This window comes from Ammospiza nelsoni, chromosome 5 (assembly GCF_027579445.1).
Source record: "Ammospiza nelsoni isolate bAmmNel1 chromosome 5, bAmmNel1.pri, whole genome shotgun sequence".
Classification (NCBI taxonomy): Eukaryota; Metazoa; Chordata; class Aves; order Passeriformes; family Passerellidae; genus Ammospiza; species Ammospiza nelsoni.
Genome location: NC_080637.1, coordinates 8,585,659 through 8,657,552, shown reverse-complemented (window position 1 = coordinate 8,657,552; position 71,894 = coordinate 8,585,659). Strand labels below are relative to the sequence as shown.

Here is a 71,894-nt window from a genome sequence, read left to right as displayed (position 1 = left end):
ACTAATCGAGGATGGAATAAACTAAAATGAAATGCTTCCCATGCAGGATTTTAGTTGGTTTTTCTGGTGTTTGTTTTGAGTTTTGGGCTGGTTTTCTTTTAAGAAGCTTTTTCAGAACATGTCAAAGTTTCCTATTCGCTAAAAATGTTTGTCTGCAATTATGCAAATATTAACATTTACTTAAAGCCTCTGAGATAGATAACAGTTGCTATTTGTACAGAGATGAATCTGATAATCTTTCACTGAAAGATTTTCACTTTCATTTTTGGAAAACATTGATTATCAGCTCACAGCAAAGGCCCTTTGTATATCTACAAATCATAATAGCATAGCCAAGGTCTCTAATTGAGATGCTCTTTAAAGCCTTACACAACCTCTTGTTTTTCTTTAAAAACCTGGGGCTTTTGGAGTTCACCTCTTTTCCATGCTCAAGCCTGTCTCCAAACTTGTTTCATCTCCACTGTAAAATTGTCTACAGCTCAGCCAAGCTGTTGTGAAAGGTTAGGCCAGGAACCATTTCTGCCTCTACTTGCTTTCCCAAACTTCTTTCATAAAAGGAGCAAGTCCTCCCTGTCAGAACAAATTCCTGGATGCAGCAACCCAAAAATTTTTCAGTTTCTACTTTGCAGCTTTCTGTTTTCAGCTTTCTCTTTTACTAATCTCCATTTATCTCTTCTGTTTTCCCATCTCCCTCTCCCCTTCAGCCCATTCCTCCTCTCTGACTTACAGAACTTTTCCATGAGGTCTCCATCAGGGAACTGGTTTTCTTGCTCTCAAGAATCAAGCAGCACCAAGTTGGCATTCTCCTGTCATGTCACCTCCCAGTTTCACTCAAAAAAACTTTCAAGAACATAAAAATGAAAGGAAAATTAATTATGTTTCCAACCAGAAGCCAGAATTAATTCAAGAACTGTACTGGAGAAATAGGTGGTTCTTATTCCATTTCCAGGCTAGCCGGGAGCCTGGGTCTCATTTCAGAGCTGGTAATTTCTAATGCTTTTGGAAAAACAGACAGCCTGCTGTTCCCAGTAATTTTTATAATATTTTCCAGCACTGGAAATTGTTGACTAGCGTGGCCTTTGAACAAAAACATTCACTATGCTAAATTTGGGCTACAGTCCTGTAGAAAGTGTATTTTAAAAGAGCAATTACCAGATCAGAACCAGTTTAACCACCAGCTAGATCAGAATAAATCTTCTTTACAAGACTTTCAGAAAATGTTCTCTTCTGGAAGGAAAGATACAAGCAATTTGTCCAGCTGGTACCTTTTATCTACACCATAGACTGAATGCTTTAGAGGGAAATAGTTCTGAGAAGTATTTTTGCCTTGGTCTTGGCATCAGGCATTAATCACAGGAATTGCATGGGTTTAGAAATAAAGAGTTTGCCAGACTAGGGAAGACCAAATGAACAAATGCAAAACCCTAGGAAGGTTTTTACTGAAAAGAAGAATTTTGGATATACATCTGAATAGAGCTCAGCACTCATACAAATTTCCCAAACTTTTTAAACACTTCATCTCTCCTTAACAACAAAATAAATGTACATAATCTAGATTACCTTCGACATGCAAAATGTGGAATTCAGAGTAAGGATGCAATTACATTGCAGGAGAAGGATGCAAATACATCTTCAGTGTAATTTGGAATGACCTGAAGTGTTGCTTCAGAAGATCATTGGTAGAGTGTCAGATCTGTCAGTTCTGTCTCTATACTTGAGACTCTCAAGCATCCTAAATGGCATTAGGTGCCTAAATCTGAGATACTGAGCTGGATTTATTTTGTCTCTTTAAAAGTGAATTGTACGGCCTCAAATCCTATTGATGCTGTTGACTACATTGTTAATAAATAAGAAAGGATATTAAATACAGCACATGAAAATGTCTTGTAAACCTGTTAATCTTGATCTAAATGCCATGCCAAGTCTGTTTTTCATAAAATGCCACAGCATCTACACTGAATGAAGGGAGGAGGCCTGCTGGACCTTGAACCCATATTACCAAAGGCTGAAAAATAAATGTGGAGGTAAAACTGTTATGCAGAGGCAGCCAAGGGCTTTTAAGGAAATTAAATAACATTGGTCTATCTGGTGATCACTAATAGTGGTAAAAGGTCTTATCTTGATGTTAGCTTGCTTATTTGTAAGCAGCCCAGGGAACAATTTTAAGGAATGCTTTGAAAGTTAAAGGGATAGCCCTGTGGATGTGACAGGAGAAGCAGCAGGGAAAGGAATATGAATATAATCTTTCTCAAACTGAGCAAGTGACCATATTTTGACATGCTGGAAAGGAAAGTATTTCTGTTCTTGTAAGGCTGAGGTTGGAGTCAGTTCCATTAAACAGAGCTACAAAAAGAAGCCTTTAAAACATCATACAGTTTTTGAAAATGCATACATTCCAATCAGGCCTCTTCCATGGGATTTCTGGTATAAAGCTAGTAATTATATTGGAATTTCAGAAACAACTTGTAGAGCTCCCAAAACACAGGGAGGAGTCCCTCCCAGGGCTGGAATATTAAGTTGGCTGGAAGAGTTGTTGGCTTTACAAAACACCCAGGACCATATTGTGATCATATTGAGGCTTTCTTACATTTTTTAAAGATTTACATTAGAGCTCTGCACGGATACAGGCCACTTATCAGATAACTCACAGAAAAATAACTTGTTTAGTGTGACAGGCTTTCTCTGAGGCTGCCAGACATACTCCATGAGCACACATAGCCTGACTGTTAAAAATGCAGTTTCTTAAAACCTCATTAGTGGCTGACAACTATGGAAAATGTCATTGCATCATGAAAAATACAGCCATACCATCAATTATTTGTACACAGACCTATGTTTAAAACACAAAGTATCGAGTTTCATTTACTGTCTTAATTTAAGACATTCATTTCATACATCAAGCTCTATGGAAAGAATACAAAGTGAAACTACTGACAAGTCAGTTTAATAAAATAAACCCTATCTAGAGTATATTTTATTCCAAGTCAGCTGTTAACAAGCCTACCCTGCAGCTTCAGGTGTGAATTTTAATAGCATAATGAAACTTCATGGGAAAAGATTTTTGACACTGAAGTTGTTTATGTGCTTTAAGGATATTAATGTTTCAGGTATGGATTCAACGCCTCCACAGCTCTCAATTATGAAATATTTGCTGCAGGTTACTGTAACTGGAACAGATTGCATCTTTTAATGCTGCTTCTATAGGCAGCCAAGCAGGCTCATGTTTAACTGTAGATTTAAAGGAAAAAACAGCATGCTGGTAATTGCCTATAGGAAGTTAGCATGTTTCCTTAAAACGTCCCATCTTTCATGAGATCCCAACACCAACACAAGAATTTTCTTTAAACAGATAATTTTTTGCTTTCCATTTAGACACAAGAGCAGTGTTTCAACACCAAGGAGACTCTGCTGGGAGCAGATAAGTCTGTTGGCTGTTGAGCAGTCAAAACTCCTTCTCATTTCTCTTTCTAAATGGACCCTTGTGTGTACACAAAACCTGGTTAATTTACATTGGAAAGAAATTCATAAATGTGTTTTCCTTTCAGTGACTATGATTTGAAAGACCCAGAAACGGAAATATTTAATGTTTTTCTTTAAAACTTGTTGGAAAATTTAATTAACAGCATTAATTCAGGAGTGATTTATTGAACTCAGATTATTTTGAAGCATTTCCAGTTCAATGACCATTCTCTTAACTCCAAGAAAGGGTTAAGTGGATTTTTCCCTAAGCTCTCCTTCCATGTAAAATAAACCAGTTAAGCCACAGCTTCCATGGTCTCCCTGGGAAGAGTGATTCATCTGGTAGACTGCAATTCCTGATTCAATGAAGTCCCAGAGCTTCAGCTGGGCTAAACCTTTAGGATCACAGTGAGGAGTCCGGTGACCCTGAACCTCAGTTTTCCAGAAGAGTCTGAATTTAATCAGTTTTTCATCATCTTTTATGGTTTTCTTGTCTTTAGGGACAGTCTTTCTTGAAGAGAGGTGCACCAGAATTAGTTTTAATGAAACCTCAAGACCTGTTTCCCTGTACAACAGATTTTGTAAATAAGGAGAAAAAAAAACCCAAAACCAAACAAAAAAATCCAGAAATGAACACTGTAAATTTCTGATCCACGTGATACTTTGGAAGTCTGTGATTTTGACCTGGTTAAATCCATTCCTGCAGTAAAATAGAACTTCTCAGAAACTGGCCTGTCTGCCTTTAATGAATGCAGATTTCCTTTGCTGTCATCTTCAAAAATCATGTTGATTTGGAATAGGAAAGCTGTCCTAGACAGTTTACAGATTTGTTTCTGGGTGAAATCAAGGTTATTTTTTTCCACTGCATGCTCCTGAGTGACTGAGTGCAGATCCAATGGCTCAGTGACTTGAGTACACAACCTAATTAGGATTTAGCAATGTTATTGCACATTCATATTTGAGCTCATATGTTTACATATTTGAGCTCATCCTGTTTCACACGTGAGGCAACACGAATCAGTTTAAAAACCTCACAAATAATTTATAACCTCACAACTGGTGGTGCGCTAAAAATATCCATTATTTCCAGAAAACAGTGACAGACAGTAATGAATTAAACAATGATAATTCAGTTTGTATTCCATATACTGATACTATGATTTTGAATAGTGGATAAACAACATACATGTACTTCTATTTCTTTTCTTTCTTTCTTTCTTTCTTTCTTTCTTTCTTTCTTTCTTTCTTTCTTTCTTTCTTTCTTTCTTTCTTTCTTTCTCTTTCTTTCTTTCTTTCTTTCTTTCTTTCTTTCTTTCTTTCTTTCTTTCTTTCTTTCTTTCTTTCTTTCTTTCTTTCTTTCTTTCTTTCTTTCTTTCTTTCTTTCTTTCTTTCTTTCTTTCTTTCTTTCTTTCTTTCTTTCTTTCTTTCTTTCTTTCTTTCTCTCTTTCTCTCTCTCTTTCTCTCTTTCTCTCTTTCTCTCTTTCTCTCTTTCTCTCTTTCTCTCTTTCTCTCTTTCTCTCTCTCTCTTTTTTCTTTCTTTTCTTTCTCTCTGTCTTTCTCTCTTTCTTTCTTTCTCATGTGGTTGAATAAATACAATTTTCCTCTTACCCTGTGTTACACACCTGAAAATGTGCAGTTTTCCAGAGGCAATGGTTTAATTGCTGCTGGATCTAATCTCTATACATCCAGAGACTTTGCTCAAAACAAGGCATGATATGTATTGCCTCCTTAATGCAGGTAAATTACACCTCAGAATGATGATTGTTCTATTTTTGTTGAGGTTTATTCCCCCACCCCAGATTTTCCAAGGCTTTTGGGCATATAAATTAAAGCTTGCTGTCAGACACACCTTCTAAACTAAACACTACCTTATTTTCTTATCGTATTTGGAAATCAGTCATTTTTTCCACACCTTTCTTTCCTACTCTGCAGAAATGAACTTGTCATCAGTTAAAAATACATACTGTTTTCATGAAGTGAGATAAGATACACTCATGAAACTCCCTCCAAGCTATTGGGGTTATCTTTATATCAAATGCAGCAAGACTTCTGGTTTGAATCCAAGAACTGTCAATTATCAGCAACTCCAAAAGGCACAGAAAGAACCACTTGGCCCTCTTTTGCATGGGATTTTTATCTTCTCTCATCCTATTGTGTTTTTTTGCTGCAACAATTAGTTTCTCTACCCTCTCTGATCAAAACTCTTTGTCTTCAGCTTAACTGCTCTAAATATCAAGTTCCATCCTTTTTGAGCCCTTCTATCACTTTCTTTCTTTCTTTCATGACTTTTCATGCCAGGCAGAATACTTGTTATCATGTAAGATTTATTTCACTGCTGAGTCCTGCCTGTACTAGTGACAAAATGTGAACTTGGTGCTCATTACCTGTCATGCCAGGCTGCATTGCCTTCTCATGAACTTTGCAATCAACACACATAAACCTGTGCCCCTGTGTGTGCCACTGGAATCCTAAACTCAGAGAAAATAAAATCATCAAAACTCCAAACTGGTTTGTTTTTTTTTTTTAATTCTCATTGTGGAACAAATACATCTCTTCAATAGCTGGACAGATTTGGAGTAGAGGCTTCAGGAATGTTTTTCCAATCACTTCAGTGCTATTTTCAAGTTCCTAATCATATCTGACAATGAAAGTATAAACACTTGTGCTCGGATTTCTGCAGCAGACATCAAGAGCTGAGTTTGCAAATGTCAATAGGCAGAATTAAGGACTTCCAGGGTGTGATACACTTGACCTATTTTTGACATTTATTTTAAGATGTGATGAAATATATCTCTGCTAACTAGCTCTGCTGTGTACAAAGAGAGTCTCAGGTGACTAGCCACAAGGTTTTGATGTTGAGATTTTGTCAGTTATAGCATACATTTACATTCTGCATGAATAATTTGAATCCTTAACACATATAAAGGCAACACAAAGTAAACCATGACTTTAGGCTGTATCCAGAAGAGATCAAAGCATTAGAAGTTACCAAGAACACACTGGTATTAATAATACTGATGAATGTAACTGGTGGTATCAATCCAGTGTAAGATCCAGATTTTGAACAAAAAGTCTCAGAATAATCAGCCAAATATTACAAATTTGGTAGTTTCACAACCAGAACAGTATTTCCTGGGTGTCCTCAGAAGATCCATTGTTTTAAATCCCCAAATAACATCTAATAAACACAGTCTTATTTCATCAAAGAACAAAACCATTTCTTTTCTACAAGTCCATTTTCTTGACATGTGGAAAATTATTTCAGAACTTTATTGTCTACTCTAGTGGGAAAAAATGAATGGTTTGGATAAAAAATCCCATATTTTATTCTCAAACAATCATTTATTTGTTTGCTCATAAGTGAAATTATAAGGTCTGAGATGTATATTTATATGAACATAAGACTTTAACAAATGTCTTCTTGTAGATATGATTCACTCAAAACATTTATTTAAAGTAATACATCATGTTAGACACTGGCCAAATTTAAAAGCATATTAAGCACAGTTCATTGTCATCTTTCTAGACCTGACAACAGCAATATAAAACTGGAGGACTCTAACAGTTTAACTATTATTTTTATTTCCTTCTTGTTGATCAAACATCCTTACTAATTACATATCCCACCAAAGCTTGCATTTTAATTCATCAACCCTCAGCCATAGGAGCTCTAAAACATTTTGTTTAACTTAAAAAAAAAATATAGAAGGGCTTGTACACCTCGGTTTAACATAAATCTAGAAGTGTTGCATGAGATGAAATGAATATTGGGCAGATAACACTTGAGGAACCTGAAAGCTTTCTGCTAACCAAAACCAAGTGTCTCAATTAGTTAGACTTCCAGGATAATCATGATCTTTCCAGGCAGATTTATATTTATTGTGGTATTAGATAGCCCATTTCCACTAGCAAGGTCTTTAATGTTTCCACTGGGACATGCTCTGAAAATTTAAGGGCCTTTCTTGCCTGTGCTTGTGAGTGTGATTAAAGCATGGTCAGTGTTGGGAGAGCTCAATTGGTTTGAATGGGTTTTTTACCCAACCTATTCAAAGCAATGACACACACAGAAATTTATTCTTTACAGTGATAAACCCCAAAGATTTATTCTCACAAGCAAAATGAGGGTTAAACTGGGTTAAGTGCATCTGTATTAGACATTTCCTCCTTTTGTCCATGAAGATTTCAAGTTGGCAGTATTTTAATGACCTTAATTTAGTCATACAAGAACTTTCAGTCACATTGAAAATACCAAAATCTCACTATTGTGTGTAATGACTGACAGTACAATTGTTCAGTGTTAGACACAGAAGGTGGAGTTGAGCTCAGTAATTTTTATGGCTGGTTAAAATTGTCATCTAAAAAGAGTACTTTTATAAAAAAGCATATGAATGTGTCTCAGTATTACAGCACTCACAATGAAGCATTCCAATATCTTCCAGTGGTTTCTTCTTGAAAGATCAGCATATAAATTTTATGTTATTTAAAGATATTAAATTTTGTGATAAAGGTATGAATTTGCCTAGCAGAGCATTTTTTCTTTGCCTTATCACATTAAATTGATGAAATATTAGTTTATTTTTCACAATTTTAAGAGTTTAAATAGATAAAAAATACCAATATTTTTGTTTTGTTATCATTAATATCAAATTATCTAAGGTCTTTAGTTGTACTGCACTTGCTAGTACTTAAATTTCAGGGAATGTGTCTGTTCAGCATAGGAATTTTAATTGAATATCCTTTTCATAAGATGGTCATTCTACCTTAAAATAAATCAGCTGGAACCAAGAAATCATTTAAGAAGCCAGGTGATATTATCTTAATTTCAGAATATGGAAATAAGCATTCAAATATTACCTTCTATTTCAATTAATTCTAATCTTTGCCTGGGAAGAGACAACAGAAAACCAGCTTCACTCTGAACAATCTTGCTTGGTCGACACCAATTATTGCAGCCAATCAGGTAATTAATTCCAGAGAATTTTCTCTTCTACAAAATTCCTGCTTATCACCCTTCTCTGTATGTGAAGGCTTTCTGGCCAGGCACTGCAGCAGGCAAGCCAATGTCTACAAGAGCATTACTTTTGTCAGGAAGGATGTCAGGGAAGTTCTTGGAAGCACTTGCACATCTCATAAATACAGAATCATATTTATTTCCTTAAACTTTTTGCTATATTTATCCTGCAGCATTTTTCAGTTGCTTCTACTTCTTGACAATACTTGATCACTCAGTACAAATGCTTAAAATTTTGTAATTATTTGGTGATGGACTTGTTTAATTTCTCTCTGTACTGGGTCTGTCTAGGATGGCCTTAACACACCACAGTGTTAACTATGTGGAGAAAGTAACACCTGGATAAGTGGAGGATTCATTAAGAAAATAACTTTTCTGAGTCCAAAACAGTCACAGGCAGGGCTCCCTGTAACTGCCTGATTTAACTTACTGAGAATTGTTTTTCAAGACAGAATAAAGATGAAATTATCTTTGGTAAGTTTCCCTCCTTTTTCTTTAAGCTCTTGTTTTAAACTTTTTTGTAAAGATGTCTACTTAATTCAAGAAGATCCTTTCCACTTTGATTGCATGTACTGCCTCTTAGTTAAGATGCCAGCTAAGCCAAAACCTCCATATTCCAAAGAAGTTCCATATGTGTTTAGAACACCTGACAGCTTCAGCAGGGGGTGTAGCCATTCATGAGTAAATAAGTGATTTCCTGGCAAACAGAGATGCCATTCAGAGCATGAGGTTGCTTTTCAGAACATTGAATCTGTGCCAATGAAAAAGCATGACAACACTGCGATGGTTTCTCCCAATGTTAAAACAAGAGAAGTAGAGGTAATGCAGGGAAGTGAGAAAATAAAAAGGGATTGTTCCTTTCCTCCCCCACCCTCCCAAGCTGTCAATGTAATATCATGAAGATAAGGGAGGAGAATTTAAAATACAAAAGGAGAGGGGAGAAATAAAGAAGACACCAGCAAAGCAAAAAGGTTGAAATGATTCACTAAATCAACTCCAAACTCCTCAAGGAAGTTGAAAGCTTCAGGAAACCAATTAATTTAAATTTAAATTTAAAAAATACATATAAATATATATAAATAAGCAAAACCTGTCTTAGGATCAGAGTTCTCAAACTAGAGACAAAGAGAATGGAAAAGAAGATCAGGCATATTGCCAGGCAGATTCTCACAAGAAGCAGTGGCAGTTAAGAGTCACAAAGTTTCTATCTGTCCTAGAAGTAATTTTGATTAGGGGCACAGATGGACCGCACATGCAGAAGCAGAAAACAGGGGCTATAGTTCCTGGGAGCCATAGAGCCAAATATTTATTACTGTGTCCTATCCCAAGGCGCCCCCATTGAGAAGCAAAGGAAAATTAGTTTGAGAATCACTGACCTATCTGGAAAAAAATTTGCGCTACTGCTGCCTAAAGAATAATCCCTCCAGTACCCCCCACTGCTGCCTCCAGGGAACTTGTCTTGTGGTGAAACTGGGTGGCCCAGAGCTTAATAAATTACTGAAAGCCTAGAGAAGAGGATTATATTTTCTCTAAGTTATGCCAAAACTATTAAACAATATGTGAATAAGTTACCTCACCTACCAGTCATCATTCTTATCCCAGTGTGATCTATGCCATCAAACAAAAATTCTCTCCCTGTCACCATTACCAGTTATGTGTCTTAGTGAACACATGTCCAAACCTCATGGCTTTCTTTTAAGCAGAGTATTTTCTTATTCACCTGTGATACATCCAGTCTTCCTTGTCTTCTGACATTCTCTCCTCTTCCAGGTGTGTATTTCTGGGCATTTCCTTAAGCCTCATGTCACACTGTAAATCAGCTGTAGTAGCCATTCTCTGTGGTGCCTCCCAGAATAGATTCTGTAGGTAAAAAGCTCTTATTCCACCTAGAGGTCAAAAGTATTTCCAGAGAAGCATTTTAATGTGTCTATAACCACTATCAACAGCAGCAGAGTGTTATTATATTCTGTGTTTCATTCAAGCTTCTTATTCTCCTTCCATCCTTGCCCAGGGATTAAAAGATAGGCAAAGCTTTGACAATTTCCGCTACTGTCTGAGTGTTATCCAAAATGTACAGCATAAATCAGGGCAGGGGATGAGTGGCTGATTGTCTCTGTTCTAAATATTATCCTTTCAGCAGTACAGAAGAGGACTTCAAGCCCTGGGGGACTCTTCAGCCATGATTGTTACAAAGAGACATCATTCTTTTGAAGAAACCAGAATGCTTCCATTAATTCACCCATCTCTGAAGCTGCGTCTTTATCGAATTTCCAAAGTTACATAATATCCCTTTCTGCTACCAAAAAAAGAGATGTGAATGAAGTTTTTGTGCATTTTTTTTGTTGTTGGTTAGGCCAATATCCCAGGAAATACAAAGGCTGAGTGTATCTACCATCTGAGCCGTGTTCAGGAAACCATAATTATTTAAAGCTATACTTTTCCCAAGTTAGTCAGAATCCTTTTACTGCCATTAGTGAGAGGAAAACTAGATGAGGGCTGGTTATGAAGTGGTATAAAGCACAATGAGTTGAATTGTGTATTTTGTACCTCCTCACACCAGTGATGGGAGAACAAAAGTGGCTTTAAGTTACTTTGGTGTTTTTTATACACTAGACCCTGCCAGAGAGCTGATTAGTCAACAATGAGTGAGAACCAAGTGGAAGCTGTGTGTAAGAGAAAAGTTAATGCACAGGTTTCTTGTCTAGAGTTGCTGCCAGTTTCAGTCAAAAGGGCATTACACAGCTGTGATAATTTAGTCTGAGTGTGTAGAGAGAGGTTATGATCTAAAATATTGCAGTATATTAAATTTAACACATTTTTTCAGATACTTATTCTGAATTTGTCAAGTGAAAACACCTAAGAGATTCCATGGAAAGTTAATAAAACCTAACAATTCACTAAGGATAGTGGCATATGGTACAAAGAAAAGAAATTTAAATTATTCATTATACTATTCATAAAGTGCATTTTATACACAAATTTTCAAAATTCTTAACATAACTTCCCCTCCAATTTTAGGACACAGTCAGTGACCATTGCCTTGCATGAAGAACTGCATCAGAGACCAAATGTATCTCTGAAGGCAGGGGAAAACTGAAGGACAAATCATGGGTGACAAACAGAGCTTCAAAAAGGAGTCTAATTTTCAGTGTGGAGCAGGAAATTCAGTTCAGCTGTGGTGTTTGCTAAAGGCAATCTTGGCTTATAGAAAAATTATATAAAAATAATTATATATAAATTATAAGCTTGAGAAATAGTAAAGGAAGTTGTGGTCATGCAAATGTGTCCTACTAACAGAAGACTGACTTACTTGTATGTTGTTCCTCTGCTTTGGCATAAACAGAGCAATCCCAGGTCAAACAGAGCACTTCTGCCTTCCAGGCACAGGTCTTGAGTTTATGGCCTGCCCAAAAACCAAAGCTCCGAAAAAGTAAAAAAAAATCCTGAGCTCCTCTAGGCATAAGAGATCACTTTAATAGGTTGCCCATGGAACAGGCAATTTTATAGATCTTAAGGGTGACACCTCATTTAAGCTTCAACATAGATCTCTAATGGTTCTGTAACCAGCATAAACCAGGCTAAATTTAATTTTATATCTGCTTGATACCCATCAACACATACATAGATTTGCTTCCAGCCATGAATATTTTCCCCCCGTTCAAATTCAGAAGCACTGACACATGGCTTGTCTAATATCCGGGAGGTTATAATAAAGATATAGTTGATGATTATCTTTTCCAAATAGTCCCTGAAGACTGACCTGAATATATTGCAATCATCTGTTCCCCCCTAAAATTCCTCTTTCAGATACTTCTGCTATGAATTGTTGGGAAATCCCCAGGCAGCAATGAACATCAGTGATTCTGTGAGTATCTTAGGTATAACACAATTTATAAAATTCAGTCTTCTCAAGCAAGTTTATTTGGCTGTACATGTAAATAATCATCAATTAGTAATGTGTGATTAGGTTCTCTAATTTCACCAATTTCAAGATTAGAAATCTATGCTCCTTCCAACCCAAAGAGAAAAAATCCATCTCAGGGATGGATTCACCTTGGCATATGAGAGGAATATAAGATGGATGAGAACAAGCATCTTCTGGAAGCAGGTTTTGCTCCTTTATCAGTGAAGGTAAAGATTATAGAACAGAAGACAAAGTTGGGTGGGATGAATCTGATTCCACCTGGCCATGTCAAGGCAGCACATGAGGTACCAGCAGTTTTATCCTCGCTATCTATTGATAAGGAATGAGAATGTCTCATTAAACAGAAGTATGTGCAGGTTTTGGCTGGGGTTGAGTTAATTTTCTTCACTGTGGCTGGTACAGGGCTGTGTTTCAGATTTGCCTTGGACACAGGGTTGATGACACAGAGATGTTTCTGTTATTGCTGAGCAGGACTTAGAGCCAAGGCCTTTTCTGCTTTTTGTACTGGCGAGGAGGCTGGGGGTGTGTGGGAGGCTGGGAGGACACAGCTGGGACAGGTGACCCAAACTGACCAGAGGGATGTTCCAGACCACAGGACATTGTGGGCAGCTCATAAGGCAAGGGGAAATATGAGGAATGGAGGGACACATTTGCAGTGATTTGTCTTCCCAGCTCACCTCACCATTTTGTGTGATGGGGCCCTGCCCTCCCTGGAGAAGGCTGAACATGGAAAGAGGGGACTTAATTCCTTGTTTTTTTCTTGCATGTGCAGCTTTTGTGTCCTTTATAAAGTGTCTGTATCTCAACACATGAGTTTTCTGGCTTTTATGCCCTTCCAATTCTCTCTCTGATCCTGCTGGTGGGGTAGGAATTGAGTGGCTGTGTGGGACTTAGATGCAGCTGGGGTTAAACCATGACAGGTAAAGGGGAACTGACACAAAGAGAGTGAGCCATTTTCAAAAATAGCATAGAAAATCTCAGAATTAGGAACTGCATGTTTCTTATGACCTTGGGAAATATTTTGGGGTTTGCCTTATCAGTCCTAATCTCCTGATGTATTATATCTTATATATTAAAATTATCTAAAACTTCTTTTGAGTACACAAACCTAAAAGAAAACTGACTTATATATATACATGTAAGAATATTACATTGACACCAAATCTCACATGTACTGAGTTAAGAGTCCTATAAAAAAAAAAAAAAAAACCAAAATTAGGTTGAAAGTCAATTCCAGATTCCAACAAATGAAAGACAAATACCAATGTAACTCTAGATTCCAAAAATGAATAACTGAAACATCATTTTCAACTAGGATTGCTTTGCCTTGCAAATGAATCCAAGTGATGCGTTCCTAGTATGTCTTCCTGGAAAATATTTGTTCTAATTTAATTAATTCAGAAAAAGGCCTTAATCACTAATAAAAGAGGCTGAATAATTTTTTTTTAATAAAAAAAACCCAGAAGTACAGAGGAAACGAGGAAGAGAGAATTTCTTCAGCACAGAAGGTATTAATGAAACATTTGAAACTTTTACAAGTAAAATCTTCAGCTGAAGATTTAGTCCAGAATTAACTGGCATAACTCCACTGAAATCAAAGTAACTATGGCAATTTGCATCAGCTGAGGACTTGACCCAGTCTCACTCTGTGAAGTAATATTCTTTCTGTCTTCCAGAAATCCTTACTATGAATGTGTGATATTTTGTAGGTGGATCAGTCTATTACTGTACAATGCCAGTTACAAGATATCAATCTAAACTATCCTCACCATATTTACATATCTTGGTGTTGGTTCATCTTGAGTTTTATTTCAGTTAACACAGCGAAGCAGAGCAGTTACTGAATCATGTTTTATTTATTTTTAAAGTTTTCCTAATGTCTTTTGTTATCAGTCTCTTAATTTTTGCACATACTTGAGTTGTAATTTAATTTACTTTCCGAAGTGTCTGAATGCATTTCCATCTGTCTAGCCATCTAGAAGTGGTTCCAGTTGCCCTTCCTAATTTTCTGCTGCTACTTTCACACTTCTTCACAAAGCTGGCTGCTTCTCCACTGCTGTTCATCCCACACCTAATTCTTGCTGCTGCCAAAAGCAGAACCTCCATCAATCTGCCAATGAAATATACCTGTCCATACGTAAGTGCCTAGTGATCCACAGCTGTTCTGGAAGGTATTTTAACCAATAATAGGTCAGCACTATAATCATATGAGATCTTTGTTTATGCCTTGGAATACGTGTTTTTTCTTGTTTCAACTCCCAGGCACACAGATTGTATCTGCACTGAGTGAAAGTTTAATGACTGATAAACCTTGGCAATAGCGCTTTTACCCTGAGTCATATATAAAAAAAAAAAAAACAGCTATTGACATTTTATTTTGAAGAGTTCAGGCACCCAAAAGTTTTACTGCCAATGACTAAGTTGTTGGATATTCCATTTGGAACAAGAAAACAAAACCTGTATTTTGGATGAGAGAGTTTCGGAACAGACATCCGCACATACAAACACAAGCATGCAGTGTCAAAGTCTGTGTTTACCTTCATCTCTCTGCAGGGAGTAGTCTTAAAATACATCCTAAGACCATTCAGTAAATAAAGTTAATTAAATCCTTTTGGAGCCAAGGTTTCAAACTATGCTAATTTGTAGTAATATTTATCACATTGAGTTTCCCTCACAGATGCCAGATGGATATGCTTCAGCACACATGGAACTGCTCAGACAAAATATCTTCTCCAAAAGGTAAGAATTTGATTGCCCTCTTAGACTGAGGAGATGATAGAAGATCCAAACTGTCTTGGAGATAACTGAGGTAGTCTGGAAATACACTTCTGAAACAGCACAATAAAGAGCAAAGAACACGTATGATACAAGACTTATTAATTAACATCTGCTCTCGGATAGCACAGTTTGTGCTTTCACTCAAATATCCTAGACTACCATATAAAATCTGAATTTTTACAACATATTTCAGTGTACTGTGTCTGCAGTATGTCATTTGTACAGATGCTAAACCACTCTGGGATTTATTTGTCAGGGAAGCCTTGAAGCTGGATTCAAACGCTGAAATGGAAGTACAATTGCAATTGGAAAATGAAGACTGATTTTAAAAATGCAGATGTATAGAGAGAAAAGACTTCATCAAGCTAGTGTCAGGATATGAAGGCCACCTCAAAGTCACTTGAAAGGTAATGGAGAAAACAGACATTCCTGAGGAACCATAAAATCATAGAATATCCTAAATTGGAAGGGACTCAAAAGGATCATCAAGTCCAGCTCTTGGTCCTGCACACCAATCACATCCTGTGCCTGAGAGCATTGTCCAAACACTTCCTGCACTCTGCCAGGCTTGGTGCTGTGACCACTGCCCTGGGGAGCCTGTTCCAGTGCCCAGCCACCCTCTGGGTGAAGAACCTTTTCCTGATATCCCACCTAAACCACCCCTGACACAGCTTCCATCCATTCCCTCACTCCTGCCAATGGGCACCAGAGAAAAGAGATGAGTGCCTGCCCCTCTGCTCCCCCTCATGAGAATTTACAGACCATCATGAGGTCTGCCCTCAGTCTCCTCCAGGCTGAACAAGCCAAATGACCTCAGCTGCTCCTTGTATGGCTTCCCCTCCAGGCCCTTCACCATCCTCACTTACCCTTCTTCACAAAAAGTGTTTCACAAAGGAGGCATTTAATCAATTTCTAAAACATAGTTGACAATAGTTAGGAACTGAGAAATTGAGGTTCCTGGATATTTATTAGATGGACCTAAAAAGTCATGGCATGGTTCTGATTCAAGTATGCCTCACTCTTAGTATCTGACACTAATGCTGAAGCCTTTCTGCCTTTTTCTTGTCAGAGCATACTGGTATATTTAATGACCCGTGTGCTCTAAGCATAACATCATCTCTGGCAGAACAAATTCCTGAGCATCCAACTCTGCTTTTGATTTGCTTCAGAGTGAAAAATGCAGTGGTTTCTTGACCTTTTTTACCAGCAAGTGAAAGAAAATCACTTTGAAAGAGCTTTTTTGAGGTCTAGAATTGCATTGTATATCCAATATGTATGCAATGACCTTCTGCAAGAGAACAATATGTTCTTAAGCATTATACAAAACTGGGCACACAATCAACACCCAGAAGAGAATAAGAAAGAGCAGAAACATCCTGAACTAGCTGCTGTCTGTTGTGCAGACAATGACACAACATATCTATCACTCTAGTGCAAGGAACAGAGCAGAGGTCATTTGTCTGAAAATTGCCTGGGCTTTCCTCTGGTTTGAGAGCCTGGCTCACAGGAAGGTTTTAGAGTATGTATCAGGAAAACAGTCTTCACTGAGAGGGTGGTCAGGTTTGGAACAAGATTCCCAGGGCAGTGGCAGAAGTGCCATTCGTGAAAATGTTCAAAAAAAGCATGTGGATGTGGCACTTGGGGACACCGTTTGGTGGTGAGCAGCGTGGTGCTGGATTAAGAGCTGTACTCAATCACAGAGATCTTTTCCAACCTTAACAATGTTCCAACCTTAACAATTCTAGGATTATGATTCTAAGTGCATCAGTTTTGCTCTCTGTACTAGCATGGGTGTTCAGGTGCCTGTGAGGATAGCAGTGGCCTGGAGTGAGCAAGCAACTGATTTACCTAACTCTAACACAGGCTCTGGAAGCACCTTGCTTCTGGAGATCAAGAAATCTGAAGGAAAAAAGGTGATAAGAAGGTCATGGAACAGGCAGTGAGCAGCAAGACTAAAGATGAAGAATGGCCAAGTGCAAGGAGAAAACCTTCATGATAAATGAAGATGGGCTTTTCTACTTTAGGATATTCACAACAGGACCGGAGTCCTTTATCTGTTATCAGCTAGAGTCTCACAAAAAAATCTTTTGTAACCCTATGTCAGCAAAGTCATCTGTGTAGGAGCCATTTTTCCTGTGACAGTCTCCCAGTTCATAAGGCAAGATAGTGCTACTGTTTTAATGAGAGCAGAGAGAGTAATATTTAAAAGGAGTAAAAATGAAGGTGAAAACAACATTCAGAGGAGAAATTTTTCATTACTTGATGTTTTGAAAGAAAGAAAATTGGAAGATGTGAGTGAACTTCTTATTAAACAAAAATCAGAAAGCATCAGAATCATTTTCTTTAGCCTGACAAAAGGATTGGAAAAAGAGGGATCAAATTTTGTTTACCACAAAGCAGTATCTTCAGCAAAAAGAATTCAATAATACATCTCTTTAAAAAAAAACAATTGGAACACATAGAAACAGAAAACTGAATGAAGCCAGAAAATGAAATGAAACTTTTTTTTTTGTTAAAGTTGTTTTGAAACACTAGCTTAATTTCCATTTCATAAGTATTTCTGGGGTTTGGGGTTTTTTCATTTAATGCTTGCTGCAGTGCATATTTTTCCCTTCCTAAAGAGAGGCTTCTGGCCACTTAAACAAAACTATTATATTGCTCTGCTGATGCTGAGGATACTTATAAGCAGACTGACCTGAAAAAAATATCTTGTGTTTTTTCACAGATTTTATATTGTAAACATAAAAGAAAGTGTTTCCTTTCTGATGACGAAGGAAGGGAAATCAAACCTGGCAAAACTTTTTCAGAGGTGGAGGAAGGGAACAAGGAGTGTGGGAGATAGAGGAAAAAGAGAGGCCTAGAGTAGAACTGCCAACATTGTGGAGGATAAGCTTTGCATCTGGCATGAAAAGAGCCAAGCCTCATGTTCCTCTTCTAAATTGGGCAGCTTTCCCCAAGTGCTGGCCTTTTTGGGTTTTGCATTCCTTCCTAAAAATTAAATCCTGAACCTGAGAAGTTGGTTCAACAAAAGTTTTGTCACTTCACAGTAAGAGACACACCAAATTATATACTTAGGTTTTGGGGATAATAATCTTTATTTCAAGGTGTGTGGAAAATCAAGGTATTATTATTTAAATGCTAAGAATAATCAGGACATCTGTTTCAAAGCAGGACAGGTAGAGGACAGAGAATAAAGAGGTATTTAAACATCAGGAATATAATTTGAGACTTCTTCAATGGAAATATTTACTTAATAGCCACTCTATAAATTCTGTTTATGGCTGCCTGGACAAATGTGTGATTTGTGAGAGATGTGTATTTTATACTCTGAAGTATTTCTCCCCACTGAGCCTAAAGGAGTAGTTCAGGTGAAGATGTACCTATCAGGCACTGAAACCTGGTGAGTTGCATCCACTATTTAATTATCCTGTAGTCACTGAACAGTCAGCAAATACTCTTTGGAAAGCCAGTTTCAAAGGAAAATTTAATTTCAAGATTCAGAATGACTGTTTGGAGGATGACAGTCTTGTCTGGGTTATGCAGATGACCCAGGAAGACTGTTGGTAAGTTATATTTAGATTTTTGTTTTATTTGGATATCTATAAAACCAATCAAATAAACTAATAAGCATTTAAAAACCAAACCCAAAAGCCTATCCATGGTCAAAACAGTACATTTAAACACTTTTGATTACACCAATTATACTGGCTAAAACTTGTCATAATCTGAAACATTTTTAGTTAAATGGTTAAAAATTATGCTAAAAGCAGACAGGGAATACTCTTTTCAGTGTCTCAAATAATGTTTCAGCACCTTGTATTCCACCTAAAATAGCCCTCAATGAAATCAGCTTATCAATCCATCACCTCCAAGGAGTGTGCAAGTACTAAAGTAATTTTACAAGTAGTTATTCAAATGGAGAGAGAAGCAAACAGCTCATTTCAGTGCCTAGTCCATCCTGATGCTTTGTTTTTACCATACAACTGTCCTTTCGCCCTGTGTTACTTTACAACATGCAAAGCTGGCTCCCAGCTGGAGTTAAAGCTGCAATGAAATGCATTTTTGTTATATTCAGAGTTTAATGCAATCCCTATCCCTAAAGCTACACAAAGATTACTCTGAGACCTCTTTCAGTTCCATTTACCTCTCTGCTTTAATTTTTCCATGTGGAATATCTTGTTTCTTCTCTGTCCAAGTAGTAGTCCAAAATGATTTTTCCCCTAAGAAATCCAATCTTCAAAAATAAGGGATGGCGTTTTGTATTATTAGGAGGGCTACCACTTGTCGCAGACATTTCTCCACAGAAATCCTTTCTTTCGGATTTCTGTGTCTTCGGGAGGCCAGAGGCCTCCGAAGACAAGGTAAACAATTATTATCAGTTGCTGGGGAATGCAACAGGGGCACCTATTTTGATTGGTGATTGGTTCATGTTTTATGTTTATAATTAAGGGCCAATCACCAGTGCAAGCCAGGGGACTGAGTCCTTGGCCACAGCTTTGTTGTGGATTCTTTTCTATCTCTTCCTAGCTAGCCTAGCTGCTCTGCAAACCTCTCTCCTTATTCCTTTTAGTATAACTATAATGTATTATATAATATCTTAATAAATCAAGCCTTCTGATTCAAGAAACAAGATTCCCCGTCTCTCTCTCACCAGCTGCGCCCACTCAGGCGCGGTAATAACCACTGAATCCCAAACACATCATGACTGAAGGATTTGGATGGCAGACACTTGAAATGTAATAGGCAGGTCAGAGACTTACTGGCAAACAAGTACAAACTTCACATATTTCACATCAGCCCACATCAAGCCTGTCAAGCCAAATGATAGCAATACTGGAGGATGTCAGATATTGCAGAGAAATTCTTCATAACAATGCTGCAGGAAAGTTAACGTATTTCTCTGTAGAAAATTTGCATTACCTGCAAGAGGAAAGGCCTGCCCATTCTCCCCTGTGAATGAGAGTTGTATTGGAAATGGAGCAATTAGAACACTGTGAGGATGGAGCAACATTAGGGGGAAAGGCTGGGACAGCTGCTCTATCCCAGTGCTAGGAATCAACACATACCAGAAGTGGTAAAACCCCCTTTTCCAAATATCCTTCATGAAGGACTGGCTAGTGGAAGCAGAGTCTTTGGCTGTGAAAGGCAGTATCTGGTACCACAAGACACTTCCACCCATGTTGACACCATCTCACTGTTGAATCATAGACTCAGTTCTATCATTTCACTGCTGTCCTTTCCCCAGACTGTTCAATATTTGCCCAGAAAATACAGCTACAAAGTGGAATTTCTTCTTTCCTCTACCACTGCACAATACAACATAACATTTCTGAGTCTGTCCCAGTGACCCTGGGAAAGTGCCATTAAATCCCAAAGTGATCCTAGCCCTGCTGTTGGGTTTTTGCTACATGAACCCACTGAGTTCCACAGTGCTCACAGACAGCTCCCTGCTGAGCAGGGAGTGCCAAACTTAGCACTGTCCTGCAATGATGTTTGCTAGTCTTGGAACTCTCACATTCATTGCAGAGACCACAAGGAATAGGGGTTTAAACCAGCAAGAACAGAAGAGATGAACTGAATTAGGGTGCTAGAGTTCAATCTGAGAGAGGCAGGTATTTTTGAGCCCTTGGCTTTTGCTCCTTATATCATACAAATAAAGTGGCTAAATCTCTTCTTTCTCTCCCTTTTTTGCCCCAAACTGTGAGCTAAGAAGGAGTTTGTCCTTGTTGAAGATGTGCACAAATACTGTTACAGTAAGAATCAGATGGGCAACAACAAACAAGATTCCTCTGTGGAAACTTCAGATAGTGTGGAGTAAATGAGGCATAGTGCTATACTGAAGAGTAAGAAATGGAAAAGAGTCTCAATCTCACTCATGGAATACCATCCTGTATTAATGTATCTTGTGCTCTGCTGGATGCAGCTGTACTGCAGGAAAGAGGGGCTCACACACTAAAACAGGATTGCAATACAATTGTGCAAGGGGGCGTGTAATGATCTGACTCTGAGTCCTGTCGACATGTCAAGGAGGACTTGGGATGGACTGTGTTATTTCATACTTTTATTCTCTCTGGCCATGCCTACAACCCAGAGCAGTATAGTACTTAGGTTGCTTTATTATTTTTGCTCTCAGCCCATGACAGGGTTTTGCAATATTATCCATTTGTCTTGCAAATAATGTCCATTTCCAAGTAATTATAAGTAGTTCTTTGAATGCAGTATACACATCCAGATGGAGATGTTTTCTTATAGTGATTATTTCATACATCTTATACCCAAATTTTTTTCTGTTTTACTCAATACAGAAATTAGGTAAAATACATCATTCTTCTTACATTTGTGTCAATCGACATGAATAAGAGTTTTCTACACACAGGTAGATCATGAGTCAGACCTTGCAAAAATAATAATATGAGTAAAAACCCCACAGGAATTTGCAGTGCTGCTGAGGTGTTTGCTTTCTGATTCACTGGCAATGTGGAAAACACAACCAGCTAGGCACTGGCTAAGTATTACAGGTCCTATTATAGGTCCTATTTCTAAACTACTGGAGTAATCCGTGAATTTAAAATACTGCAAAGAACACATTTGCTTCTTTTCTTTGCCAGCTGCAAGTTTCCAAACGCTCAGTCTGACAGTCAATAATTTATTTTCTTTTGAATTGTATGACTTCATTAAAATGCTTATAATATTTTTGGCTGGCTATATTTATTTTAATAATTTAACTATTATCCTTGATCCAGCATGACCTTTGAGTCTAATCAAGCTTCTGTTGGTTTGTTTTTCAAAGGCAGTTAACCAAGGCCAGACCTCTTAAAAAAAAAGTAATATTGAATTTATGCTGGGGGTTTTTTTTCAATTTTATCATAAATATAAGAAAAGTAAATTATTACCTTCTTATTCTGTACTTTCCTAAGTCAAAGCTGGAAAATTTGAGAAGAAAAAGGATGTAAAACTTAAAAAAAAAACAGTTGCAGCAAGCAATGCAGATACATGCTTCAAAATTCTCAGTGAATCCAACACATTTTTGAATTAGCTCTGCTTTTCCTGTAATGCAGGAAAAAAGTCTTAGTGCCAGGTTATACTTGTATTTTAATTCAACTCAGGATATTACCCAGAAATCCAAACCAAGTGTGATTATTGATAGTCCCAGCATGTGTAGTGGAAGACAGCTGAGTGATAATGGATTTGTGTATATTTTGCGATCTCATCAAGTAGTATGGTACCTCATCAAGTATTGGATGTGTTTGTGTCTCGTGCTACTTATCTCTGGCATGTCAAAAAACCATTTGAGTACTTTAAGATGTGAAGCATGATGTGTGTATTTCCTCTCCAAGGAGCATGCTTTCCTCATTAGCATGAGGAGCACTTGCACATGCATGGGGAGGGATTCTGGGGATCTAGGTCAGGTGGAGCTACACAGTTTTACAAATTAACACTTACTGTACTGTACCATTCACATTACTCACAGCAAAATCATCACGCTTCTCAGAGAGATGAGGAAAAAGCACCACAATCCAGTGTGTGAAGCATTCTTTTCCTTTTGTAAATTAACAGATTAATTGACCTATGGAGGTAACTGCAGCAAGAGATATGAGTAAGGATGACTTCAAACAGCTCCTTACCCATGTACACTGAAACGCTTTAGACAACACAGGATGTGCACTCTTGTCAAAGGGAGATTTCTCCAAATGCCTAAATGGTTCAATCGATGCCATGGGGATACTCATACATTTGAAAAAATTCAGATCTGCCTTTTAGATCAGATCTCAGATTTTCAAGATCTGCCATCACAGTGGATATTGTGTACCCTAGCTGCAAGAACATCACTAGACACTTAGGGCCTTCATGAAGGAAGACAACACTGCAAAGGGCTTATCATCCTCAGTCAGATCAATATAAATACCCTGAAAACTCCCATGATAATGTCATGGCAGATGTGTTGTTTTGGAGATGGACGTGTGGCTTCTGGAAGCTTGAAGAAACAGACAGCTGTTATCAATATGAATCCTATCTCTCTTGGACTATTACAGGGTAATGAAGAATGTGTTGGAAATGGATGTATCTGAGGGATGAAAAGTTTTAGGGAAAGGATCCCAGGTTTAATTTGCTGTGCTAGGACTGTCCACAAGACCCTTTCAGAAAAGCCCAGAGTACTGGCCCTGTGACAGGCCAAAGCAGCACGTGTATGACCCCTGGTTTTCCATTCCGACACCATCACCTCTTTCCCAAGAACAACAACTGTCCACAACATACCTTCCTCCCACCTTTCACTAGGATGCTCTGGGGTGAAAATGAGACTCCAATATTTACACCCCTGTCTGTAAATGTCTGTGGTTGGTACTGTGAACAGAGTAATAACAAAATGCTGCTTCCAGCAGATCAGTGATGGGACAGGCACACCTGGGGTTAAACCACAGTGTGGGTATGGAGCACGGAGCTGGCACCTGAGACTTGGAAATGTTTAGTTTAAAAGATAATTGATGGTGTATAGAGGCTACATTCTCCTGCTCAGCAGTGAACCAGCATCATGAAAGTGATGGGGTGCTGCAGAGGAAGGACAAAACCTCTGCTGGAGTCCAGAGGCCACAAAGATGATTTGTGGAATACCTCTCCTATGAGGAAATATTACTGAGGGGATTGTTCACTCTGGGGAAAAGAAGGCTTCAAAGTGGTCTTACAGTGGCCTTCCAGGGCATCAAGGGGGTCTACAAGAAAGCTGGAGAGGGACTTTTTCCAAGGATGTAGAGATAGGACAAGAGGAGGGACGGCTTTAAACTGAAAGAGGGTAGATTTAGATAGAATATAAGGAAGGCAGTATTTTCTGCAAGTGTGGTTTGGCACTGGCACAGGTTGCCCAGAGAAGCTGAGGATGCCCCATCCCTGAAGTGTTCAAGGCTAGGCTAGATGGGGTTTTGAGAAACCCGATTCAGTGGGAAGTGTCCTTGTGTGGTAGGAGCATTGAAACTAGGTGATCTGAAATGTCTCTTTCAGCCCAAACCATTCAACAATTCTGTGATTTTAAAGTGCAGCTACTCTGAAAATAGTCACCAGTTTCCTCTCTATTCCTTGTTCACTAGAATAAAACATAGAACATCTTTGTACATATTCACTTATCTTAGGGGGGTCAAAAGTGCAGATATAAAATCTACACAACTTTCTTGGCCTCGGTTTGAGAAGCATTAGTACAGAGAGCAAAGGAAATGACTCCTAGTTGAGAAGTGGGAACAGATTCCTATGTTCCTCTTCTGCTATCATACATAGGAAAAAGTACATTTTGGTTTCTGGACCAGTGACTTCCCAGGAGCTTATACTGATTAAAAACAATCGCTTACAGCAAAAAGAAATCCAAAAGCCTATAAATATTTATGTCAGAGTCAAAGCCACAGAAAGATGAGTATGAAACAAGTAAGTAAAAAGGAAAAAAAGGGCTAGTACAATGGCTGGCACGTGAGGCAGGCTAATTTCCATACTGCACTCAACCCCACTATGAGGATTCTGCAACAGGAAAAGGTGATGCAAAAGAAGACTTTTGGAGAGATACCCAAAGGAAGAAGAGACCTTCTTGCTTTCTGTGTGCATAAAAAATTCTAGGTTGTGCTTTTTCCACTTCCCCTGGATGGGAGAGGAGCCTCCCTGCGCCAAAGGTTCAAACAATACTGATGCAGGAGTGAGTGTTGTTCCCTGGATGTTTCTCTGTTTTGCAGGACTGTAACACTCTGTGTTTTATTGAATACAAACAAATCTCTTTTAAAGGTACTTAAGTCACAGGAATGGAGGCAACAGTCACTATTGACTTTCTGCAGATCTTCCCTATTCATGTTCTTCTAATCAAGACAACATTCACCTTTCTTTTCTCTGCCACTGAAAGAAGAGATGAAGCTTGCTCAAGTGGCTGCAAATTTCACTGATTTAAAGTCTTTTACAACCGCACTTTGTATAAACCTTAAAAGGACTCCAGCTCGCTTTCAATGCTCAGGGACAGGAGAGGGACACAGCAACATAGCCCTGAGGCAGGCACTTCCAATGCATATTTTAAGTTTACTAATGACATATGCTGCTCAGAAAAAGGAACAGAATTCCATAGTTTTGAATAAATGGTGGGGGATTTCCTTCCTGAAGACACAGAAGAATTTTCCTAATTACACCACATTAGCTACATCTGGACAAAACTTGTCTTAAGATGTGTATTCAAAATTGACATGATGTATGCATGTCAGGAGATTTCTGTAAATTTAATTTTTAAAAGAATAAATATTATATCTAATATTCATTAGATATAATATTTATTCTTTTAATGCTCTGTAAAGGTATTGTGCGAAATGATACTCATTTCCAAAAATTTAAGAAAGTTGATTAAAACCTTATCAAAAATACAACAGAAGACTGAACAGAGAAAATATTATGGCTCCGGGAGCAGAAGATCTTTCCCACCACGTGCTCATCCACACAATGGATGTTCCACCTTATAACCCTTTAGCCCCTCCCAAAGTTCTGTCCATCGACTCCTTCTTCGCTGTCCAGTGGTGGAGTTTACTTCCTTAAATCTTGATTGGAGGTCAGTTGTTTGTTGTCATAGCAACAAGCCAACCCTCCAGAACCCAGCCCCCCCACTGACAACAAGGCAAGCAGGGTAAAACATAAGTCTATAAAACTTCTCTTAACATATATATTTGCCTTTTAATTGTGAGTCAACCATCGCATTACTCATCCATCACAGTATGCAAAATAAAATCTTCTTCAGCAGAAAAGAAACATTAAGAAAATTAATGTCCTATGTGACCAACCCAGTGTGGAGATACCCAAATGATGCATCTCTTATTTGGTGTTATTTGTAATTACACATATATGAAACACATTTTGGATACTCCCCACAGTTTGAAAGAGTAACACATTTTAAAATAATCTAGATACAGTCTGCTTCTCAGACATTTATGAACAACCGAGCAGTACTAATCAGCCTAGCTCTAAGAATGCTTTTTTAAAAGCTGCTGTGGATTTCACATTGTGATTAGAAAGGAATTCCCATTCCCTGCATCTTCATTAGTCACAGAGTTTTGAGACTCTCACACTGTGTGCCACACTGTGTTGCAGAGAGATTTCTTTCAATCTAAACAGATGACTCAGAAAGAGGAAGAGGTTCTATGTCTCCAGGTTAAGAAATGTACAACATACAGGAAAACTCTCAGGCACTGGTCTTGTATTCTTTAGGCCTTATTCCCAATCCTCTCACTTGTCTATATTTTCAGAGAAGTACTGTGCTAGACTAAATTTTTGCAAGAAGATGAAAACTCACTTAGAGCAACTCTAAAACCAAAACCATTTCCTGGAACGCACTGAAAGTCAAGGACCCAATGGGATATGTGTTCAGGAAGACTGGTGAGCTGAGGAAAGCTGGACTGGATGCAGAGCTATAAAAACCACAGGAGAGGAAGAGGAAACTGAACAGCTATGAGGGCAGTCACAGACCTGCCACACTTGCCAGGACAGGCTGCAAATGTGTGTCCTCTCCTCCTTCTAAATACAGGCTGAAAGATATCTGAGAAACCCTATGTATGCCTAAAGGAACAAAGCATCTTTCATTTTGAGCTAAATGATACAGAAAGAGGTCCCAGAAGAATGGTGGTTGAAGACAGAGAAGTATTTGAACATGTATAATTCAAGGTCATATGAATGCTTGTTACATCATGTCCTGAAATCATATGATATTTTGTTGTCCAATTACTCCATTCTTACCTGAAGGCTCCTTGAGTTTGCTGTAGTAATTCAGCAAATCTCTGCTTTTGTGCTTCTTTTACAGTTCATTTCTTCCCCCTCATTGCTTCATTTCAGAAGTGAGGAAGGAGAAGGGAGAGGGGAAATAAAAGCAAAAGAGCATATCTGGAAAATGCATTCAGTGATCAATCAAATCTGAGCAGGAAGGCTTCAGGAAGAGGGGCAGACTGGAAAGTGAGGATCACCTCTTATGAATCACAGGTCAAATCTCATAAAGGCTGCATCTGCTCCATTGTGTTTCATGGGTGCAAATGCAGAGAAAAATGTTCAGGCTGGCTGAGTCACACTCCCCTGCAGGAAGAATCACTGAGAAAGGGCCATTGTGACAATGTGGATACCCATCCTTCATAACTGTGAGTGTCATAAGGGCAAGACAGTCATGTTGAAGATCTCAACTCAACAATCAGAGGCCTTCAGATACTATTATGCCACACTTTTGCAAGGGATAGGAAGCATGACAGCAACTCCCTGTTACATCTGTCATTTCCTGGCCTCCCTCATGTTCATTGTTGTGCATCTTATCCAAGTAAGGAGGAAGGAATAAGTCAAGACAAAATGGTTAATTTGGCTGCTTCTGCACACACAAATATTTGTTCAGAAAGATCTGAGCATAAAGAATACAGCAAATAATTTTTCCCTACTATACTTCAGTCTTGTTTCATTCCCGTCTGCATTATGGCCTAGAAGTTCCCTAGAGCTCCTTTCAGAGGAAAACTTTTCCTCATAAGAATGGGCTGTTCAGCAATAGCAGAGCAAAAGCCCACCATATTCAGGTTTAGTAGACGCTCTTTTAGATCCTTTCTAAAGGAGCAGGTTTCTATCTCAAAAGCTGAAAATATGTGAGCACAGCAACAAGGTGGCTCTTCTCAGACTAAGAAGAAGGAAACATGCTGGCATTAGCTCAAAACAATGTCTCAGACTTGAAGTTCTTTAAGCCTTAACCGTGCAATTTTTTCATCGGTAAGTTTAACCTTTTCTTATCACTTTACCCTTCCTGGCAACTGTTTACATGCAGCACACATCATCACTGATAAAAGAATGGAACAGTTCCTGGAACAAAAATTTTCGGTGCATTCTCCCCTGAAAACCATGAGGTATTTATTGCCCTTACATTCAGCAGGGAGGATTCAAGCTGCAAGAGAATGAACTCTTCATGTAATGCTTCTCCTTAATGTTTTATTGGCTAGAATGGAATTCCTCATTTTTCCTTGTCCCTTCCTCATCACTCAACACAGCTTCCTAGGAGCCAAATCACTTAATCCAGCAAACTCATACCATTCCTAACACCTCCTCCTTTCTCTTCACACATTTAAACCTTCACCTTCATACTACCTCATGAGAACAATTTTTAAAATTTTATTGTAGGTTTTGAGAGTGATGAAATAAAGTTGCCATCAGGTTTTGTTCCTATGGACTCTTAAATCTTTCAGGTCTTTCCTTTTCATATGCTGATTTTATATTGTGGGTTTACAAGCATTTTATTTTAGCTCTCCCATTACCATCGTCTATTAAAATGCACAGACTCAAGGAGAACTTCACTGTCTTCATTGCAGCTCTGTAGCTGTTTGTGTTCACCCTTAATGAAGTCAGATTTCAGCATCAGAAACTTCAAAACCTCTTGGTCAGGAAGCTGCATAGTGGTTTCCATGGAAGATCTTTTTACCATCATCTTGCTTCTCTAGAAGCAAAAGATGTATGTACAACTAAAATAGAAATTCACAAGTGCAATTTGTGCTTTCCTGATTAATTAGGAGATAAGACAGTCTTGTAATATCTGCTGAAAAACTGATGGCTATCAGAATTGTTAAGACAATTTTTATCTTTGTTTCCAGGACTACTGAACTAAGTAAACTGTTTCAGTTGTGCTGAGTAAGAGAGAATGGGAGAAAATAGAGAAGAGTGAGTAACATTTTTCACTGACAATTTGTTTTCTGCTTATAACTTACAAGACATAAATAAAGATGAAAGGTGTTGTCATTAAGAATTAGAATGAGTGGGTTTCTTGGCAGAACCAAAGAAAAAAAAAATTAATATGCTGACCTATGAAACCTATAGTTAATACCAATTCAAATAAATCAATATCAACTCAAATCAAATATCAAGTCAAACCACAATAAAATTGATTTGCTAAAATAGTAATAGATGAGAATAGTAAAAACAGTCCATGCTTTTTTTATTCTTGACATCACTCTCTTCAGCCAATACCATGCTGTTCTTCATCTTTTCAATGGTTAAGGAAACTAATTTGAGAGTAACAATGGTTACAAAGTAACTGCAAATTCATGAGAAACATAAATAGAAAACAATGATTTACATTTTCCTAGAAGGGAAAATTCACAATGAATATGACAAAAGAAAGCAAGTAAGGACCTGGTTTTAAATTGTGTGTGTGTGTGTGTGTGTGTGTGTGAAAGAAAATCCTCCTTAACTGGGCTGTTATCTGTGCCTTCAACACAGTGGTGCCTGTTATCATTCTTATAAAGTCGTGTCTGGAAGCCTTTCCTTTACAAACCTGTTTTTCAGGTACATTGAACTCTGCTCTTAAACAGAATGAGAACCCACAATAGATTTAATTCATTTTCATTTGGCAAAAATACATTTCCTGATTTTTTTTTCATTTTATCTCAAGGACTGTGGCTCTGGCCTCAGAGATCTCTGGGCTAGAAGATGTAGCAAACTCATCTGTCTTGCCTCAGCATGCCGTGTTCATGTCAGAGAATGTATTGTTGTCAGAATCCTTTCTGAGATGCAGTTAGTTGAAAATTGCAGGTGCAGGTGCTTGCAACTACTCCAACTATTTGTGCATCTTTCTGAAGGAAGCAAAGTCTGAAACACAGGAGTGGCAGAATTTTGAAGGCAAGTTCAATATAATGAGGGTAATTTGTTTGGAAAGGTAGGGCTAGCACTACCTATAATTTCACAAAGCATACTCTGAGAAAGGAAAAGCTCTATGCCTTAAGGTGCTAAATATGATCAGCATGTTCCATTCTCAACACCTGGACATGCTTGCAAAATGCAGGGCATGTCTCCATCCAGGCTGGAAAGAAGGAGCCCAATGCTGCAGGGTGGAGGGGGTTCCTTTGTGCAAATCAGCACAAGTCCCAAACCCCTGAGGTGGTTTTGAAGGTACGCAGCTTCTAGACACAACCTATTGCCCAACTGTTTGTAGTGCTGCCTGTTCCTCAGAGCGTGGACTAATCTCCACCCTTCATTCCCCATGTTTGCTTTCTTTCGTAAGACTCATGCCTTTCTGATTGCAAGCCATGGGCTTATGCAGCTGCAGGTAGCTGGGAGGTTGCTAAGCTGAGCTGAGCTGAGCTGAGCTGAGCTGAGCTGGTAGGCTAAGCAGAGCAGTAGAAGTGATTCACAGTGATTCACAGTCAGTGAGTTGACCTCAGGTCCTTCAAATAATGCAGTCCAAGAGGATTTTGCCAGTATTTCCACTGGAAGCTTACCATGGGTATCTTGTTTTTTCTGTGTTTGATTGGCTGGTGCATTGGGAGGGACGAGACTAAAAAATGGTTGAGCAAGACATGAATGAAATTACTTTTTTCTTTAGTTAGTCCTAAGCATCTCAACCTGAAGTTCTAGGGAGAGGAGGAGGAGTAGAGTTCATTTAAAGCTGCCTTTTTCCCAGGGCCAGCAAATTCATAGGCTCTTTATCACTCTGGGTCTAATAATGTGGGCTTTCAGAACAGCTTTAGCTATAGGTGAGTCTAAACAATCTCCATCAGAGTAGGGCAAAGGTTTTCTCTTGTCTACTTGATGCTCAAGTAACTGGAGGTCAGAAGAAATTATCCCCCGTATTCTTCATCTTAGTTACTCCCGTGCCTCGGGTGAGAACTGTGATGAGACTGAAAGCTTGTCATCAGAAGAGATTTAAAAGGAGCAGGGTGATATGGATTGCTGAAACACAGTAGCCTGTGAAATTCATGGCTCTCTCCTGTTTCCTCCTGTTGATGCCTGTGAATGACTGATCAGTCGCTGCTCTTATCCTGTCTTCCTCTTCTTCCCTCCCTGCTAAGTAACACTTGGGACTAGAAGCTGTTCAATAGTGACCTTATTTAGATGGCAGAATTTAGAAGGCATTGTTTGTTATTATATAGGATGGTTCAGAAAACTGTGTTTTCTGAGTGCAGCCAACTCTTGTGTCATGGGTGGAGAAAAGAAAGGCAATTATTCAGACATTCTGTGCTCTGTCGACCCTCAGCTGATAAAGAGATCATCCAAAAAGACTTTGAGAAGCCCAAGGGAGCAAAAAACTCCTGCTGTGCTGTGATCAGCATCAGAGAAACTCTTCCCAAGAAACAGCTCCATCATAGGCAGTAGCAAGGATCTCCAAGCAGAAAAATAGCAAGGAAAGAGGTTTGTATCCAGGATGGCATCCAAATGCAGACATGTCTACGTACCATACAAGAAAGATTTTCCCTCAGAATGGCTGTCATGCTAGGGTAGCCATTTGCAGCAAGTGTCAGGATGAGCACATCTTTGTGAGCTTTTGGGGGAGGGCACATTAGAGTGGAATGAGCTAAGCTTCAAAAGTTCTGTATTTCAAGAACTTTTCTTTTTCCATTTTAAAAGTTGTATTTCATGATTACAGTGGCTTGCCCAATCTTCAGCCAGACTATTGATCAGCCATCTCTGGTGTAAGAAGTAGTTTGTAGGGGCCTGAGGATTTTTACACTGCTGTGCAAACCATAAGTTGGTATGTGTGATCTTTTGTCAGTCAATAAACAGATCTGTGGAAGCGTTCCTAATTCAGTAGGGAAACCCCGACACATCTTTGTTTTCACAAATGGTCTGTGACACAGGACAGTGCTGGTGTAAAGTAAGTGTAGGCCTTAACACAGGATGGCATTACAACTTCCTCTACATCATTCAAGCAGTGTGGATTTCTTTATTTCTCACTAAATTAGTAAATAATATCAACTGATATGACATGTTGCCCCCAAAGTAATTGTCACAAATGGGTGTGCTTGAGATCGCACAAAAAAAGTAGGATCTGATCCCAGGTGGTGTGTCAAGGCCAAGGCCTGGAAAGGAGCAAGAGAGGGCAGATGCACCACCACAGTAATAAATATGAATATTAATAACAAAAAGTTCCATATTGAATAATAACTAAAAGCCTACACTTGTATACCGAGAACATCCTTGGGTCATGTCACCCAAATTTATATTTGAAAAGAGTTGTGTGGCAGGGCCCTTGTGCCTGCTCTGTCAAGGGAAGCTCTGGGGTTGCCAGGTTCCCAAGTGATGGGTCTGCACTTGGTGTCTGTTGGGGCTTTGGGTGGCCAGGGCCATGATGAGTTCCCTGAGCGGGCTGGGGAGGGCGGGCGGGGCAGGCCTGTGATGCGCTCTGGGTTCTGTGACAGCACAGGGGCCGTGTCACAATGGGGGCAGGTATAAAAGGCCCCAGCGGGTGCCGCTGCCCCAGTAGAGCCTGGGCAAGCGGTGAGCGCACAGCAGTGAGGAGACAGGGCTGGGGGAGGGCAGGGGCTGCAGAAGGGCTGGGGCAGGAGCTCCGGTACCGGGCCGTGCATTCTGCCCCCGCACCCAGAGCCCTGCCCCGGCGGCAGCGCCTCGCTGAGGGCGCGGTGCTTGCTGGGGCAGCGGTGCAGGCCTGGCCGCCCGCCAGCTGCCGGGGCCCTGTCCTTCCTTCTGCCACATCCCTGCGGCTCCTGCGCCCCATGTCTGTCTCCATTCCGGCCCCACTGAACCCCTTCTGTGTGTCCTCCTGCAGACCATGGCTTTACTACCAATGATCTTCGTGCTGGTGCAAAGCCTGATCCAGTACCCCCAGCCAGCTGGGGATGGGCTGGATGAGGCCACGCACCGGCAAATGAAGGAGCGTCAGGAGCTGCTGGACCACGAGATGGCTCGGCTGCTGCAGGAGCTGGAGGAGCAGGACGAGGGCTGGGGAGCCGTGCTCTCTGGTGCCCTGCAGCAGTGGCCATTTTGGGTCGTTGCTGGAGTCCTGCTTCTCTTGGGCCTGTGGTTTACCTGCAGCAGAAGGAGCTGTGAGGCCAGCAACAATGATGTACATGAAGGCGAAGACAGCGTAGATGGACGGGAAGAATGCATGGAGGTGAAGGTACAGGAAAGCAGCGATGCCAGTGAACAGAGAAGCAGAGAAAAAGAAGACCATGATGGTGGCAAGGGAGAAAGTGGCAGTGGTGGAATGGAAGACAGAGAAAAGACCCGATATGCTGGGAATGAACAAGGAATCCTTTTAGTGGACCGCATAGAGTGGCCTGTGGAGGACCTGGAGAGAGGCTGCTCAGTAATAGCTGAGCTGATGGAGAGCTTGACGCGTGTCTTTGTGGACAGCGTGAGCAATACCCCCTACCCAGTGCCTCAAGAAGCCATCGGGGTGGGCAGTGCCTTTGAGGGTTGGAGTCCCCGTGACTGGGATGGGGTGTACCGTGTGCTGGTCCCACTGAATCCCCCACCAGGGCACACCTTCTACCTGGAGCCGAACAGTGCAGGGCAGGTGGCAGACAGGACCTTCAACGTCTGTGTGGAGCTGGTGTGCACATGCGAGAAGGAGCAGGTGGAAGAGAAGCCGTTGTGCTTCTTGCACCACTCGTGGGAGGAGCTGCGGCGGAAGCAGAAGCGCAGCCTCCTAGAGACGCTCTGCACCAGCTCCTACCTGGACGTGGAAAAAACCTCCCGCTGGTTCTGCCAGCTGGTGAGAAGCTCGTGGCTGCAAGTGCCTCAGTGGCACTCATGGCACGTGGTGTTTCAGCCCTGCAGCCGGTCCTGCCGATTGGAGCTAAGCAAAGGCAGGGAGAGCCTGACGGTGGAGATGCTCTTTGGGGTGCGCCGAGGGGACTCTGACATCTTTGTGAGCAGCCAGCCCACCAAGGCCACCATCACTGCAAGCACAGCGTGGGCAGAGACGTACGCTGTGGCAGAGGCAAAATTCTTCCGGCACATCGCCAGGCAGCTGCCGTGTGAGAGCTTGCACCTGAAATGCCTGCAGCTCTTCACCTGCATCCTGAGGGACACAGGTTTTTCCAGCTCTACCTGGAAGACTGTGGTCATGCACGTGCTGACCACAGTACCTCTGTCCCGGTGGCACAGGAGAGCATTTGCACGGCGGCTGTGGGACATCATGGCGTACCTGGACCGCTGCCTGCAGCTGACACAACTGAGGCACTTTGTGCTGGGCAATGAGAGGCTTCCTGCCGAGATCAGCTTGCCGCCAGCAATGCGAGGGGTTGTGCCGCCCAACCTCTTTGAGCACCTGGCCCGAGATCCGGCCGCCCACAGAGAGGCAAGGCAAGCTTATGGTCGGCTGCGATTTCGCCTCGGGGTGCTGCTCTCCAGCCACTGAGAGGAGTTCCCTGCACAAAGCTGTGCTGGGGTGTCACACCCGATTGCAGCCACCTGAACTCTGCATAGCTGATACATTTGTCACTGGCCATGCTGAAGCTGCTTTCCTGCTCCTGAGGAAGGAAGATGCAGCACATGGATTCGCTGTGCAGACACATCTCTGGATGGCCTTGCCCTTCACCTTCCAGTTCCAACAGTGCTGCTGACCTAGTCTGTGAGGCAGAAACTGGCTCCACCTGTACATCCTCAAAGATGCCAGTGAAGTGGAGAGAGGTTGCTTGGAACACCTTGAAGAGAGCAACCTAGCCTGTTGGGGATTAATGTAGTTGTTTAGTTGTAGTTGTAGCTGTATTTGTAGCTGTAGCTTTAGTTGTAGTTGTAGCGGTAGCTTTAGTTGTAGTTGTAGCGGTACGTGTAACTGTAGGCATAGCTTTAGTTGTAGTTGTAATTGTAGATTTAATTAGACTTGTTTATTAGTTTTCCTTCTAGACACCCTTTGGTTTAGACTGTTTTGCAAATTTACCCAGTTACTCTGAGTTTAGAGAATTTAGATATCCTACTGTATTTGTCAGTGTGCTTTTAAATAATGTTTGTGTATCGACGTTTATAAAATTAATAAAAGGAGATAAGTTTCTCAAATTGCCTGGAATGTCACTCTTCATATGTAAATGTCTGTATCTTAGAGGGCATCCTTCCTATATCCCTATCTGAAATAAAGACTTTTTGCAAACAGAGATATTAGATATATTGTGCTGCCTCTCAAGCATTCCCATAAATATCCTTGAATCCTGAAGTGAAAATGCCATGAAATGGCTGAAATTTAATATGGTGTTGAACTATAGTGTTTGAGAGCTAAGAGGCTATTGAAGGCACCAGAATTTTGTAATTAAGTTTTTTGGCGTTTTAGGATGGTATTAAATCTTCCTGTGCATCATCCAGGCAACCTAGATTTCATTCAGGAAGATTTCTCACGAAATCTGGAACACAGCATTAGCCTACATGACATCCTCCCCCAAAACTAATAAGTAAAAATACCAATATTAAAAAATATCCCCCACTGGTATTAACTAAAAGCATACACTTGTATACTGAAAACATCCTTGGGTCATGTCACCCAAATTTACATTTGAAAAGAATTGCGTGGCAGGGCCCTTTTGCCTCCTTTGTCAAGGGAAGTTCTGGGGTTGCCAGGTTCCCAAGTGATGGGTCTGCACTTGGTGTCTGTTGTGGCTTTGGGTGGCCAGGGCCATGATGAGTTCCCTGAGCGGGCTGGGGAGGGCGGGCGGGGCAGGCCTGTGATGCGCTCTGGGTTCTGTGACAGCACAGGGGCCGTGTCACAATGGGGGCAGGTATAAAAGGCCCCAGCGTGTGCCGCTGCCCAGGCTGTCACAATGGGGGCAGGTATAAAAGCCCCAGCGGGTGCCGCTGCCCCAGTAGAGCCTGGGCAAGCGGTGAGCGCACAGCAGTGAGGAGACAGGGCTGGGGGAGGGCAGGGGCTGCAGAAGGCCTGGGGCAGGAGCTCCGGTACCGGGCCGTGCATTCTGCCCCCGCACGCAGGGCCCGGCCCCAGCGGCAGAGCCTCGCTGAGGGCGCGGTGCTTGCTGGGGCAGCGGTGCAGGCCTGGCCGCCCGCCAGCTGCCGGGGCCCTGTCCTTCCTTCTGCCACATCCCTGCGGCTCCTGCGCCCCATGTCTGTCTCCATTCCGGCCCCACTGAACCCCTTCTGTGTGTCCTCCTGCAGACCATGGCTTTACTACCAATGATCTTCGTGCTGGTGCAAAGCCTGATCCAGTACCCCCAGCCAGCTGGGGATGGGCTGGATGAGGCCACGCACCGGCGAATGAAGGAGCGTCAGGAGCTGCTGGACCACGAGATGGCTCGGCTGCTGCAGGAGCTGGAGCAGCAGGACGAGGGCTGGGGAGCCGTGCTCTCTGGTGCCCTGCAGCAGTGGCCATTTTGGGTCGTTGCTGGAGTCCTGCTCCTTTTGGCCCTGTGGTTTACCTGCAGCAGAAGGAGCTGTGAGGCCAGCAACAATGATGTACATGAAGGCGAAGACAGCGTAGATGGACGGGAAGAATGTATGGAGGTGAAGGTGCAGGAAAGCAGCGATGCCAGTGAACAGAGAAGCAGAGAAAAAGAAGACCATGATGGTGGCAAGGGAGAAAGTGGCAGTGGTGGAATGGAAGACAGAGAAAAGACCCGATATGCTGGGAATGAGCAAGGAATCCTTTTAGTGGACCGCATAGAGTGGCCTGTGGAGGACCTGGAGAGAGGGTGCTCAGTAACAGCTGAGCTGATGGAGAGCTTGACGCGTGTCTTTGTGGACAGCGTGAGCAATACCCCCTACCCAGTGCCTCAAGAAGCCATCGGGGTGGGCAGTGCCTTTGAGGGTTGGAGTCCCCGTGACTGGGATGGGGTGTACCATGTGCTGGTCCCACTGAATCCCCCACCAGGGCACACCTTCCACCTGGCGCCGAACAGTGCAGGGCAGGTGGCAGACAGGACCTTCAACGTCTGTGTGGAGCTGGTGTGCACGTGCGAGAAGGAGCAGGTGGAAGAGAAGCCGTTGTGCTTCTTGCACCACTTGCGGGAGGAGCTGCGGCGGAAGCAGAAGCGCAGCCTCCTAGAGACGCTCTGCACCAGCTCCTACCTGGACATGGAAAAAACCTCCCGCTGGTTCTGCCAGTTGGTGAGAAGCTCGTGGCTGCAAGTGCCTCAGTGGCACTCATGGCACGTGGTGTTTCAGCCCTGCCGCCGGTCCTGCCGATTGGAGCTAAGCAAAGGCAGGGACAGCCTGATGGTGGAGATGCTCTTTGGGGTGCGCCGAGGGGACTCTGACATCTTTGTGAGCAGCCAGCCCACCAAGGCCACCATCACTGCAAGCACAGCGTGGGCAGAGACGTACGCTGTGGCAGAGGCGAAATTCTTCCGGCACATCGCCAGGCAGCTGCCGTGTGAGAGCTTGCACCTGAAATGCCTGCAGCTCTTCACCTGCATCCTGAGGGACACAGGTTTTTCCAGCTCTACCTGGAAGACTGTGGTCATGCACGTGCTGACCACAGTACCGCTGTCCCGGTGGCACAGGAGAGCATTTGCATGGCGGCTGTGGGACATCATGGCGTACCTGGACCGCTGCCTGCAGCTGAAACACCTGAGGCACTTTGTGCTGGGCAATGAGAGGCTTCCTGCCGAGATCAGCTTGCCGCCAGCAATGCGAGGGGTTGTGCCACCAAACCTCTTTGAGCACCTGGCCCGAGATCCGGCCGCCCACAGAGAGGCAAGGCAAGCTTATGGTCGGCTACGATTTCGCCTTGGGGTGCTGCTCTCCAGCCACTGAGAGGAGTTCCCTGCACAAAGCTGTGCTGGGGTGTCACACCTGATGGCAGCCACCTGAACTCTGCATAGCTGGTACATTTGTCACTTGCAATCCTGAAGCTGCTTTCCTGTTCCTGCAGAAGGAAGATGCAGCACATGGATTCGCTGTGCAGGCACATCTCTGAGTGGCCTTGCCCTTCACCTTCCAGTTCCAACAGTGCTGCTGACCAAGTCTGTGAGCAGAAACCTGCTCCACCTGCACATCTTCAAAGATGACAGCGAAGTTCAGAGAGGTTGCTTGGAACACCTTGAAGAGACCAACCTAGTCATTTGGGGCTTAATGTAGTTGTTTAGTTGTAGTTGTAGCTGTAATTGTAATTGTAGTTGTACTTGTAAATGTTGCTGTAGCTTTAGTTGTAGCTGTAATTGTACTTGTAGCTGTAGCTTTAGTTGCAGTTGTAGCTGTAGCTGCAGCTGTAGGTATAGCTTTAGTTGTAGTTGTAATTGTAGCTTTAATTAGACTTGTTTACTAGCATTCCATGTCATGGCCCTTTATTGTGGACAGTTTTGCAAATTTACCCAGTTACCCTTAGTTCAGAGAATTTAACTTCCCTGCTCTAGTTGCTTGTCTTCTTTCAAATAATGTTTGAATATTGTTTATAATATTAATAAAAGGAGATAAATTTCTCAAATTGCCTGAAATGTGCCATTCTTTGTATTTAACCCTCTGTATCTTAGAGGATGTCCTCCCTCTACCCCTATCTGAAATAAAGACGTTTTGCAAACAGAGATGTTGGATATATTAAGTATTCTGTTTCTCTAGCATTCCCATAGAAATGCTTGAAGCGTCAATTGAAGATGCCCTGAAGGGCCTGAAATTTAATATGGTGTTGAACTATAGAGTTTGAGAGCTAAGAGGATATTGAAGGCACCAAAATTTTGTAATTAAATTATTTGCCCTTTTTATCCTGGTATTAAATCTTCCTGTGCACCATCCAAGCAACCTGGATTTCTTTCAGAAAAATTTCTCACTGAATCGGAAACAGAGCATTAGCCTACATGACTTCCTGCCACAAAAGTAATAAGTATAAATACTGTTTTGGTTTGACAAGGAAGTGAGTTTTTTGTGTTGTTTTGGTTAAATTAATAGGTGTTTAGATTTGAATATTGGCACTTCGTGTGGCTATTGAGGACATGGATATGTCCTCAATAGGAGATTAAAAGCAGAGAACTTTTAGGGAGAAGTTTTTTTGGGTTTTGTTTGTGAAAGAGGTCAGACTTTTTTTGTTTATCTGCAAGCTGGGTGGGGGAAGGGAAGAAATGCAGCTGGGTGAGGTAGGTTGGGGCTTTGGACAGAGAAGGGAGGTGAAGGCTTTTGCAGGACAGAAGGGTTGAGGAGTACTGAGAGGTATTAGGCAGTTACATGTTACAGGGCTTGCAAGGGTTGCAGGGTGAAGAGAGAGGCGAGAATCTTGACCTCATGTTCAGAAGGCTTGATTTATTATTTTATGATATATATTACATTATTACTATGCTAATAGGAATAGAGAGAAAAAGTCTCAGAAGCTTGCTAAGCTAAGAATAAAAAAGGAATGAATCATAAAGAAGCTCTCTGTGATTCTGTCCCAGAGAGAGCTCGGTCTCTGATTGGCCCTTAATTGTACACATGCAACATGGGCCAATCACAGGTGCACCTGTTGCATTCCACAGCAGCAGATAACCGCTGTTTACATTCCTTTTCTGGGGCCTCAGCTTCCCAGAAGAGGGAAAAATCCTAAAGAAAGGATTTTCATGAAAAGATGTCAGTGACAGTTACATTCTTCTTTTTTTAGGAGAGAGAGAAAGCTGCTGTTTGTGTTTGTGCTACTTTGAAATTTGATAGTACGGTTGGTTGAGGAGGAGAAGTGGGGGGGTGTGGTGAGAAGGTGATTGGCAGGGCAGCTGTGGGAGTTTTGGACAGGTAGAGCTTGAGATTTTAACTTCTTTTTTAGATGATGGAAACTTTACAAATGTTGATTATTTTTTTTAGAGATGAAATAAGAGGAAATGGGCAGGTGTGATGTAAGTTTGTGCAAGTGAAAGATGTCTGAGTGAAGTTGACAAGAATCCTAGGTGGGAGGAGATGATGGAGTGGCCTTTGGCTGGACTTTTCTTGTATAGCCATGGGCAGAACCATTTTCCTGTGACACAAAGACTGCATTTAGGGGGAGGCAGTGGCTTAGAGCCAAGAGAGTGCAGTGATATGAAGGAGTGTGTGAATAGAGATGATGAGTGAGGAAAGTAGAAGTGCCCTCCGTCTTCAGGGAAGAAGAAGACCTCTGTTCTCAAGACCCCTCGGCCCAAGGGGATGAATTTAGGGGGACATGTGTCCCAAAAGTGAGAGACTGCTTTTTTTAGAACTGAGCAAAGCATCCTTAAAAAGAGAACCCTAGAAGTAGCTCTGGTCCATGCGCAGTGGTGAGAGCACTGGGCATGGAAGGAAGAAGTCACGATGGCAAATGTTCTCTGGGCAGTCCTACATGTGACATGGAAACACAAGAAGTATCAACTGTGTTTCCAGGGGAAGCCTATGGTACAAGAACGACTACTCTCTTCTTAATGAATTGAGAACTGATTATCTGAAAGGTGGTAATAGACTGAGAGTTGGTGATCTGAGGGTTGGTAACTGAATTGAGAATCCAAGGTTTTGTACTACTGTAATGTATTAGAAATTTAGTAGGGGGAGGAGGAATGTTTTTAGAAGGTTTTCATTCTGAGTTCTGTGTGAGTTGCTTTTAAAATATAGTTGTAAGTTAATAAAGTTTTCCTTCTTTATTCCTAAATAAGAGCCTGCTTTGATCTATTCCTACTCACATCTCACAGTAGACACCAGAGAGAATTTATTTTCATGAAGGCACTGGCATTCCACCAGCATCAAACCAAGACAATTTTAATAATAAAAACATGTCCCCCAGTAGTATTAAATCAAAGACTACACTTAGTATTCTGAGAAAATCCATGGATCATGTCACCCAAATTTATATTTGACAAGAGTTGTGTGTGAGGCTCCTTGTGGCCGCTTTGTCAAGGGAAGCTCTGGGGTTGCCAGGTTCCCGAGTGATGGGTCTGCACTTGGTGTCTGTTGGGGCTTTGGGGGCCCAGGGCCATGATGAGATCCCTGAGCGGGCTGGGGAGGGTGGGCGTGGCTGGCCTGTGATGCGCTCTGGGTTCTGTGACAGCACTGAACCCCTTCTGTGTGTCCTCCTGCAGACCATGGCTTTACTGCCAATGATCTTCGTGCTGGTGCAAAGCCTGATCCAGTACCCCCAGCCAGCTGGGGATGGGCTGGATGAGGCCACGCACCGGCGAATGAAGGAGCGTCAGGAGCTGCTGGACCACGAGATGGCTCGGCTGCTACAGGAGCTGGAGCAGCAGGACAAGGGCTGGGGAGCCGTGCTCTCTGGTGCCCTTCAGCAGTGGCCATTTTGGGTCGTTGCTGGAGTCCTGCTCCTTTTGGCCCTGTGGTTTAGCTGCAGGAGAAGCAGCCGTCAGGCCAGCAACAATGATGTAAATGAAGGTGAAGAAAGAGTACATAGACAGAAAGCATACATGGATGTGAATGTTGAAGAACAGGGTGATATGAATGTGGCGGCAAACACAAAGGAGGATAGAAAAGAAGGCAAACAAGGTAACGTGGCTGCCATAGAAAAAGAAGACAGTGATGCTGGCAAGGGAGAAAGCGGCAGTGTGGAACACAGAGAAAAGACGGAAGATGTAGGGAATGAGCAAGGAATCCTTTTAGTGGACTGCATAGAGTGGCCTGTGGAGGCCCTGGTGAGAGCTTGCTCAGTAATACCTGGGATGATGGAGAGCTTGACACGTGTCTTTGTGGACAGCGTGAGCAATACCCCCTACCCGGTGCCTCAAGAAGCCATCGGGGTGGGCAGTGCCTTTGAGGGTTGGAGTCCCCGTGACTGGGATGGGGTGTACCATGTGCTGGTCCCACTGAATCCCCCACCAGGGCACACCTTCCACCTGGAGCCGAACAGTGCAGGGCAGGTGGCAGACAGGACCTTCAACGTCTGTGTGGAGCTGGTGTGCACGTGCGAGAAGGAGCAGGTGGAAGAGAAGCCGTTGTGCTTCTTGCACCACTCGCGGGAGGAGCTGCGGCGGAAGCAGAAGCGCAGCCTCCTAGAGACGCTCTGCACCAGCTCCTACCTGGACGTGGAAAAAACCTCCCGCTGGTTCTGCCAGTTGGTGAGAAGCTCGTGGCTGCAAGTGCCTCAGTGGCATTCATGGTACGCGGTGTTTCAGCCCTGCCGCCGGTCCTGCCGATTGCAGCTTAGCAAAAGCAGGGAGAGCTTGACGGTGGAGATGCTCTTTGGGGTGCGCTGAAGTGAGTCTGACATCTTTGTGAGCAGCCAGCCCACCAAGGCCACCATCACTGCAAGCACAGCGTGGGCAGAGACGTACGCTGTGGCAGAGGCAAAATTCTTCCAGCACATCGCCAGGCAGCTGCCGTGTGAGAGCTTGCACCTGAAATGCCTGCAGCTCTTCACCTGCATCCTGAGGGACACAGGTTTTTCCAGCTCTACCTGGAAGACTGTGGTCATGCACGTGCTGACCACAGTACCTCTGTCCCGGTGGCACAGGAGAGCATTTGCACGGCGGCTGTGGGACATCATGGCGTACCTGGACCGCTGCCTGCAGCTGACACAACTGAGGCACTTTGTGCTGGGCAATGAGAGGCTTCCTGCCGAGATCAGCTTGCCGCCAGCAATGCGAGGGGTTGTGCCACCAAACCTCTTTGAGCACCTGGCCCGAGATCCGGCTGCCCACAGAGAGGCAAGGCAAGCTTATGGTCGGCTGCGATTTCGCCTCGGGGTGCTGCTCTCCAGCCACTGAGAGGAGTTCCCTGCACAGAGCTGTGCTGGGGTGTCACACCCGATGGCAGCCACCTGAACTCTGCATAGCTGATAGATTTGCTACTGGCATCCCGAAGCTGCTTTCCTGCTCCTGAGGAAGGAAGATGCAGCACACGGATTCGCTGTGCAGGCGCATCTCTGGATGGCCTTGCCCTTCACCTTCCAGTTCCAACAGTGCTGCTGACCTAGTCTGTGAGGCAGAAACCTGCTCCACCTGTACATCCTCAAAGAAGACATTGAAGCAGATAGAGGTTGCTTGGAACACCTTGAACACAGCAACCTAGACTGCTATGGTCTTAATGTAGTTTATTTGTTTTAGCTGTAGCATTAGTTGTAGTTGTACTTTTAACTGTACCTGTAGCTTTAGTTTTAGTTCTAACTATAGCTGTACTGTGGCATTAGTTGCGCATGTTACTGTAGCTGGAGATTTCATTGTAGTTGTAGTTGTAGCTTTAATTAGACTTGTTTATTAGCATTCCTTCTAAAGGCCCCTTAGTGTTGTTAGTTTTGCCAAGTTACCCTTAGTTTAGAAAATTGAACTGCAGTTCTACAGTGCCATGTCTGCTTTTCAATAATATTTGGATATCAATGTTTGAAAAATTAATAAAAAGTGATAAATTTCACAAATTGCCTGATGTGCGTCATTCTTTTTATTTAACTCTTGGTATCATAGAGAATGGCCTTCCTAAATCCATATATGAAATAAAGACTTTTTGCGAACAGGGATGTTGGATATATGAAGTATGCAATCTCTACGTGACATCCTGGCCCAAAAGGAATAACTATAAATACAACTAACAAAAAATTACCCCCAACAATAATAACTAAAAGCCTACACTTGTATACCGAGAACATCCGTGGGACATGTCACCCAAATTTATATTTGACAAGAGTTGCGTGGCAGGGCCCTTGTGGCTGCTTTGTCAAGGGAAGCTGTGGGGTTGCCAGGTTCCCAAGTGATGGGTCTGCACTTGGTGTCTGTTGGGGCTTTGGATGCCCAGGGCCATGATGAGTTCCCTGAGCGGGCTGGGGAGGGCGGGCGGGGCAGGCCTGTGATGCGCTCTGGGTTCTGTGACAGCACAGGGGCCGTGTCACAATGGGGGCAGGTATAAAAGGCCCCAGCGGGTGCCACTGCCCCAGTAGAGCCTGGGCAAGCGGTGAGCGCACAGCAGTGAGGAGACAGGGCTGCGGGAGGGCAGGGGCTGCAGAAGGCCTGGGGCAGAAGCTCCGGTACCGGGCCGTGCATTCTGCCCCCGCACGCAGGGCCCGGCCCCGGCGGCAGCGCCTCGCTGAGGGCGCGGTGCTTGCTGGGGCAGCGGTGCAGGCCTGGCCGCCCGCCAGCTGCCGGGGCCCTGTCCTTCCTTCTGCCACATCCCTGCGGCTCCTGCGCCCCATGTCTGTCTCCATTCCGGCCCCACTGAACCCCTTCTGTGTGTCCTCCTGCAGACCATGGCTTTACTGCCAATGATCTTCGTGCTGGTGCAAAGCCTGATCCAGTACCCCCAGCCAGCTGGGGATGGGCTGGATGAGGCCACGCACCGGCGAATGAAGGAGCGTCAGGAGCTGCTGGACCACGAGATGGCTCGGCTGCTGCAGGAGCTGGAGCAGCAGGACGAGGGCTGGGGAGCCGTGCTCTCTGGTGCCCTGCAGCAGTGGCCATTTTGGGTCGTTGCTGGAGTCCTGCTCCTTTTGGCCCTGTGGTTTACTTGCAGGAGAAGGAGCGATGAGGCCAGCAACAGTGATGTACACGAAGGTGAAGACAGCGTAGATGGACGGGAAGAATGTATGGAGGTGAAGGTGCAGGAAAGCAGCGATGCCAGTGAACAGAGAAGCAGAGAAAAAGAAGACCATGATGGTGGCAAGGGAGAAAGTGGCAGTGGTGGAATGGAAGACAGAGAAAAGACCCGATATGCTGGGAATGAGCAAGGAATCCTTTTAGTGGACCGCATAGAGTGGCCTGTGGAGGACCTTGAGAGAGGCTGCTCAGTGACAGCTGAGCTGATGGAGAGCTTGACGCATGTCTTTGTGGACAGCGTGAGCAATACCCCCTACCCAGTGCCTCAAGAAGCCATCGGGGTGGGCAGTGCCTTTGAGGGTTGGAGTCCCCGTGACTGGGATGGGGTGTACCATGTGCTGGTCCCACTGAATCCCCCACCAGGGCACACCTTCCACCTGGAGCCGAACAGTGCAGGGCAGGTGGCAGACAGGACCTTCAACGTCTGTGTGGAGCTGGTGTGCACGTGCGAGAAGGAGCAGGTGGAAGAGAAGCCGTTGTGCTTCTTGCACCACTCGCGGGAGGAGCTGCGGCGGAAGCAGAAGCGCAGCCTCCTAGAGACGCTCTGCACCAGCTCCTACCTGGACGTGGAAAAAACCTCCCGCTGGTTCTGCCAGTTGGTGAGAAGCTCGTGGCTGCAAGTGCCTCAGTGGCATTCATGGTACGTGGTGTTTCACCCCTGCCGCCAGTCCTGCCGATTGCAGCTAAGCAAAGGCAGGGACAGCCTGATGGTGGAGATGCTCTTTGGGGTGCGCCGAGGGGACTCTGACATCTTTGTGAGCAGCCAGCCCACCAAGGCCACCATCACTGCAAGCACAGCGTGGGCAGAGACGTACGCTGTGGCAGAGGCAAAATTCTTCCGGCACATCGCCAGGCAGCTGCCGTGTGAGAGCTTGCACCTGAAATGCCTGCAGCTCTTCACCTGCATCCTGAGGGACACAGGTTTTTCCAGCTCTACCTGGAAGACTGTGGTCATGCACGTGCTGACCACAGTACCTCTGTCCCGGTGGCACAGGAGAGCATTTGCATGGCGGCTGTGGGACATCATGGCATACCTGGACCGCTGCCTGCAGCTGAAACACCTGAGGCACTTTGTGCTGGGCAATGAGAGGCTTCCTGCCGAGATCAGCTTGCCGCCAGCAATGCGAGGGGTTGTGCCACCAAACCTCTTTGAGCACCTGGCCCGAGATCCGGCCGCCCACAGAGAGGCAAGGCAAGCTTATGGTCGGCTACGATTTCGCCTTGGGGTGCTGCTCTCCAGCCACTGAGAGGAGTTCCCTGCACAGAGCTGTGCTGGGGTGTCACACCCGATGGCAGCCACCTGAACTCTGCATAGCTGATACATTTGCTACTGGCATCCCGAAGCTGCTTTCCTGCTCCTGAGGAAGGAAGATGCAGCACACGGATTCGCTGTGCAGGCGCATCTCTGGATGGCCTTGCCCTTCACCTTCCAGTTCCAACAGTGCTGCTGACCAAGTCTGTGAGGCAGAAACCTGCTCCACCTGTATATCTTTAAACATGACAGTGACACTGATAGAGGTTGCTTGGATCAGCTTGAAGACAGCAACCTAGCCTTTTGGGGCTTTATGTAGTTGTTTAGTTGTAGTTATAGCTGCAGTTGTAGTTGTAAGTTGTACTTGTAATCATAGCTATACCTTTAGTTGTAGTTGTAGTTATATTGTAGCTTTAGTTCCGTTGTAGGTATAGTTTTACTTGTAGTTGCAATTGTAGCTTTAAATAGACTTGTTTATAAGCATTCCTTCTAGAAACCCTTTACTGTTGACAGCTTTGCAAAGTTACCCTTAGTTTAGTCACGACCCCACTGTACTGATTTGTGTGCTTTTAAATAATGTTTGAATATCAACGTTTGTAAAATTAATAAAAGGAGATAAGTTTCTCAAATTGCCTGAAATGTGTCATTTTTTGTATTTAACCCTCTGTATCTTAGAGGATGTCCTTCCTCCACCCCTATCTGAAATAAAGATGTTTTGCAAACAGAGATGTTGGACATACTAAGTATGCTGTCTCTCGAGCATTCCCATAGAAGTGCATTGAAGAGATTGTAAGTGCTCTGAAGTGCCTGAAATTGTACAGCATAGTACTCCTGAAATTTTTAGGAGTCTTTGGAAAAGTTTTCTTTACACGGTCACTTTTATACGCTCCTGGGGAACAATTCAGTCCAAATAAATTGAGCTACCCTGGTATAGCTGCCCTTCTGTAATATCTACATATATATGTGAAAAGAAGCAATAAAAGGAGAGAAGTTTCTCAAATTGCCTGAATTGTGTCCTCCTTTTTATTTAACCCACCATTTCTTAAAGAATGTCCCTCCAGTGCTGCTGCCTGAAAAAATGACAGTGTCTCAAATGGTGCTCATGTTCAGCAGTCACTTCTTGGTATTCAACTTCTGTAGCACTTCAAAGCATGGCTATTAATTTTGCCTCTTGAATTCAGCCAGAAGTCATGATGGTCAACACTGCTAAAATACTAATTAATCAATCCTCCCTCTCTCCTTATAAAAGTTCCCTCTCTTTCAAGGCATGGAAAAGAGAGATTCTGTGGCCCATATCAGAGAGGGAAGCCTGCTGTGGGGACAGGAACAAGCAGCTCCCTGTACAGAGCAAGCAGGAACCTGCTGAAGGTGCATCCCTGCCAACAGCAGAATTTGCTGCTCCACGATAGAGAGAGAACTGTGCTTGCAGAGGTCCCTGCCTTTTGTCTCCTTTGCTGGGCAAGAACTGCCCCCACCACAGCCCCTTTCGTCCTGCTTGTGGAAGGAGGAGAAAACCCTCCCCACTCTGATCCTCCAAAAACACATACCCACTTTGTTCCCCTCTGCTCTGCCCCCAGGTGCAGAGACCTCCCCTCTCCCTTGCCCCAGCTCCTGTGCTCATCAGTCGCTTCCACAGGGACACATGCTCTCAGTGGAAAGGCCTCGATCCCTGTGTGTCATTCAGCCTGACCACACAGCTTGTGTGGGCTCTGGAACACTGCTTGGAGTCAGGGAGAAGCACGGGCCCCTTGGCTTCCTGCTGCACAGTCCATCCAGGGCCAGGATTATTGCAGGTGGTCAATCTGCTGGTCTGGCTGTGAGTTTTGTTGCTGTCTGTGTGAGGGACATGCTGAGAGAGGGGAAGGCTGGAACATACAGCTGTTCACTGTTGCCACTGAAACACTGTTGTGTAACTGAGGTGGTGATTTTTAGTGGTGGGTAGTATGCAGTAACACTAGGATGGAAACTGAAAGCAATGTTCAGTAATAGCAAGCATAGGCAAATGATTTGGATGTTTTTTCTGTTGCAGAGCTGCTCTTTCAGGCCTTGAAAACAGGAGGCAGCACTGATGAGGTAACTGAGCAAGTCTAGTTGGTATTAACTGCATCCAATCATCTCTCTGTTCATATGGCCCTCTCATCTCCCCAACCAATCACTGCCTTGCTTCCAACCGGTGCTAAACTGACATCAACTGCATCTAATCAGCTCTGTGTTCATATGGCACTCATATCTCCCTGGCCAATCACTGCTTCTCTGCCAACTGCCGCTAAACTGCCATTCAACTGCATCCAATCAGCTCTCTGTTCATATGGCACTCACATCTCCCTGGCCAATCCCTGCCTTGCTTCCAACCGGCACTCAACTGCCATTCAACTGCATCCAATCAGCTCTCTGTTCATATGGCCCTCACATCTCCCTAGCCAATCACTGCCCGGCTTCCCACCAGCACTAAACCGATGCTCAACTGATTCTCAAGGTCACTCACCTGCCCTGGCCTGCACCCTTCCCAGAGTGCCTCTCGGTGAGCAGAATTTAACAATTTTAATTAAAATAAGACTTTTAATTAATCCTTGTTAAATAAAGATTTAGCAAAGGCTGAATGGAGCGAGGCTTGGTGTCAGATGCATGTTCAGAGAAAGCAGCTTTGAGTAAAATGAATCCCAGCCAGAGAACTGTCAGTGCGTGCCTGTGATGTCAGAAGAGCTCTTGAGTCAGATCAGGGTTTCTGTAGGCAACTGTCCCTTGGATTTACTGAAGAAAATCCCTTACAGGTTGAACACTGAAATCCAGAAGAAAATGCACATTTGCTCCAAGTGTGAAGCCAAGTCCTTTCTCTTTCTTCCTGCTTCCTTCATCAGCAAAGCACAAACTGAGTTAGAATTTAAAACTGTGTTGTGTTCTGTACAGCTGCTGCCAGAGAGGATGAGCAGAAGCAGCAGGAAAACTTGCTGCTGTCTTCAGGTTTATTATGGAAATATGAAATGTCATGGAATCTTACTGGTAATAAAAGATTTTTCAGGTCCACAATTACCACTCCCTAATTTGAAATAAAACTAAATATGGTCTGACTCCTAAGAATTTTACTGCACCTGCAAACCCATTGACTTGATGAGAGGGTGGAAGGACACAGCCTTGGAGGGAAAAGAGGGTAACACAGGTTATGAAACTGAATCCTATTAAAATTATTCTTCATTATAAGGTCACACCCAGCCCTTTGTGAATCTGAGCTGAAGTGGTTTTGATGCACCAAATGTCAGGTTTACTTGCTTACAAAAATCTGAATCAGAACTATAACCTGTATCATCTAAAGCATAATTTCCAACAACCAGTGTTACAAAAAAAACATAAAAGCAGAGAAATTTTATTTTTTTATCCATTACTTTTTTCATCCATCACTGGGATCTCTATTAAAGAGTGATGTTAATAAGTGCTTCCTAAGGGATCGGTAAAAATATGCAATGAACTTTGCTAATAGCCTAGTACAACAAATATTCTGTATTTTAACCTTACAGGGAAGCGCCATGAAAGGTTAATTCTTTCTTATTTATTCCCACCCTGTCACTCCACCCTTCCTGACCCAACCCCAAAAATATCTTGCACTCATCTTACATAATGCCATCAAAAAATTTCCATGTGTTATTCCTGACTGATAATTCTTCTTAAGCAATTCTGGAGTGATCAGATTCAGGCAGCTTTTGGAAGCAGTTTTTACCTAAATGAATTTTAACAAGCCTATAAGCAGAATGATACAAACAGGGTAATAGTGGGACAAATAGAGACATTTGAACAACTAGGAGGTTTGATTTGTATTCTTAACTATTTTCCAGACAATTTTAAACTGCTGAAGGACACACTTCATTACTTGTATCTCTCTTAAAAACAGTGAACCTCTGAACACAGAATTTTTCATCTTTGAGCTTACATGACCAAGATCTAATTACATTCTTGTGGACTGCACCAAGAATCTGGGGAAGGAAACTCATTTCATGCCTCATGACATTGTGTCAGTGAAGAAAAAGGCATTTTTAACTCAGGCATAACAAAGACAAAGAGCCAGCTGGTGACATATTTTCAATTGGTTTGAGTGGAATGTCACATGGTCTGAAATTCTGAAGACCTAATAAAAAATAAAATAAATTATTTTTAAAAAGTAATTCAGTAATAGAATTCCTAATGCCAAAAGTCACAGTGAGACCACAGTATATTTAGGTTTTCTTTTTTGCATGTATTTTCAGGCTAAACTTCAGGAGGGTGTTAATTTCTCAGTAATGAAATCACTCAGCATAGCCAAGAATGACAGATCTGTTACCATCTCTACCAAAGCTTTTCCTCTGCTCTTCTAACTTTGGCTCCTTATCCTGTATGTATTACCTTTTCTTCATATTCTAATAATTTTAATTTCTTCATATTCTCATAAGTATTTCTTCATATTTTAATAATTTGACAAAGTCTAAAGTGACCTGAAAAATATTTTTGCTTGTACAGGGGTTTTCAGGAAAAAAAGTTTCTCCAGGAGAAGAATATCCAGACTGGATCAGAAAGAGCCAAAAGTTAATTCAGTTTCCTAATCCACAAACAATATAGATAAGGCATTCAGTCAGTTGCAGTGATAATTGTACTCTTTGATACTTACTCGTCCCTGATGAAATAAACCTCAGGAATTAAATGTACATTAATATAAAATTATATTTTCAATAAATTGAAAAAAAAAAACCTTATGGCACCATTTATTCACATGATGGAGGGGTGAACTTCATCAGATGTAGAGATCTCCAGCTCATTACTGCAAATAGCCAGAAAAACATTTCTCATCCTTTACACAAATATTACCGCGCCTGAGTGGGCGCAGCTGGTGAGAGAGAGACGGTGAATCTTGTTTCTTGAATCAGAAGGCTTGATTTATTAAGATATTATATAATACATTATAGTTATACTAATAGAATAAGGAGAGAGGTTTGCAGAGCAGCTAGGCTAGCTCGGAAGAGATAGAAAAGAATCCACAACAAAGCTGTGGCCAAGGACTCAGTCCCCCGGCTTGCACTGGTGATTGGCCCTTAATTATAAACATAAAACATGAACCAATCACCAATCAAAATAGGTGCCCCTGTTGCATTCCCCAGCAGCTGATAATAATTGTTTACCTTGTCTTCAGAGGCCTCTGGCCTCCCGAAGACACAGAAATCCAAAAGAAAGGATTTCTGTGGAGAAATGTCTGCGACACACAAACACATTGTAAAAATCAGCATGAAAAGCACTGCCACATTCTAATTCTCAAGCCCTACCAAATAGCACCTGTACAAGTAAGAAGCCTTTGAATTATTTTTGTCCTGTCTGCTTTTGTATACTTTCCATATGATACTAAAGTCAGCATAATATATTTATTTTTCATCAGCAGAGAGAAAAATTAAAAATTCATAACTTCAGTTCTAAAGGTTTGTTCTCAGCTAGGAGGAGTCAAGGAAACAAAAGAGAAAAGGTCTGAAAAAGAAGAACTTGCAGTAAAACTTTTCCATTTGGATTCCTGCAGAGACTTTTTCTTTTCAGGAGATCATATAGATTTCTATGATTTGTTGTTTATGAATTATGAATCTATGTCTCTATCTCTATATAGTTTTTTCTTTGGTCAATGGGGGACTTGGATTAGAAAGACATATGACCTAAAACCTGATCACAAGTGTATCGCACTTGCTTGATAATTTACCAGTAGAGTATTTTTGTGGTCCTAAGACTACTTACTCAGACATTTCTGGGGTTCACAAGACCTTATATTCTGCACCTATCCTTCTGTGCAGATAGATGGAAAACTTTCCAGGTCTGTCACAGATGTGTGATTGTGGGGGAGCCTTCTGGCTGTCCTAAGTCTTCTGAGCTTCTTATCCAGCTTCTTATCCCCATGCTACCAATGCTTAGTCCTTCAGCACTATCAGGGGCTTCCTGAGTCAGGAGAGCAGCTTAACCTCTGATGCCAGAATCTTTGGTAAAATTTTTAGGAATTTTGTTTTCCAGGAGAAAATTCAGACTTTCTGGGTTTTGTTCAGATTTGGGATAAGATTTCTCCTGAAGCACTGGATTTTCCCACAGAACAGACTTTTTGATTTTGAGCCTTTTAAAGTATACTAATACATCTCTATTAGGATTCTGATCACCTAATATCTAGTAAAATCTTCTTTTAAGGTTATAAAAATCAAATAATCAGTTTTCTGCTGTACTGCAAACATAGTTTTATTTCTACTTATTAGGAAAATTGATGACTGTTCTTACCATAACAAAAGGTTTCATAACATAAAACTTGGAGATTATGGTTTCAACTTCCTTTAAAATGGTTTATGTGTTTTATCCTCTAAGGCAAGATATTTATTACTCTTTCAGAAGTGGGAGATTAGGTCACCAGTAGAGGAGTAATCATGGTGTTTGCTGTGTTATTAAAATGTAGATCAGTAATAACATTATCTCCTCAGTGGTGTGACATACCATCAGTTACTCTGTCATCGTGGATTTGCAACTGCATCACCAGGAGTAGGCTGAACCTAACTTATAACTCAACAGCAACTTCCAAACATTTAAACTCAATTTTCATGGCTATTCAAGGTAAGAACACATGATCTTGTGTTATGTGCCAATTGAAAAGTACTCCATGATTTGAACTACTTTTTTGAGCCAGGGATGATTTTGTAATGGACAAGCACAGACCAGTGTATCAGAATTGGTTCCATCTGTCAGCTGAGTTACGATTCTATCACTCTATATATTAGTCCTGTCAGCATTTCTGGAATTTCTTGCCAAAATTAGCCTGGCTTTGGATTCAGCAGTTATTCAAACTGATGTAAAGGCAAATTCATGAGAAAAAAATAGCAAGTCAGGCTAAGATCAGGGAATTTATTTGGCAGCCTTGTTGAATCCCTCTAAGGCATTTGATTGCAAGGAGCATACTCAATCTTTTATGGTACTCTTTATCTACAGCCTAAAGGAATATTTAGCTTTATCTCTTGATGTGCCTTCTTTAGGCAATAAATACACTGTGGGTGATGTTTTAAGTTAACATTTATCTCATGATATTTATTGCTACCCATACTTATCTACTCATTTTCAGCAAAGTTCCCTGTCCAGATAAGGTACCTTTTAAAATAAAGTATTTACTATTTGTACTATTTTCTCCAATCATTCAATTAAAATTAAAAGTTATAGAAATCATATCTGAGCTGAATCATTTCACATGCTTACAAAGGAAAATGAAAGAAAAGTAAGAATAGAAAGATACTTTGTATCATCCTGTCTGTGTTTAACCAATTAATTTGTTTAATTCTTATCCTTGAATTTGCAGCTAACCTGAATCTCCAAGAGAAACCAAATAAATCTTTATTGCACATTTCAATGTTGAGTCTAATAATTTTTTAGTTAAAACTAGAATAACAGCAGTTTCTAATAAACAAAGGCACAATCTATCCTCATAACCATCTTCTAAAATTTTCATTCCATTAAATTCTGTAAGATTTTTCTTTCAGAAAGGTTCTGTGAACTAAATTTCCACACAGCTGAGTGAGCAGGACATTTGGAAGTCCATTCCTCCCTCATGGTACAGCTGCTGCACAATGTCAGTCAGAGCTTATGACTTCACAATCGTTGCATGCAACCCCATCATAGAGCCTCAGTTGTGAGGTGGAATGATGCCATAAACATGCATGGCTCCAGTACTGACTGGTTCTGGAAATGAATTGTGGACTCATACTCAGCACATCTTTCTAAATTTGCTTAAAAACATTCCATACGACTCAGTCTTCCATTTGAGTATTAATCCAAATTTTCAACAATTTCACCTCCTGAACATGGCAATAAATGTAAATTACCAAATGCAACCTTGAATATTTGCAGTACAGGCTGTATAAAATGAAACAGCTGGTTTAACTTTAAAGATAAGCCAGTTATCTCTTGCCTCCAAATAACAACAGTCTCCCAATGGTGTTTGGAACATCTGATAAAGAAAAGAGTCAAGCAGTAGGTCCAGGAGCTGGAATGTGTAAGCAATCTTCATCCCATCTGTGGATGCATGCCATGGATGGGTTGGCCAAAGTTACAGATTTGATTGACTTGCTACCTAAATTGCTCTCCTTCAGAAGCTGATGATTATGGGATGTAGAGCTGCATGTTGAGAAAGTCCAGATTGGCTAATGGCAATTTCCTGCTGTGCCTTTGACACAGCTTGACTCTAAATCAACAAAAGGTTCCTTCTCTATAGCAAATGTCTACATTTTCACTTGACAATGCTAATTGAGTACTTCCTCCTCAAAATCTGAACACTGACATAGAAGATGTAATTGTGTGTTGACTTCCAATAGTGAAGAGTTAATGAGCATGCAACAGTTCAGGGCAGAATCAAGTTTCATGTGCACAAAAACCAAAACAACCTTTTTCAACATCCTATTCATTTAACATTAATTTCAGAAAATAATGAGAGGCCACGCTATAGACCAAGGTGTTATTGTCTTTCAGGTCAGGTTTGTTTGCTGAGAAAGGAAGGTTTAATTTGACTTGATCAGCTAAAACAGTGTCAGCTGTGTTTATTACTAAATGATGCAAGCATCTAGACAATGAACTCATAGATACTCTGACTAGATTGTTTCCACAATACTGGTAGGAAAGGATCACAGAATTTAAAGAGAAGGAAAAAAAAAATCAAGCCTGGAAGGTATCTGGTGTTAGAAAACACAAATAACATATTTTTTCCATGTGCAAATTAGTTCAGTGATTAAACTACATTGCCATTCGTGTATTCCTTGTGTTCAATTATATACTAAACCTGCTACACCCTTCAAAAGCCACAGCCTTCCCTGGATAGGGAATTCTCTTTGTGCCAAACCATGTGGTGGTTTTATACTGCAAACAAATGAGAACTGGTGAGATCAACAGCTCATTTTGGGTTATGATCTAAGACAGTATGAATGGTGTTCTCCAGAGATGCATCCCCAGAGATGATGTTCCTTTACATTGCACTGTGTATTATTTTAACAAGTAGCTGTGACTACAGTCAGTGGAAAAGAAATACTCATCAAGCTAGAAGGTAGAATTGAAAGGATAACCCTTTCCTTCTACTCACAACAATTTATATTTCAAATAAGAGTTTGAGTACAGCAGAACTCTCTCCTTAAGGCAATTAAAGCTCTCATCTATTGGCCAAGTTCCAATGAGGACACATTTTTGTAAATCCTTCTTGTTAATTAAAGGGTTTCATTGTTTTTGTCATGCTGGAAACAGAATTTATATTCACAATATCTTTGTGTTCATAATCTACAAATATGGGGTTTTGTTTTCCTTTATTTGTCCCCCGCCCCTTTCCCTCTTATTACAGTTAAATAATGTTACTTATGTAGGGAAGTAAACCAAACCAAACATACAAATCTCTGCTAGATATCCAACAGCAGGATAAAAATGACAATAATGCCATTCAATATTCTTCCTCTGGTTCTTTTAGATTCACATATATCAAGGTATGTTGCTACAAAAAAAGTGCCACCAAAGGCACATTGCATCTCAGTCTTAATAGAAAGAATTAGCTGTGTGAGTTTCAAAAATCAATCACTATATACAATGTGTTCTGGTCACTTCAAAAATATGGCCAAATTTAGAAAAAAAAAAAGTTGTTTCAATCATAATCCTTTTCTGTTAATTAATTTTGACATCCCTAGAGCACTTGGCTCCCTATAATTCAATGGTCAGGGTAATCTGAAATACCTTGAGAAAATTCTCTCTGTCATACTGAGGAGTATTGAACTAAGGAAAAGAAACTCTGTAATCTAATAGTTTGGATTTCCAGATCCTAATTTCTTTCCATTTGAGCACTGCAGTATTTTGAAGAACAGACCAGGTTTCAGAGGAAATATCAACATTAAGGAATCATAGACTGAAGAGTTTATGGAAGAAAATTCTCAAACTGGAGCTGGTGGTAAAAAATAATACTCTAAATCTGTTGCTCTGTTTCAGGGATTTAATATTTGACTCAGGATGTTTCAAGTCCCACATAACACTGGCTTATACATCAAAGAACACGTTGTAACATCACCTCTCCTCAGTGTGGAATCAGCCTTTTTCATATCGTTTTAATACCCAGAGGGAAAAGCATGGGGGTAAGAAAAGCTTTAAAAAATTACTACCAGGCCATTCTTTAAACCTTTTGTTTCATACACTGGAATTAAAAAATAAATTGGACAAGAACATGACAGTGACTGACACACTAATAGTTAAAAAATTGTTTGATCCCCAGGAGGCATTGTGAGCAAGGTATGGACAAACACAGTATCTACACCTTCATAAAAAACCTGAAAAGCTAAAGCCTACCTTAACTGAAGCAAGAAATATCACAAGTGTGTGACAGATTAACAGCAGAACAACAACAGTTTGAAGAGAGAGAAGTTCGACAGTATTGGACAAGGAGATGATAAAAATTGCTGGAAGACTGAAAGCATGGGAGACAAGGAGAAGACAAACTCAAACTACTTCAAGAATGTGAACATGGAGAGGGGAAGCTTCCAACAGCTGTGGAGAAAAGCAAGCAGAAGAGATACCAGGAGGAATTAGTACTTCTATCCTTAGACATATTATAGTTCAAATGGGCATTAGAACTTCAAAAAGGGGATATTAGACAAATAACTCCACACTGACTATCTGATCTGGAATTGCTGAGGTAAAAGAGTATGATTGATCCACTTTAAGGGAATCATTCATATCCTGAGGTCATTTTAAAGAGAGAGGTATGCAAAGCAAGACAAAAAGGAATGGACTATATAAGATTTTGAGGCAGTGGAAGGAGAAGGCAAAACTGGGTCAATAATGTTAAGATTAGACAGAAGGAAAAATACAGGTCAAAATAGGGAAGAAGAAGGCTGATGTGAGGCTGTGTCAGAGACTCCAGTAAGGCAAGGAATAGTTTATTTATAAAGCATGAAAAATAATATGCAAAGTAATGCTTAGGAAGTTTAGGCACAGCAAGGAGAATGAAATCTATCTAGGAATAAATCAGTCAGCTGAAAGAGAAAAAATGTGATTGCTTAGGTCCAATTCACAAAGTTTTGGATCTGGGTGAATAAATGTCCTTTCAGGCTTAGCTTGCTGGGTGATATAAAAAAAAAAGCTTTTGGAGATATAACTACAACAGCAGGAATATTTTGCTGAAAGACATGAGTGCAAAGGTAACACATTCAATATGGTTATTAAATGCAAAGCCAAAAGAATAAGGAAAGGACCAGACTCAAGCTCTCTTTCAGTGTTGAAAATGTAAATCTCATTAGGTCATTATAGTCCATGTCTGGTCCTTGATATCCCAAGCTAGAAAACAGTGCTACCTCTTAATTACTCCTATGCACAGGGAGATTTTTCTTTAATTCGTGCTCACAGGGGCTAAGTCAACAAAAATGCTCCTGTGCTGTTGCCCACTACTGCCTTTGTCAGGCAATTACTGTGAAAGGGGTAATATAGTAGAAAGGACAAAACAACTACTGTGTCTCTGGCTCGATCTGTAACTGCAGCTCCTTTGGCTGTTTAAAACATTTCCTAGGCACCCATGCTGAGAGTCAGCCTTGGCTGTGCTGACAATTCTGGACATTTTCAATGCAGTGCAACAGTAGGAATCTTTCAAAGCCACAACCAGGACTTCTTTATTTAGTTTTGTTTATTCCTACTACCATGTTTTGGATTAGTTTGGATGTCAGAGTGATTTCATGCACTAAACCTGCAATATATTGAACAGTGAAGTGAGGTAACAGCTGGGTTGTATGGTTAACCAAAAATGTAAACCCATTACATTTCTGTTGATGTTAATGTTTTTGGACAGCAAGCTTTCCTTTGAAGAATGGGAAAATTCATGAAACCTGCTTATTTCTTTCCTAATCACTGTCCCCTGTCCCCTCTCCCTTCCACTCCTCCCCTCTCTCTCCATCCACTTCCTTTAAAAAAGGTTCCAAAAAGCTCTGGTCCATGCCAAAGCCCTGAGGAACGTCATTTCAACCAGAATTTAAGCCTATACATCAACTCCTACTCTAACACCAGCTCCTTACCAAGTAAATCATTGAACTTCAATTCCAATATGAAATTCCACGTGAATTCTAAAGTAAACTCTCATTTTAGGGTTTTATATAGTAATATTTGACAGTGTTTTTCTCATTCACTTAGTAGCAAGTGATCTAAGATACCTAAGACTTGAAACTTTGGGCCAATTTCCATTCAGAAAATATTCAACACTCACTTGAGCCCTTTCAATAGGTGAGACTTTTGTTTTCAAAGTCCTTCTGAAATAGAAGCTTCCCAGAAAAAACCCCTGGCCTCAATGTGTAAGAGGAGCTATGTAATTATTACCAGCCGACTGACAGGGATCGTTCCATTGCTTCCTTTGAACTCCCCTCTGCCAACAAACTACTTGAAAACTACAGCAAACCCTTAGCAAACTGTAAGTTTGCTGTGGCAGTTGCCTGAGCCTGCTGAAGGTCTCTAAACCCCTTAAAAAGCCGAATGTTGCTGCCTTGATGCGGAGAACTAAGAGGATGAGAGGCACAATCAAGGAGGCAAGAAGCAGGGTATGTTTGTGAAAAAAACACTGTTTCTCAGGGAGCTGGGAGGGTCACAACTGTAGTCACTGGGGTTCAAGGAGAGGCTGTTTTAATAAAACCATTCACAGAATCATTTGGGTTGGAAGGGATCCACAGACCATGTCGTTCTGACCCCTCTGTCACAGGCAGGAACACCTTCCACTAGACCAGGGTGCTCAAAGCCCCATCCAGCCTGGCTTTGAGCACTTCCAGGGATGAGGCAGTCACTTTGAGCAACTGTGCCAATGTCTTAACACCCTTACAGTGATGAATTTCTGCATTATATATATCTAAACCTACCCTCTTTCAGATTAAAGTCATTACCCCTTTTCCTATCACCACATGCCCTTGTAAAAAGTCTTTCTCCAGCTCTCTTGTAGCCCCTGCAAAATGCCCTAAGCTCTTTCCCTTCTCCAGGTTGAACAACCTCAGCTCTCAGCCTGTCTTCCCAGGAGAGGTGCTCCAGCCCCCAGAGCATCTTTGTGGCCTCCTTTGGATTCACTCCAGCAGTTCCATCTTGTATTTGGGGCCCGAGGGCTGGACACAGTGTTCCAGGTGAGATCTCACAAGAACAGAGTAGAGGGGGAGAGCAACATCGTTTGGTGCAGCCCAGGATATGGCTGGCTGATGATAATCACTAATCACAGCCCTCGCACTCCTATCTTCCCCCGGGGAGCAACAAGCAGCTTTGGTTTCCCAAGTCGGGCAGAGAGGTCATGGCCTTCCTGGTGCTCCCAGCGCCTCCTTCTGCCCTGCCCAGCTGTCGGCTGCTGCCCTGCTGGACACAGCACATCTGTCCTTGCTGTGACAGCACCACCACACTGCAAACCAGGCTTCTAAGTGCTCAGGCAGTGCCATAAACAAAACAGATTTTGTGGAGCTTATTCGTATATTCTACCATCCCCCCAAGTTTCCTGCGTATTTATTAATGTTTTAAACCCAAACATCCAAGGAGTCCTTTGCAGTCCTGTGTCATACACTGCAGTGTCAGGAATCCTGCTCAGCTTCAGCCAGCAGATGCTCATTGCGACAGAGCAGGGACACTGCTGTTTGTTTTTAAATATTAGAGGAGACACTTTGACTATCATCTCACCAGATAAACATTTGGCCTTGTTTTGTACTGAAAGAAGAGTTTCCTTGATGCAACAGCAGATTATGTCGCTGTGCTCAAAGGCCCGGGAGGTGATAATGATTTAAAGTATCTGCCATAAACAATCACTTAGCCACAGCCAGGGGCAAGGGAGAAGAAAACATCAACGAAGTGAGAAGTGTCAGATTCCATCCTGGCAGGGGGTGGGAAAGAGATAACGTCCTCTAGGCCACAGTGTCTGCCCACAAACACCCCCTTTGAATTGGTCAAGTAAGCACAGAGTTGCGCTGTCCACCTTTGGCATGGCTTCAATAAATCAGATCTACAGAAAGATGTTTGACAGGCTTTTAAAGTCGATGGGGAGTGTTATGCTGAGGGAGAAGCTGTTTTTCTCAAACTGCAAGATTTAGACTTTTGAAAAAAGATAAGCAAACAAATCAAGGAGCCCCTTTCACAGATGAGGATGAAAAGAGCAAATCTCAAACTTTTAATACCAGTAAACAAATGCAAATTGTGAAAGTGGAAACGTTCTGAAAATATCAGAAATATGTAATGTGATTACAATGCTAATTTTTCGCCATCTGTTTTACTAGCTGAAATTGTAGTCCAGAAGTTATTTATTCTAAGACCTTTTTTTTTTCAAGTTACAGAATGTTTAAAAAAATTTCTGAGAGACATTTTCTGAAGTACACAATCATGAAAAAACCCCAAACCAACAAACATTTTCTTTTTGTGGGTTCTGCATCTATAAGAAAAGGCCAAAATGGTCCATTAAAAGTCATTGACCAGATTCACTGCCCCTCTGTGCAGAAAGCTGCTGCCACAGTGATGTCCTGGCTCTGGCTGACTCCTCCAGTCCAGTGCAGGTAGGTGGCACAAGGATATTACGGATAAGGCCAGGTAGGCACACGCAATCATGTAGCAGCTAATTCCATTTGGATGCCAGCAGCAGGAGCAGAGCTAACAGCTGAATCCCTGGAATTAAATTAGCCAGTCACACTTTTAGGAACAAGCTTAAATTAGTGAACAGTGCAGTGAGTGAACCCAAAACACAGACTATATCAGTGCTTTACTTCATATGATTGCAGAATTTTTGATCATGTATTAAAGTGCTATAAATAGATTTATTGCCTCATGAAGTCACAGCCCTGGTCCTTTGAACCAAACAGCTTTTGCTGCCCCAGGTGGAGAAAGAAGAGAGTAAAATATGTTAATTATCACAACTGATTGTAGCTGTTTCAGTTATTTACAAGGGGGTTAATTGAGTTTGATAGGAAATATTCTGTAGAAACTGAATTTACTTTGTCAAGCAGATGAATGAGAATCAACAGATTTAACAGAGTTTTGATGTTCGCCACTGAAGGCAGGAAAATGAACACTCTCAAGTAAATTAATAACTGGGATGTTTCTGTAGATATAATTGCTTTGATTATCAATCCAGAAGACTAGCATAAAAACAAGATGAAATAATCTCTTTCTGCAGGGATTCCTTTACATACAGGCTTCCCCACAATTCATTGCTGCTTATTCAATAATTGCATAGCTGTAAATTTTCTGTCTGTCTCCTGCACAGAATAATATGGCTGCAGGCCTTCAGGAGGAAACCCAAAACTGCACCACACCTGCCCGGATTTACCCATAAGTAGCTGTAGATGGCTTAGATACTGACAAGTGAGTTCCTCTCCTTCACTGACAAGATTTATAGGGAAAGAGGTAGGCCCTGTGAAAGGTTTCATTGTCTGCAAGCTAAATGCCAGAGTGGTTCCCTGTTCCCTGAAGTGGAAATCAGAAATGTCTTAGTACAGCAGAAAGCAGTTTTCCAATAGAAAATCTGGGGAGAAAGAAGTACATTTAAAGCCATTGTGTGGCAGGTGGGTCATTTACAACTACCTGATAGAAACAGGAGCATAGGGTTGTGTGCAGAGAAGTCTGATCCTTGACTGAAGGCTGCAAGCAGTCACCCTCTGCTTCTAGCTGGTCCAAAGCTCAGGACCTTCTCCTGTGAACAAGGGTCTGCCATGCCAGCTCAGGAAACAGCATGGCTGCAATTTTGCCTATCCAGCAAACCAGTTAGCTTTGAACGTGAAAGTGAAAGACACATTTGAAAAAGCTGATGGAAAGGGAATAATTCTGAGGAGAAAAGTCCAAAAGTTCCACAACCCTAATATGTGCCAAGCTGAAGGGTGTCAATAATGATTTAATGAGAAGTAAAATGAAGAACAGTACCTGGTCCACTTGCTCCTGTATTTTTATGCTATCTAGTAGTACTGTCATTATCAGGAGCCCTGTGGCTGGTAAGGATGTGCCAACACATCCTGGATACCTCATGCGAATGGCTCAGGACACAGAGGTTCTCTGTTAAAGTAAGCCAACAGGAGGTGGTCCTGTTATCAGGGCTAACACAGCTGTCCTGGGTGATGGAATGAGGTTTGCCTGTGTGATTTAAATCCTTTTTGAGAAATAAGCCTTTCAGCTGTCTTGCACAGTTGCAAAGTGTTCTGTATAGGGAAAAAGCACTGAGATATGAAGTTTGCATGGTTTAGGGTATGAATGGCCTACATATGAGAATCCTTAGACTCCATGAACAAGAAATAGGTTTTTAGGTAGCTCAAGGTGCCTGTGTCATTCTTCAGCATCCAGCTCTGGAATGCCCAGCACAGGAACAACATTGACCTGTTGGAGCAAAGCCAGAGGGATACACCAAGATGAGTGGAGAGATGGAGCACGTCTCCTATAAGGAAAAGTTAAAACAATTGGGATTGTTCAGCCTGGTAAAGAGGTGACCTAACTGCAGCCTTCCAGTACCTGAAGGCAGCCTGCAAGAAAGATGGGGAGAGACATTTGTAAGAGTCTGTAGTGACAAAACAAGGGGAACAGCTCCTAACTGAAAAAGTGCAGGTTTAGATTAAACATTGGAAGAAAATTCTTTATTGTGAGAGTGACGAGGGGCTTGAACAGGTTGTCCAAAGAAACTGTTGTTGCCCCATCTCTGGAAGGGGGGTTTTGACCAACATGTGAAACATGAAATAGTGAAATGTGAAATAGTGAAATGTGTCCCTGCCTACAGCATTAGATGGTTTTTATGGTCCCTTCCACTCCAAGTCACTGATTCTATGATTCTACATTTTTTAGATCTAGCTTTGAAAAAGTATGAGGGTTATGGAAGAAAGCCCCCTAGTGCCTGGTATGTTGTTCTGTGCCATTATTACTGTTCTGAGGTCAACAAGAGCCTCGATCCCAATTATCCATTCCCATGACTGCATGGAGTGCTGGTAAACCTCATTCTCTTCACTATCATGAGCAGTGACAGGACCTGAGGGAATGGCCTGAAGCTGAATCAGGGGAGATTTAGGCTGGATATCAGGTAAAGGTTCTTCACCCAGAGCATGGTTGGGCACTGGAACAGACCCCCCAGGGAAGTGGTGACAGCGCCAGCCTGACAAGAGTCCAGGAAGAGTTTGGACAACTCTCTCAGGCACACTGTGGGATTCCTGGGATGTCCCATGCAGGGCCAGGAGTTGGACTCAGTGATCCTGATGGGTCCCTTCCAACTCAGCATATCCTATGATTGTTTTATTTCCATTCCTGCTATACTTTAAAAAGTTGACACATCAGAGCAGCAGCTTAACACCCTCATCCTTAAAGTAGCAGTTATTGAGTGTAATGTACTTTAATAGCAAGCTTGTCTCTTTCCATCATCATCTCTTCTCTCATCCTTTGTAAGTAATTTTGGCTAGAGACGTTCCAGTTCTGCTGTCAGAAAAGTAGTTGTCCAAAACTAATGGAGAAACTCATGCAAAGGCTATCCAGTGAATTAAGTATCAAATATTGATGTGTTTTTCTTATCAGGAGAGAATACAGCTTGATTTTAAAGAAATTGATAGCACATATTCTTCAGAAACCAGTTTGTTTGTCAGCTCACACAGCAGTACTATCACCACTCATCTTCTGATAAAGTCACAGATTCATCTCCTTTATCATCAGCTGTCCAAAGGTTAGGCATCTGGCCTCAGCTCATCATCTGGGCTCCCCAGTAGTTTCTGATGAAAGACAGACTTCCTCCTCATCCTTCATACACATCTGTCCTTCAAGAAGATGAATTATCCTTTGTAGGTGCCTGCCTCTTCATCAATACAGAGTACTGGCATGGCTGGCTTAAACTCGATGCCTAGCCCTTAGATAGCTGACATGGGGTGAGATGCATTTCACCCCAGGAGGACATGATTTCCTACTTCTATTTCTGTTCTTTCAATCCCTTGAAAGCCATGTCAAGAATTTTTTATTTTTCTCTCCATGGCCCCTGAAAACATAGGGACAGACATTTGTCTTGCAGGAATGTTATTTGATTCAGTTGAAGAATCCTGATCCAAACATCAACCTGGGCTTAGGAAACTCTGCCTCTCCTTATGTGTGGAACCTTCAGGTTTGGTGGGTTTCTGCAAATCTATTCTTTTTTGACATTGACAGAAAATCTTCTTAATCCCATGCATAAAGAAAAGAAGCAACAGCAAAACAATCAATAAACCCTCAAAAGAAAAGAAGATAGTTTTGATAGCAAACTTTGAGATAATCCTATAGAAAAGGTAGTGCTGTATTCTGTCAGCTCTCCTACCTTTTTATTCTCTTGAATAGAGTGTGGATATTCATGTATCCCATTGTCCAGGAATCTGTCATTCAGACAAGCATGGAACCAGCCCCTCAGGGACAGTCTCAAGCAATCCCCCTTCCTGAACTAAAGGAGGATTTAGAGAGGGTTTTTTAAAGTAAAAACTGCCTCAAGGGTCTGGAGAGCAGATGAAAGAATTCACAAACTTCCACATTTTCTTCCTTTAACACCTGGACTTTTCTGCATGCCTGGTAAGTAAGGTAAAGTTTAAAATCCATTATCTCCTTCACAATCACGGATGACAAGATCAGCAGGTGTAAATGAATGCCCTTTTTCTGTGAACCTACATATTATTTCTTGAGTTTGCTGTTTTACTACTTTAATGGCCTTCCTTATTTCTGACTGCAGTGATAAATGTAAATATATTTTTAAGGTTGTAGTCTGATGATCTGTTTAAATTAGGTGGTGGGTTATTTGGGTTGATGTTTTTTGTTTGTTTTGTTTTGTTTTTTTTTTCTGGCAGAGTGGCAAGCATTGGTTCTGATTGGGTTTTGTGTTTGATTTTCAGATTTCAACAGCACTGAAAGGTCCTCTGCACTTCTAATGAGCTAGCCACATATTTATTTTAGGTACTTAACTTCTGGCATCTGACTTTGAATGCCTTGTTCAAAGATCAAAATCTCTGAATTTGACAGCTCTAGTTAAATTATATTTTTAAAATTGTTTTATGCTATTACACAATTTATGTGCACTACATATCAAAGCTGTGTTGGGGAGACAGGTAGAAACACGTTCTTATAGAGAAAATTGATCAGAGTAAAACTTTGGCTGCTGGGGAGGCAGGAAGTGATCCAGGACTCTCAGTTCTGGTTTCCAGCCAAATCTGGTGGCTCTTGCTGCTCCTTCAGCTCACTTCCCAGAGGGAAGAGGAGTTTCCTGCCTCCTCCTGATCTCACTCCCAGCTCCCAGCATATCACAGAGTATGTGAGGCCATGCAGTTCTCAGCTTAGTCTGAGTCTTGCCCTGTCCTTGTGTTCCTGTAGGTCCTGGAGCAAACCCATCCCTGCAACAGAATATGGAATAGATGTACAGGGCTTGCCTGGTGAGAATGTCCCACGAGGCCACTGCCACAGACACAAGAAGCAGAACATGATGGCAAATGGGAATGTCTCCAGAAGAAACAGTAAAGAGGAGATAAGCTAAGTTAGCTGCTGACTGCAGATGCCTCTGAGGAAAGTTAGTTCCAAGAAGATCAGAGCATTGGAGAAAGCAGGGGAAGGGAAAGGTGAGTGAGCAAAGTAACAGACGAGATCATTATGGGGACATTTCAGAAGAGACAGAAGTAAAAAGGGGACAGCAAGCAGTTTTTCAGTTAAAACTTTCCCCCTGTTGGACACCAGAATTTTCAACAGAGGAAAAAAACCCAAATGCCCATTTTCACATCACTCTTGATTTAAGCATCAGCCTTTTCCTGGTGCAGGATAAAACCTCTGCTCAAGGTAAGCCACTAAGCAATCTGGCTAAAGCACCCCACTGAACTGAAATGGGGAGAGCTTTGATCACAGTGTCTGTTGAAATTGTTCTCAGGGCATTCACCTTCTCTTCCCATGTAGATCAAACGTGAGGATATCATCCTGTGTTTGAGATAATCAAGACCTTGCTGGAAGGCAGACATCAGCTCCAACAAATCTGTTCATTAAGATGGTTAGCACACTTTTGCTCTGGGGCTGCCCCTGTCAGCTCAAAGGACAGGATGAGCCAGATCACAGCAAACTGCACCCATCTCTGTATACACAGCACTGCATATTTCACATAAACTTCTTATCTGTACTAGTGCATCTCCTCTACAGTAAAATTTATAATAAATAAACCTGTTTTCTTATTGATGGATCCTTCACAGCTGGGGTCTCTAGGGTGAGCTTTGACAGAAATTCTCCCTCTAATGGGCATCTTCATTATGTCTCACCCTATCTGGTGAATCTAAGCCCTTGATAAAGTCTTTCACTCAGGAGGAAACAGATACTGTCCCCCCACCCTTAGTCAGCTGCTTCAACACATGAAGGGATAAAATATCTTTGAGAACTTCAGATCTCTGTTAAAATGCACTGAATTTGACAAGTGGATGCAAAAGGTATTGTGAGAAAGGGGATAAGACAAAATGTGTAGGTATACATAAGTGATCCCATAAATTCTCATTTCTTAAGAGATTAAGCTAAAACATCAATTTGCTACTGTCTGAAGCTTTCTTCTCTTTAGTACAGGGATCTTCTTTGGAGTCAAGAGAATAACCTTCTGACCTTGAGCCACCTCCCTGACTAACAGCTGGCCCATACAGCTAATCCTTCAATTTCATGAGCTGACCAAAATAAAGCCATAATTATGCTATTTGTATTTTCTCTGTTCTACAATTTTAGGCCATCCCTAAAACGCATTTGCCAGATGTTTGAGAAAGACAGAGCGTGCTTATGGACAAAACAGTTTTCCAAAAGATGAAAAATAATTAAGAAAATAATTCACTTTTATAAAGTGAATACTTTCACCTATAAAATGGTATGTTATTTAATATGTCCCTGTATTTCCAAGGATTCACAGCTTTTGTCTTCTGTTAGATTTACTTTTACAATCAATGTTGTGGTTACAGTGTTGTGCTAGAAGCTGTGCAAACAAATAAGAAATAAAATCTTAGACAAACAGTTAAGATAATTTCCCTGCACACCCCAGGAGCATAAACTAAGTATTTATTTCCATGTGATCAGCTAATTAATAATATATCCCAGCAAAAGGCAAGCCATGAGACGTCGTTGGGATTTTAAACTATGATTCCTAGGTGTTTGTGGATGGACCAAACTTGAAAAATCTGCCAAGAATTAAGGGATGCATGCCGGACATCCTCCCAAGAAAATCTATTCACCTGCAGCCCATGGTATGGCTCTGTGTACAGCAGCCTGGTACAGCAGCACTGGTACTTTACCATCCTGTCCAAGCAGCTCTGATGCTCAGCAGGGCTGGGATCAGCAATGCTGAGCTAACACAGATCTGCTGGATCTGCCTCTGGACCCAGCTCTGGGGGCTTTGGCATCGTTCTCTTGCAAAAATGAACAAATCCTCTCCATCCAACCCAAGTGAAATGGCCTCAGAACAGGGAGATGTTGCTTTTGTACAAGATGAGTGCTGGGGTCCTCACAGACTTCCTGGCAAACAGTGTGGGGAGCACTGCTAAACTCTTCTTTGTAGTTCAGCATGTAATTAGAATAAATGCAGTTCTTGGAAACAAACTGGCATCTTGTATGTTGCTCATTATACAACTTAAAGCCTCATACATTTAGCTCAGAAGTATAGTAAACGAGTTATAAAATTGCCCATGGCACACGGTTTCTGTAAACATTAGGTACCAATACTTTACAGAGTAAAAAATGTCACTGAAATATCAGCTGTGAGGAGAAGCAGTTTCCTTCAAACAGTATAAGCAACATTTTTACCCTGAAGAAGAAAGAAATATCAGCTGTGAGGAGAAGCAGTTTCCTTCAAACAGTATAAGCAACATTTTTACCCTGAAGAAGAAAGGGCTTGTTGTTCTGCTATTACAAAGTAGCCATGGGAAGAGGGGAAGAAAGCATTTTGGGGAAAAATAAGGTTAAGGGACACAGAATTGGCCAAGGGGATGCTAATGTCCATTTTAATGTGATTTTTTTATGAAAGGCTTCTGTCTTTTTTCATTCCTCCCTTTCTTTGAGGCATAATCTCTCCATTTCATTGCTTTTTCAGAAGATCTGTTCCCTCTAGGGGTTGTCCTGGTAACACACTGGCAGGTTATCTAAAAGACAACCAGAAGTATAGAAATGAAGAAGTATTCCTAGCAATTATAATTTATAACTTACAACTATAATCATAATAAAAATAATGTGTTTGTGGCCATTTCTATTTTCTTTCTCTCTCTGTGCCAAAAAGTGGAAATTTAAAACGTCCTTGCATAAGATAAGTGTTTCTATATTTGTTCCATTAATGTCAGTGGTGATTTCTCTTTGGTTTCTATGAGAAGAAGGGCATGAAACTGTACACTTTTAAAAAATGTCTCAAAATGTTTCTTAATTCATTTCTTACTTATGGAAAAGAATGGAAGAAAAGAATGGAAATAGGAAAACTCTGAATTGAAATAGTTATGTCTTTTCCTGTCACTCTAGAGTCATATATTTCCAATGTTTTGTCTAGTTTAAAACAAACACCTTTCTAGTTTCAAGGCAGTTTCCAGCAGAAGCCCAAAATAAGCAATGTAGAAGGCAGAAAGAACACAGAAGCAATTGTAGGCTGAGCAGATGGGAAGAGAAAGCACCTAAAAGACAGAGGTGAAGGAAATGCCTAAGATAGTCTCCTATTTCAGTTTTCAGAGGATTTTCCAAGCTTCCCCACAGTGTTAGTCAGCACCCCATCATTTCCCTTCTACATATGGTAACAGTGGGTGAGCTAACTCCAAAAAACACATTTTCTCCCCCAGTTAGTGGAAGGCTCCTCCACGGGCCCTGCTTGGCGACCTTAGATGTCAAACACGCCTTCGGTCCCACCTGCCCCGCCCAGCCTTAGGGAAGGGAGCCAAGGGGAAGGTTTGTTCTAGTAAATATGTGGCAAGGACAAGCAAGACAAGAAACTCAGTCTTTTTAGGAGTGTCCCCATTGCTTTTCATCCTTAAGGGGAAAAAAAACCCCAAAACAACTTAAAAATAAAAAGTTATTCCTTTCACAGAAGATCATGGCTATTATTTCACCCATTTGGCAAAATGGTGCAAAGGATGTCAGAGGCTTACTGGGTTTGTTATGTTTGATCAGCTTTGGCATTGCTGTCCTATGGGATATTACTATTCATTATCAAATTTTTTAATTCTAAGGCAGCAAATGTTGAGAAGAACACAACTCCACAACAGCTACTACAGTCATGTTGATTTTCCCCCCAATGGTGGAATTTCATTAAAAGAGTAATTTCCAATATATTAGGGGTCTTAAACCAAAAGACCTAACTGGAGATGAGAGCACTGCCCTACCTTCTTTCCTGTGTGACAGACTCAGCACCAGAAAGACAGGAAATTACTTTGGGCTTCATTTTCTTACCTGTAAAATGCTGTTATTTGGCTCCACACATAGTTCAGTCTGGAGTCTCCTGTACATGGAGGGAAGAATCTGCATTTTGGCTGGATCTTCCCTGAGGGCTGCAACTCTGATCTTGAAAAGGCTTGAGCAATCTCAAGTGTATCTTGGATTAGGTAGCACAATCTGTTTAGCCATTTTTGTCTCTGTTGGCTGGAGACTACTATTGTCTCATTTTCCCAATTTCCAAAGATTTTTCTGCTGTTTGTCATCCCTTGTAGGGCTAGCTAGCCAATATGGCCAAATTGTGGCAGTGTACATCACAGGGGTCAATCCTGAAATTTTTTCAATTGATTTTGAGTATGTATAATGAGTAAAAAGGAATTTCCATTTGAAAATTTCGCATAGGGAGACCTGTATCTTGTGTATACTTTGTTCACTTATGTGACACCTTCACATATTTTAAGGCTTTACAGTGCTGCAGCCTTCACACACAGCTACTGAAGATAGATATGAAACACATGTACCCTTAGATGTTATATTATACTGCATGAGAAGCAGGCTATATATGTTAGACCAATTAGTGACGTTTTAGTCAGCTGTTCTTGGTTAACATGTCATTAAATGGCCAACAACAACCACATAAGTGCAGATTGTCAGGGTTTGATTATACTTCTCTTTAGTCAAATAAAGTTTTGTCAGACCTTTGATGTATCCCTAACTCTGTGATGGTTTCCATATTTACACCAGCAGGCACAGCAGTTCTCAAACTGCTGCTCAGTTCCCTAAGGGAACCATATTTGCCTTTTTGGACACCTGCAGTGCTCTCCAGTAGGTTTATCCTTTTCACCAGCTACTGACTCTTAGTGAAACTACATCAGTATGGGTTGAATTTAACATGAACATATGCTAAGAAATGTATATCAAGAGATAACACTCCTGCTATTGTAACCTAAGCCATGGCAGAAGAGATTTTTCCTTGGTTTAGGGATAGAGTATACAAAGAATAGAAAAAGTCCAAATTACTTTTTTTCCCAGGCAGTTAAAACATTGATCATCTGCTAAAGCAAACAAAAGCAGCTCTTTTCAGAAGAAAAGAATTTAAAAAGCTAGTGTTTGTCAGGTATTTAGTACAATTCAACATTATGTTTTTCAGCACTGTCAAAATATATCTCTTTTGTGTCTTTCTGTCTTTTGTCAGCTGAAAAGTTTAGATTTTCATGGAATGATGACATCTTACTTTAGCAGAAAAAAAAAAAAAAAAAAAAAGGGAAAAAAAGAGAAAAAAAAGAAAAGAAACCCAGTGAAAGAAAATCCTCCAGGGCGTCTGAGTACTAACATTCAAGTACTAACACTGTGTTCCATACCTGAAATCCAGCTCAAGACGGGGGCTTCTCTAGGATAAATCTTCAAACTAGGTGTGATCTGCCAGGAAGCCCCTTGGCATTAGAGCATTCCCAGATCTTATCTTCTGCTTTAGGAAAACAGTTGTGGCTTAGTGAAAAGAAACAGTTTGTGTACCTTGGGACTGCTTCTCTAAGCAAACCAAAAGTACAATATTTAAGGACAGTAGGTGTCTAGCTTCAAATTCACACTTCTGATGTGAATTAAAACACTAATGAAGATGTACTTAGAAGGGTCATGAAGCCACACAGTACAGTTTTTATGACAAAACATCCCACTAGCCAGCTGCTGATGGAAAAAGGACAGCGTTCTCTGTGGGGGAGTATTTTAAAATAAAATATCATCAGTTTTGGTTTGCCTTAATCTTCTGCTCGGTAAATTGTGGTCTCTGAGCACCTCAGTCATGAGCAATCCCTCTGCCTGGATCCCCACTGCTCCAGAGTAGGGTGGTGGTGCTCGGGCAACTCAGAGGCAAAAATACTCTCCTCTGCTTGCTCCCATTTACTTGTGAACTAGAATGCTTCCAGACTGGGAGATAAGAGGGTGGGATATACCCTGCAGATTTGGGATTTGAGGGAAGGAGGAGAGCATTGGCTCCCATCCCCTCCATGTGCCTCCCACGTTGGGCAGAGCCAGCTGGATGGAACAATCTCACCCCTCCTGCCTTTTTGCCCATGTTGATAATTTCTGTAATGTGAAGGCTACCGGCTCCACGCCACTGCTGTGTACATTTCTCCCTATGAGGTCCCACTGCAGCGGCTGTTCCGTGTGTGTACTTTCATTTCGACTCCCAGATTTGCACAGCTGAATCCTGTATGTTTGAAGTTTTTACTGGAAACACTGTCATAACCTTCAGCACTGCAGCATGAATGATGCTTCTATAGCACTGAGGTAATTTTTATAAGGTAAATAAATTCCAGTTATTGATGTTACAGAGGGTGCCTCACAAAAGGGATGGGTTACTTTGGAGACATTCTGACTGCTTCTGCTCAAAATGGCAACTTTTACTGTAAGTGCAGAAAAGTGTATATTTATTCTCTTTGTGTGTCTCTTTCCACATTACTCATGTTCTTGATGGGGGATGACAGTAATAGGATCTGCTGTTAATGTTGCAGCTACATGATAGCTGACTTCCACAGGCTGCTCAGCCAGTGAGTCACACATGGTCTCAGCAGGTGCACTGTGAAACTCATATTTTCCCCACTGTTTTAGGGACCATTGTACTAAAATACTGAAATGAGCTGGAACAGTACTGAGTTACTCAAACTGCCCTGCATTTCAGCTGTGATTCTGTTCTGGGATGTTAAAGAGATGCAATCATATTTGCATCATATTTTAGACTAAAATATTTTTATTATTGCTATAGAACCTTGGGTTGGGTTTCATTACAACAGGCAGAGGAAACACAAATTAAATATTTTTCTTTGCCCTTCTGTACAGAAAAAGGTTGCACAGACTTGCAGTTTAGCAACATTAAGGGTTTAGTTTCCAAGCAATAAGTTCTTAAATGGTCTTAATACAAACCTAAATATTTAAATAAATGCTGCCTAAGGATATTTATTAATCCAGGTTAATATTAGCTATAGACAGGCTCTGATA

At 41.7% G+C, this 71,894-nt stretch overlaps 4 protein-coding genes across 4 annotated transcripts; all 4 read left to right on the top strand.

Annotated features, from left to right (window-relative positions):
- Positions 1-32,691: 32,691 nt before the first annotated feature.
- Positions 32,692-34,284, top strand: LOC132073061 (inositol 1,4,5-trisphosphate receptor-interacting protein-like 1). The gene has a single exon (XM_059471751.1). It carries the CDS (start codon positions 32,692-32,694, stop codon positions 34,282-34,284), a length of 1,593 nt encoding a protein of 530 aa, XP_059327734.1.
- A 1,742-nt stretch (positions 34,285-36,026) lies between these two features.
- Positions 36,027-37,619, top strand: LOC132073060 (inositol 1,4,5-trisphosphate receptor-interacting protein-like 1). The gene has a single exon (XM_059471750.1). It carries the CDS (start codon positions 36,027-36,029, stop codon positions 37,617-37,619), a length of 1,593 nt encoding a protein of 530 aa, XP_059327733.1.
- Positions 37,620-40,696: 3,077 nt separating this feature from the next.
- LOC132073059 (inositol 1,4,5-trisphosphate receptor-interacting protein-like 1) lies at positions 40,697-42,481 on the top strand. Its single transcript, XM_059471749.1, is given in 1 exon segment — positions 40,697-42,481. A coding segment is annotated over 1 exon segment (1,785 nt).
- Positions 42,482-43,950: 1,469 nt separating this feature from the next.
- LOC132073058 (inositol 1,4,5-trisphosphate receptor-interacting protein-like 1) lies at positions 43,951-45,543 on the top strand. The gene has a single exon (XM_059471747.1). The coding sequence runs from the start codon at positions 43,951-43,953 to the stop codon at positions 45,541-45,543; it is 1,593 nt and encodes a 530-aa protein (XP_059327730.1).
- Positions 45,544-71,894: the final 26,351 nt, after the last annotated feature.

Coding starts and splice junctions, on each gene's coding strand:
- LOC132073061 (XM_059471751.1), top strand. CDS start 32,692: ATGGCTTTACTACCAATGATCTTCGTGCTGGTGCAAAGCCTGATCCAG.
- LOC132073058 (XM_059471747.1), top strand. CDS start 43,951: ATGGCTTTACTGCCAATGATCTTCGTGCTGGTGCAAAGCCTGATCCAG.
- LOC132073060 (XM_059471750.1), top strand. CDS start 36,027: ATGGCTTTACTACCAATGATCTTCGTGCTGGTGCAAAGCCTGATCCAG.